We start from the raw sequence: 72,089 nt of genomic DNA, 5'->3' as shown, positions 1-72,089 counted from the left end.
CGAGGCGCCTCCATCAGGGGTCCAAGGTGCCTCCATCGAGTGGGAGGATAAAACTTTATCCGCAGCGTAAACGGTCACTTTTGACCAGTTGAAGGCGCCTTCATCAAGGCTGAAGGTGCCTTCAAGCTTGAGGCGCCTCTAAGGCAGATGGAGGCACCTCTAAGGTGGAGGCGCCTCCAGTACTGGCTTGAGGCGCCTTAAGCACTATTTCCGGCATTCTTTCGCCTTGCTTTGACTTTCGTAGCTCCATGCGATTGGGTGATTTCAGCCAACCGAAATAGGGCTCACCCGAACCCAATTTTCCGACCTTCCTCGAGCAGCCTTCCTCCCCGGCTTAACATCCCTTGAACGCCGCGCATATTCTTCTCGTCCACCGGTGTACTCTTCCACAGCTCTCGCGTCCTTCGGACGCACCGAGCCCGTCGGCTCCTTTCCCGTTCCGTCCTTCTCGCTAGCTGCGTCTTCCGCTTGACTTCCTGCTCTCCTAAGCTCCTGCACACTCAGATACAGGGATTAAACACACAGCAGGACCAAACCAACTTGGTTGATCACATCAAAACACCACGGGATCCAACAATCTCCCCCTTTTTGATGTGCATCAACCCAAGTTCAAGTTAGAGTTAAAAAATAAACAGACAGTAATTTTAAAGAAAATTACTAAACTAACATATTTTAGCATAAATTTGTAATAAATAAAATTGCAACTACTTAATAAAGATTTAACCAGAATTTTTCAAAAGAATATTTAAAAAAAATCCTCTCTCCCCCTAAACTTGTACTTCTCTCTCCCCCTAAAAATTTCTAATTTAAGATGAAAAATGTCTAAGTAAACGCAATTTATAGAATTTTCAAAAATAGAAATTTCAAAAAAAATCTCTAAGTAATTTTTTTTTTGGAATTTAAAAAAAATTCTAAGTAAAATTTCTAAGTGACAAAAGAATTCTAACTAAAATGATTTGTTTAAATTTTTCAAAAGAATTTCTAAGTCAAAAAATTGATTTTTATAATTAAAAAAAAATTCTAAGTAAAACTTTCAAGAGACATTTTTCTAGATAATTAAAAAAATGAATTTCTAAGGAAATGTTTAAAAACTTTTCAAAGCATTATTTAATTCTAATTTTAATGCTTTTATCAGAAAGTTAATTAAACATTTTTATTTCGATATTTCGGCTTCCAGGTCGTGGTGAGGCAATAGGCCTTCTTGGTTATTGGAGCAACAACCACTTCCTTAGACAAATCTTCCATAAAGAAACTCAAAGTTTAATTTTCTCACTGTAAGCTTTTAATTAAATAAATTAATTTAGCACAGATTTTGGAACCCAATGAGGTTCCTTCCTACAGGGTTATTCAAAAATTTAGGGGGTACATAGTTCTTGGGCACTCTTTTAAGTTGACCCTGATGATTTCTAATGTACCAATTCAATTTTTCATAAATTCTAACTTTTGATTTTCGAAATCTATTTAAGCATGCATCAGTTTTTAAATTCTTAATTTCTAATTTTAGATTATCATTTTCTGATTTTAGATTATCGTACATCTCAAGTGGACATGCTTTTGCTAATTTCATTTTCAATTCAGCATTTTCTTTTTCTAATTTGAATAGGTCTTTAGAAAGAGACTTAATAAAGTGAAAAGACTGAGTCGGGGTTAGATTGTGTACCTGACTTACCTGACTCGGTGACGCTTCCCCTTCATCCTCGCTTTCTGCTGATGATGTTCCTCCCCCTTCATCTATGCTCATCTCTAAGCTTGACTCTTCTTCTATTTGATGGTTAGCCATTAGCGCTAACCCCGAGAAGGCTTCGATGTCTGATTCAAAAAATGACGAATCTGACCAAGTGCCCTTCAGGTTCTTGTGCTTCGAGGATTCTGGCTTCTTGTACTTGACCTTTTCTTTCTGCTTGTTCTTTAATTTCGGCCAATCATCCTTGATGTGCCCTTCTTCGTTGCAGTTGTAGCAATGAACCGTTCTCCTTTTTCGCTCATGCTTCTGCGATCTAAATTTGTTAGATTTAAAAAAATTATTAAATCATCTTACCATTAATGTAGCCTCATTTTCGTCAATCGAGGCTTCGGAGTCAGAACCGTTTGCTCTTGCCTTCAAAGCAATGTTCTGACTTGTCTTTTCTACTCCAATGGGCTCTGCAATTCAAGATTCATGAAGTTCAAAAGTTGAAAATAGATTTTCTAGAGTACTTACCTCGAAGTCCTTAGAGATGTAGTACGCATCTACTAAGGACGCCCATTCTTGAGTTCTCGGGAAGGCGTTGAGCGCGTATCAGATCGAGTCCCGGTTCGTTACTTCTTCTCCAAGATTGGTTAGTTGCGTGATCATCTCTTTGATCCTTGCTTGGAGTTGCGCTACCTTTTCGCCTTGGTTCATCCGAAGGTTCGTAACTGGGTCCGGAGGATGTCGCGCCTCGCTAGCTTAGCTTCCGAGGTACCTTCGTGAAGCTCTAGGAATTTTTCCCAAAGGTTTTTCGTGGAGGAGTAGCTTCCGATTCGACTAACCTCTTGTGGTGGCAGCACGCTCAGCAGGTGGAATTCTGCCTTTCCGTTGGCAATAAACTCGGCTTGCTCCTTCTTGCTCCACTGATGCTCTTCTTTGTCTTTCGAAACTTCAAAACCATATTTCATAGTTACTAAAATATCGAAGTCAGTTTTAAAGAATACCTCCATCAGGCGTTTCCACATCACGAAGTCTCCGTTGAACTTCGGGGGATGAATATTTGATCCGGCCATCATCTTGATCGTTGTGCTTCAGTCGACGGTTAGTCCTTATGAGGCGATCTGGCTCTGATACCAACTGTAGGTCCAGCGGAGGCCGGCAAGAGGGGGGTGAATTGCTTCTGAAAAATTAAAATGATACCCTCCTCGTACTTTCAACTCAAATAGTGTAATAGTAAATAAAATAATGAAGCAATAAAGAAACAAGAAGACTGGAATTTAACCTGGTTAAAACCAAGAGGGTTGTTAATCCAGGGCAGTAAGAAAAGCGCAGTAGAAGATCTCCTTTGCTGAAGGCGGAGAAGCCTTTTACACACTAACGGCTCAGAACTATTGCTAGGAAGTTGTTACAGAGTTGAATACTCAATCAATGTTGAATTCCTAGTTCCAAGGGCCTTTAAATAACCTCTGGAAATCTGATCTCGAGGGTCCGAGGCGCCTCCAACAGGGGTCCAAGGCGCCTCCATCGAGTGGGTGGATAAAACTTTATCCGCAACGCAAACGGTCACTTTTGACCAGTTGAAGGCGCCTTCATCAAGGTTGAAGGTGCCTTCAAGCTTGAGGTGCCTCAAAGGCAGATGGAGGCGCCTTCAAGCTTGAGGTGCCTCGAAGGCAGATGGAGGCGCCTCCAAAGTGGAGGTGCCTCTAGTACTGGCTTGAGGCGCCTTAAGCTCTATTACCAACATCCTTTCGCCTTGCTTTGACTTCCGTAGCTCCATGCGATTGGGTGATTTCGGCAAACCGAAATAGGGCTCACCTGAACCTAATTTTCCGGCCTTCCTCGAGCAGCCTTCCTCCCGGGCTTGACATCCCTTGAACGCCACGCACGTTCTTCTCGCCCACCGGTGTACTCTTCCGCAGCTCTCTCGTCCTTCGGACGCACCGAGCCCGTCGGCTCCTTTACCCTGCCGTCCATCTTGCTAGCTGCGTCTTTCACTCGACTTCCTGCGCTCCTAAGCTCCTGCACACTCAGATACAGGGATCAAACACACAGCAGGACATAACCAACTTGGTTGATCACATCAAAACACCACGGGGTCCAACAGAACGCCACCCAAAAGCTCCTCCTCCTTCTCTAGTATTCGGCCACCACCACCACCAAGGAACAAAAGAGAGCAAGGGGAAAGGAAAGAGAGAGGGCCGGCCACAAGAGAGAGCTCCAACAAGGGAATAAGAATTGATTTCTCATGAGGCCTCTCCTCCCCTTCTTTTATAATACTTGCCCAAGGCAAATAAGGAAAAGATTTTTACAAAAATTAAAATCTTCCTCTTGTTTTTCCTTTTCCCCTTTTATTTTTCCTTTTCTCCTTTAATTGATAGATTGGCCGGTCCCTTGCTTGGGCACCAAGCAAGGGTGGCCGACCCTTAAAAGAAGGAAAATAATCTTTGTAAAAATTTTATAAGCAAAGAGGGAAAACTCTTATAAAATTTTACAAGCTCATTTTTAATTTCCTAATGTGGTTGTTAATAAAGGAAAGTTTTAAAAAATTAAAACCAAGTTTTAAAATTTAAAACTTCTCTTCTAAAATTTCCTTTTTTAACATGATTACAAAAATAGAAAGTTTTAAATTTAAAACTTCCTTCTTTTTTTTTCAAAACCATGAGGATGGTTAAAAAAGGAAAGTTTTAAAACTTTTAAACTTTCTTTTAAACCATGTGACCTAATTTAAATAAGGAAAGTTTTGTAAATTTAAAATCCTTCTTTTAAAACTTGTAGTTATCTACAAAGACAAGATTTTAAAAATTCAAAACACCCCTCCTAATTTGGATTATGGTGGTCGACCCCTCTTTGCTTGGGCACCAAGCAAAGGGTCGACCCCTTTGAGAAGGAAGGGGCTGACCCCTATGGCTTGGTCACCAAGCCATGGGCCGACCCCCTCTTAGACACCAAGATGGGCTTTTTCATGAGTGGATTTGAGGCTTTATTGAGGCAACGATAGAGACCTAGAGGAGAAATTGGTTTTGGCCTCTCAACGAGCTTGAGTATCCCGTGTTCGCCCCGAACACACAACTCAAGTTCATCAATAATAACTCATTCCACTAGAGAGCTATTATTGCACTACCACACCAATTTCAAATTACATTATGGGCTCCTTCTTACCATGAGTGTGTTAATCTCCTTGTGTTTAAGATATCGAATGTCCATTAATTTAATTGAGTTACTGACAACTCACTTTAATTAATGTCTTAGTCCAAGAGTAGTACCACTCAACCTCATTGTCATGTTGGACTAAGTCCACCTGTAGGGTTTAACATGACAATCCTTATGAGCTCCTCTTGGAGACATTCTCAACCTAGATTACTAGGACACAATTTCCTTCTATAATCAATAACACACACTATAACTAATATCATTTCCCAACTTATCGGGCCTATTGATTTATCGAGCTAAATCTCACCCTTTGATAAGTTAAAGAAATAAATACTAAATATATGTGCTTGTTATTATATTAGGATTAAGAGTACACACTTCCATAATAACTAAGGTCTTGTTCTTTTATTAAGTCAGTATAAAAAAGAACTTACCTTAAATGGTCCTACTCAATACACTCAGAGTGTACTAGTATAATTTATTAGTCAAGATAAACTAATACTTAAATACACTACGACTATTCCAACGGTTTGTTCCTTTCCATCTTAGTCGTGAGCCACTGTTTATAATTTATAAAGAATTGATAACATGATCTTCTGTGTGTGACACCACACACCATGTTATCTACAATATAAATTAATTGAACAACTACAATTAAATAAATGTAGACATTTGACCAATGTGATTCTTTTATTTCAAAAATAAATGTTTACAAAAGCTAGGCTTTTAGTATACACTCTAATAATCTCTCACTTATACTAAAAGACTAAGCTTCCATATCTGTTGTCATACATCTGATTCCCATCCCCTCCACATGCTGATCAAAAGCTTTCACCGGAAGGGCCTTAGTGAAAGGATCTGCCAGGTTATCTGCTGATGCAATCTTGGCGATGACAACTTCTCCTCACTTGACAATGTCTCGTATCAGGTGGTACTTGCGGTCTATATGCTTACTCGCCTTATGGGCTCGTGGTTCCTTCGAGTTTGCAACTGCACTGCTATTATTAAGTCCATTAGGATGTTCCTGAGCCATACGGCTTCTTTGGCTGCCTCAGAGGCTGCCACATACTCAGCTTCCATGATTGAGTCAGAAACGCACTTCTACTTAACACTCCTCCATGCAATGACTCCACCTCCTAAAGTAAACACATAACCTGATGTAGACTTACTATTGTCCCTATCTGATTGGAAGTCTGAATCCGTGTAACCCATATGGAGCAAATCATCTACTTGGTAAACTAGCATATAATCTCTAGTCCTTCTCAGGTACTTCAATATATGATTTACAGCAGTCCAATATCCTTGTCCTGGATTACTTTGATATCTGCTAACCATGTCCACGGTAAAGCAGATATCCGATCTCGTACACAACATTGCATACATTAGGTTTCCCACAGCTGAAGCATAAGGAACTGCCTTCATGTCCTCTATCTCCTTTGATGTCTTCGGGGACATCTCTTTAGATAAAGCTACTCTATGCCGAAAAGGTAAGAAACCTTTCTTGGAGTTTTGCATGCTAAAACGAGCAAGGATTGTATCTATATATGAGGCTTGAGATAGACACAACATCCTTTTCTTGCGATCCCTTATGACTTTGATCCCAAGAATGTGTGCACATTCTCCTAAGTCCTTCATATCAAACTTCTTGGATAACCATACCCTTACATCTGACAATACTTTGACATTGTTGCCAATTAACAAAATATCATCTTCGTATAGTACAAGAAATACCACCACGTTTCTGTTACACTTTTTATATACACAAGACTCATCCGGACACTGAATAAATCCACATGACTGGATTACTTCATTAAACCGGATGTTCTAAGATCTTGAAGCTTGTTTCAGTCCATAAATGGATCTATTGAGCTTACACACTAGATGCTCTTTGCCTTCTTCAATGAACCCCTCTGGTTGTTTCATATGGATGTTTTCTTCAAGACTTCCATTAAGGAAAGTTGTCTTGACATCCATTTGCCAAACCTCATAATCCATATGAGCGGTAATGGATAAGAGTATCCGGATAGACTTAAGCATAACTACCGGTGAAAAGGTTTCCTCATAATCAATTCCCTCTTTCTGAGTATACCCTTTCACAACAAGCCTTGCTTTGAAGGTTTCTACCTTCTCGTCTGTCCCTCTTTTCCTTTTGTAGATCCACTTGCATCCAATTACTTTTACACCATTTGGTGGTTCTACAAGCTCCCAGACCTTATCAGAATACATAGATTTTATTTCAGAATTCATCACCTTTTGCCAAGATACTGCATCTTTATCTTGGAGTGCTTCATCATATGTTCGGGGATCAGGTTTATATTTACCCGAGATCAAGTCTGAAGACTCTCCCAAAAACATGAATCTCTCAGGTTGCCTAACAACCCTCCCACTACGACGAGGCACTATCTGTAACTGTGCATCATTTGTAACACGTGTTGCAGTTTCTTGTGGTACTTCATCTTGTACTGTTGGTACTGAAGTAGACGTGTCCTCTCTCATTTCTTCTAGAACGATTTTACTTCTGGGCTTGTGGTCCATTATATAGTCTTCTTCTAAAAATTGGACATTGATGCTAACAATGACCTTTTGGTCTTTAGGACTATAAAATAAACCTCCTTTCGTTCCTCTAGGATAACCCACAAACATGCGAACTTCTGTATGAGATTCTAACTTATCAGCATCTGCTTTCAGCACATGTGCTGGACTACCCCAAATCCGAATATGTCTTAGATTGGGCTTTCACCCATTTCATAATTCTGTGGGAGTAGAAGATACTGATTTAGAAGGTACCAAGTTCAGAATGTGCGCTGCTGTTTCCAGAGCGTATCTCCAAAATGAATTTGGTAATTTTGAATAACTCATCATCAATCTAACCATCTCCATAAGAGTCCTATTCCTTCATTCTGCCACACCATTCTGTTGGGGTGTACTAGGTGTGGACAACTGGGATTGAATCCCAGCCTCTGATAAGTAATTCCTAAACTCTCCTAAGAGGTATTCGCCACCACGATCAGACCGTAGTGTTTTGATACTTTTACCAAGACGTTTCTCCACATCAGCCTTGTACTCTTTGAACTTATCAAAGCACTCAGACTTACGGTGCATCAAGTAAATGTATCCGTATCTCGAATAATCATCTATAAAGGAGATAAAGTATTCGAAACCACCTCTTGCCTGGATAGACATAGGACCACACAAATCAGAATGAACCAGTTCTAACACATCTTTGGCCCTATACCCCTTGGCCTTAAAAGGTCTCTTGGTCATTTTACCTTCCAAGCAAGATTCACAAGTTGAAATATTTTCCAACACTAATGAACCCAAGAGTCCATCGGCTATAAGCCTTTGAATCCTACTTAAGTTAATATGACCAAGCCTTAGATGCCAAAGATATGTTTGGTTCATCTCCGAAGGTTCCTTTCTCTTATTGGAATTAGAAGATGTGTTATTAATTTTCATTTGTTGCTTTGTGGAAGAAATTAGATTTAAAGTATATAAATTACCAACCAATGCACCAGAATAGATAATAACCCTATTTCTCTTTATAACCACATTATCATTAAAAGAAACAGAATATCCATCCAAATACAATTTAGAAACTGAAATTAAATTCTTTCTAAAACTGGGTACATAAAGACAATTTCTTAAAACCAAACTTCTATTTCTTTCAAAAGATAAGTAGATGTCTTCCACTGCAACAGCCGCCACCTTAGTAGCATTGCCCATGTAGACGGTTATCTCTCCTTCAAATAGTTGTCGGGTTTCCTGGAACCCCTACAAAGAGTTACAGACATGAGTATCTACACACCAGGTGCTGGTAGATAACACCGCTAAACATGTTTCAACTATTAGAGAATAAGATATACCTTTATTGTTCTCTTTCCTACGAGGACAGTCCGCCTTCCAATGTCCAGTCTGCTTGCAGATGAAGCACTTGCCCTTCAGCTTCTTCATTCCAGCTTTTGGTCCTGTACCTAAAGGTTTATTCACCTTCTTTGCTGAGCCAGCTTGTTTCTTCTTCTTCTTGCCTTTTGACTTAGAAGTAGAACCATTTTCAACATAGTGAATCTGAGAATTTTGATGAAATAGTCCTTCAGCCGCCTGAAGTTCTGTCAGTAGTTCCGCCAATGAATACATCCTTTTATTCATATTATAGTTCAAGCGAAAATGCTCAAAACTTCTGGGCATCGTTTGGAGGATAATATCGACCTGAGTTTCTCCATCGATTTCACCTCCAAGAATTTGTATTTCGTTCAAATAAGCCATCATCTTTAGGATATGTTCCCTTATGGGAGTCCCCTCTATCATGGTGGTTGTCATTAACTTTCTCATAGCTTCTTGCCTAGCGGCCCGATCTTGGTGACCAAAGAGATCCTTGAGATTGTTCATTATATCATAAGCTGTTGGTAAATCCTGATGCTGATGTTGCAGCACATTTGACATTGAAGCCAAAATGTAACACTGCGCCATCTCATCTACCTTTACCCATTTCCTATGATTCTCAATCTCCTCTTGGGTAGATTCACCATTAGGCACATTAGGGCACTCCTCTGACAGTACAAACTTATAGCCTTCAGCAGTTAGGAAAATATCCAGGTTTCTTTTCCAATCTATATAGTTGGGACTAGTAAGTCTATTCTCTTTCAGTATAATGGCCAGTGGGTTGAAAGTCATCCTAAGAATCACAAAATAAAATTTGGATCTCAAATTACCGTGAATTTTACATGCCACGATAGTGTGGACGTATACAAAATCAAACATTTGTAAGAGGAGGTTTTACCCATTAATTTTATTCTTGTCACACAAAATTAATAGGTGGTTTTCCATCGGTCACACAAATAATGGTAGTGACTTCGATGGGGAGGATACTATTAAGTGTGCCTAAGTGTACACCATTACTTGATACTTAGTCCATTAAATAAGATTGTGCCCTTTTCGATAGGGAAGATCACACGCTCTTGATTAATTTCCTATAGTCATCCAAAATGGAAGTTTGATCTAGTGATCTGCAAACAAACTCATCCGATATGGAGGAAGGCACTTAGAGCCAACGCGCAAGTTTATTTGCATCACTTACAAACCAGTAATGGAGACCATGAAATTTATTTAAAAATCTCTCCCACTTAGTTATTTAAGGTGAGGAATTTTAAACTATGCGAGCACACATCGCAGCAAATAAAGCAACAAATATGGAAAAATATTTTTCCAACTATTATGGCATTTTCTATCACTGTCCTCCGTGTGCTGTCAACCCTAGCTGTTACCATCTTTAGCCACCGCAATCGGGTCCTATCGCCGCATCCATCTTGCTTCCTTTTCCGCTGCGTCTCTAGTGCTCCAATAGTACCACGCCTCGTAAGGATACGATCCGCGACAAAAATAGAATTTTACATTTATCGATCCTATATTTCACAAGGGAATGTACATGTAATCTAGATCGAAACAAAAATATAAAATCCTAATAACTAATACAACTCCTGCTGTATTTAATATTACAATCATGCACACACAATAAAATGCCCTTGACATGTCCAAGGGTCCAATCACACACAACAACCATAAGCCATAATAGTTGGAGCCTACAACCACAAAGTTAGCACATCCTACTATTATCCTGCCTAAATTATGTATGACATGTGCATAATTAACTGAAAACCAAAACACACAGAGGCAAACCCTAGCTCTGATACCAATTGTTGGTTAGTCCTAGGAAGATCGTACCGGCTCCACTGTACAAAAATTTTGTACAAGTGTCGAACCTTTCCTAAACAACCTATTGTGTTCTTTAGAAATTAAATTAGGAATCGCAAATGGAACTTAACATTATTGATTCCAAATTTAGCTTATCTGTTCTTAATGATTTAGATTTGGATCGCAAACGATGTTTAACATTATTGATCAAAATCCACCAATTTTATAAATTCAATTTAATATTAATTTCCAAAATTAGCTTCCAGGACTGCATGACGAGGCACTAGTCCTTCTTGGGTATGGGATCATCCACCACCGCTTAGACAAAGCCTTTTAAGGAAAGCTAATATTTAATTTCCTTATATAACTCTAGGTTTAACCAAAAAGAACAATCGAATCACAAATTTGAAAAATAAAAAAAACACAAACTCGAATCACAAATTAGAAATTCTAGAATCATATGCCTCTTGTGTTTGGAATTCATACAAAGAAGAACTAGCATGATGCGAAAAATAATTACTAGTTATACCTCTTCTTTATATGCTAATAACCTCGAGATCTTCTGCCATATTCCTCGCCTCCTCTTGGACGTCGTGTGGGTGACGATCCTCCAAGATGAACACCACCCAAAAGCTCCTCCTCCTTCTCTAGTATTCGGCCACCACCGCCACCAAGGAACAAAAGAGAGCAAGGGGAAAGGAAAGAGAGAGGGCCGACCACAAGAGAGAGCTCCAACAAGGGAATAAGAATTGATTTCTCATGAGGCCTCTCCTCCCCTTCTTTTATAATACTTGCCCAAGGCAAATAAGGAAAAGATTTTTACAAAAATTAAAATTTTCCTCTTGTTTTTCCTTTTTCCCTTTTATTTTTTATTTTCTCCTTTAATTGATAGATTGGCCGGTCCCTTGCTTGGGCACCAAGCAAGGGTGGCCGGCCCTTAAAAGAAGGAAAATAATCTTTGTAAAAATTTTATAAGCAAAGAGGGAAAACTCTTATAAAATTTTACAAGCTCTCTTTTAATTTCCTAATGTGGATGTTAAAAAAGGAAAGTTTTAAAAAATTAAAACCAAGTTTTAAAATTTAAAACTTCTCTTCTAAAATTTCCTTTTTTAACATGGTTACAAAAATAGAAAGTTTTAAATTTAAAACTCCCTTCTTTTTTTTTCAAAACCATGAGGATGGTTAAAAAAGGAAAGTTTTAAAACTTTTAAACTTTCTTTTAAACCATGTGGCCTAATTCAAATAAGGAAAGTTTTGTAAATTTAAAATCCATCTTTTAAAACTTGTAGTTATCTACAAAGAGAAGATTTTAAAAATTTGAAACACCCCTCCTAATTTGGATTATGGTGGCCGGCCCCTCCTTGTTTGGGCACCAAGCAAAGGGCCAACCCCTTTGAGAAGGAAGTGGCCGGCCCCTATGGCTTGGTCACCAAGCCATGGGCCGACCCCCTCTTGGACACCAAGATGGACTTTTCATGAGTGGATTTGAGGCTTTATTGAGGCTATGATAGAGACCTAGAGGAAAAATTAGTTTTGGCCTCTCAACGAGCTTGAGTATCCCATGTTCGCCCTGAACACACAACTCAAGTTCATCAATAATAACTCATTCCACTAGAGAGCTATTATTACACTACCGCACCAATCCCAAATTACATTATGGGCTCCTTCTTACCATGAGTGTGTTAATCTCCCTGTGTTTAAGATATCGAATGTCCATTAATTTAATTGAGTTACTGACAACTCACTTTAATTAATGTCTTAGTGTCACGCCCCGGGGGAGTCCCTGTCCGAAGAAATTTCGGTAGCACCTCCCCTGTATGGGTGACAATCTGAAACATTTCTACAGGCATAATATACATCAGCCACATACGGCTGGAACATATATACACAACCACGCAGTTAATAATCTCAGCCTACACGGCTGGACAAATATAACAACAACCACGCAGTTATATATATTTCTATCAGCCCACTCGGCTGTAATCAAAACCAACACAGCGGAAAAACATAAAGACAAGCCAATACAAAACAAAACAAAACACTGGTAGCCGGCTAGGCTTACACCACACAACAACATAACACTCCAGAAATAAAACCGGAATACAAAGCCAAATACACACATTTGTAGGACCGTGATCGTTCGATAGAGGGGGGGGTGAATATCGATTCGAAAACTCGAGTGTAAAAGTACGCAGTGGAAAAGTAAATGAACACAATTGATTTTACTTCGTTCGGAGCTTGTGACGACTCCTACTCGAAGGCCCGTGGTCCTTGACCACTTTCATTGGGCAATCACTAGCAATTCGAATGTGATTACAAAAAGGGTACAAGAAATGCTAATGAAACAAAGCACAAAGCTGTACCGACAGAAAAGTAAAACTTAAGGAGCAAGGGCGCGTTGTCGGAGCTTTGTTAGCGTCGCTGGAGCACAGAGCAGCAAAGCAATCTGGGAATTCTGAGAGATCTATTTTTTTTGAAGCTCCACCCCTGGGGCTTCTTTTATATGCTGCTTCGGGCGCCCTGGTGCGACGTAGCAAGTCCAGTCAGGATGCTCCACGTGGCGAGGCGACGCAGAGGATAAAACTTGCCTCCAGGCACCCAGATCCCTTCCGGGCGCCCAGATCCCCTCCGGGCGCCCGGACCACCTTTTTCCAGAGATTCCTTCTCCTGCAAAACAAGGTTAGTCCGAGGTAAAATATACCCTGCAACACAGATTGTTAGCACAATGAATTAACAGAAAAAGTATGACTTAGATTCCGTCTTTCCGAGACCGGAATCTAGTCACGATCTCGACTTAGATATCCGAAATGGATCTAAGCCGGATCGACGCCTAATGTTCCCTTTCCGGGAACGCGTCCTCGCAATCACTCCCCTCCAGTGACTTACCTTACTTACCTGCCAGACGTCCGGTCAGCCCTTCGACCCATCTGGACTTCTCGCCAGCTATCCGGTCAGCCCGTTGACCTAGCTGGACTTCTTGCCAAGCGTCTGGTTAGCCCGTCGACCCGCTTGGACTTCTTGCCAGCTATCCGGTCAGCCCGTCGACCTAGCTGGACTTCTTGCCAGACATCCGGTCAGCCCGTCGACCTGTCTGGACTTATCCTGCACACTCGATCAGAGTGTTAGATCAACAATAAACCTAACTTAACCTATTTGTCATTCATCAAAACCTGGGTTAAATCATTAGTGCTAACCACACTAACAATCTCTCCCTTTTTGATGGAATGACAACCTGGTTAAGTTAGTGAAGACATTTGCAAGAAAAAAAACAGATAACATCATTATGTGGAGGTTTTTTTTTTTAAGTTAGTTTGTATTTTCAATTGGTTTGGCTAACTTAACCCACCTAACCCTCCCCCTTTGGCATTCATCAAAAATAAGCATGTTTAAAGTAATTAAAAATATAGACTTCAGACAAAGTAAGGAATCATGTCAAGTTAATCTGGGGGAGTTAAACTTAGTAATTTATCTTTTTGTAAAAGAGCTAAGTTTTGAGACAAGTTTAAAAGATCTATTTTTCAAAACTAGGTAAAATTGATTTTCTAAAACTGAGTTGGTAAAGGAATCAACTTTCAAGATTTAAGTATATAAAAGACTTGATTTTTTAAAGCTAGTTTTAAAAAATAGGTGTATATATAAAAAAAATCCAGATTTAAAGGCTAAGTTTTGTGAAACATAGCTAATTTTTCCAAGTATAGCTTCTAAGGTTAAGGTTTAAGAATAAGTTCTAAATTTCAAAAAAAAATAATTTTTTAAAACAGGTTTCAACTCTTTTCAAACATAAGCAAAATTTCAAAACTAAGTTTTAAAATATATTTCAAGATTGATTGAAGTTTAATTTTCAACACTAAGTTTGTAAAAAACTTTTAAAAAAACTTAGTTTATAAACTTACGCTTAGTTTACAAAAATTAATTTTTGTAGAATTAAGTAGAATTAAGTAAAGTCAAATTCTCATAACTAGATTTTTAAATTCAATTTTCAAAACTACGTTAAATCTAATTTTGAAATTCAATAACTTAGTTTTCAAAAAATAGGTTTAAGAAATTTTTAATAAACATGTTTTGAAAAACCGAAAAAAATTTTAATTGATTCCTCCCCCTGGACCTGACATTAAATCAAATGTCTAACCAGTTAGTTACTGACTGACTTATCAAAAGATAGCAGCTTTCACTTGGTTAGTCAAGTTAAGGTCAATCTTAACTTGATTAATATATATTTTGTTTTTAATGCCCAGACTTATGTCGATGCACTGAAATAAGCATCTTAAGTCTTAGGCAAGTGGCCTATGCATCTCACCACATTCTATTGTTTGGCAAACACAAGCAAGGTAAGCCTAGGGTTTTGGTGACATGCTCAAAACTAGTCCTATGGGTGCATGTTCTCTAAGGATTTTGAACTAGTCTAAGGCTAAAAGTTTATTTAAAAATCTAAAAATAGGAAGGTTTTAAAAACTGACACATGTTTGAACTTATGAGTTTAAAACAATCATCTTTGAAAATATTTCTGAAATTCAAAATTCCTAGGCTACCAAGATAGAACGTAATCAATGCAGGTCTGAAATATCACTAGATAGATCCAAAATATTTTACAGGTAGTGTAGCTACAGAAGTGAGTCATAACTAGAGCTACTGAGATGATGAAGGGGGTGGTCCAGATCCCAAGGATCGGAGAAGCGCCATCAGCTCAGTGTGTCGGGTCTCCCCGGCAGCTCGTAACTCGGCAACCTCTCGTCGTATGTCCCGATGAAAATCAGAGTTCTCCTGCTGGAGACTCGCCATAGCTCTCTCTAGTCCGGTCATACGGTCGGCTAGAGTGCGGGGAACATGACGTGGTGCTCGAGCTGGGGGTGGTGGTGGAGCCGGTGCGGCTTCCTCTGGAAACAGTGCAAGCATGAACTCGTCCTCCTGTGCGTTTGGATCGGGCTGGTGCTGTGCCCCCCTCCACCAAGACATAGTCCCGTCATCCTTATCTATGTGGATACCAGCTAGGGAGAAGTTCCTAGCTGCTATAACATCGAACTCGGTCATATATGCAATGTCTCCTCTAGTGACATCAATGTGCAACGAGGACATATAGGCTGTCAGAATGTGATAGAATGGCATGTGGACTCGTCTATCAGTCACGTATCCAGTCGAGTAGATAATGGTGGAGAAGATATGTAGGCTGATGTCAATATCTAACCTATGACTCAGGCCATAGAGTAAAAATGAATGGAATGGGCGCATCACAGCGATGTCCCGAGTAGTCAATGGTAAAATGCAAAGGACTAAGACCCTATAAAGAGCGTAGTCCTGGACTCGAAGTTCTACCGACCTAAACTGGGTCACAGTGGGATCTCGCTCTCCCCCAAAAAAATACGAATAAATTGTATCGAGAGTAATATGTGAGTAGGGATCTCCGAATGGTAGATCCCTGGGAGGATAGCACAAGAAAGGACAAGTAGATGGACGTAACTCTAAAAACTCTCGGATAGTCGTAGGGGAAAACGTGATATCAGTACCCGCTGCCCTAGTGGTATAGGTGAGATCGTCTACTTTCACTAGGTTATTGCAAAATTTAGCACACAGACTTATGTTTACTGGACTGGTACATTCGACAAGGTTCTTTAAGTTATAGTGGTTTATAACCTCTATAACGGAGGCACATGAACCTAGAAAAAACGATCTATCTATATAGTTAGTCCTAATGGCCTTATAAACGGTTGACTCAAACTTAATCCTTAGTTCATCTGTGGGAAACCTAGGGTCAGTGCTAGCATTAGAGGGTCCAGCACCAGTATTTGTTCGTTTCCTACTGTATATAAAAAAGATATTCTAAGAAGAAAAATGAGAAGACAAATTCTAATAAATTTTCAGATAGGGGAAGAAGGTTTACCGAGGAGCCATCGACAAATATAGATCTGACGACCTCGGTTGAATCGCAGCAGCGTCTTCACCGCAAGAAAAATTTGATTTAAAATACTCTCGCACTTAGGTTCGGAGTGAACCTTGGCAAAAGTGAAGATTTTGTGTGGGGCAAGGGTTGGGGGCGCCCGCTGCCCCTTATTTATAGGGAGCTCCGGGCGCCTGGAGCCATTCCGGGCGCCCGGAGTTGATTTTAGGCGGGGCGCCCGGATTCCCTCCCGGGCGCCCCGGAAGTGAATACCAGGGGCGCCCCTTTTTTTTTTTTTTTTGAGATTAGGTTTAAAATTAAGTTTTTTAAAAATTAAAATTTTGAAATTAAGTTTTAAAATTAAAATTTTGAAATTAATTTTTAAGTTTAAAATTAAAATTTTGAAATTAATTTTTAAGTTTAAAATTAAAATTTTGAAATTAATTTTTAAGTTTAAAATTAAAATTTTGAAATTAATTTTTAAGTTTTGAAATTAATTTTTAAGTTTTAAAATTAAAATTTTGAAATTAATTTTTAAGTTTAACAAATTTAAGCCTTATTCATCTCACCCGATCTATATTGTGAATCAGGGAATCCTATGATTTTGTGAGATGAAATTGGATTTTTAATTATGGAGTTTTGGTTTAACTTGTGTTAGATTCAGATTTAGCTTTGGTCTTCACAAATAGGCAATCTTCGGATAAACTTCTAAGCTTGGTGAGTCACATGGACGTCATTAGTAGTAACCAACCTTTCGAGGTTTTCCGAATAGTCCTATCCACGGAGCTTAGTACTAAATCTTGGTCTAACTGGTTAGGATTCATTTAAGGGTAGCTTCGATTAGTTCCACTTGGCCAAATGCACCAGATCGAAACCATATCTTTCTAGACATGCGATGCCCAAGCTTCCCTAACGTACTATCATCCAAAAACTTCACCAGCACCATGATTCAAGTTAAACTTGGTCTCTTTTTAACTAATCCTAATTACCCTGCCGGGTTAGTTAATTTTGGAGGTGCCAGCTATTCTGGAGCCTCCCCCTGAATTATTGACCTTTAATTTAAATTTTTGTTTTAGGTTTGTGTCTGTTTCTTTTATAGTTATAATTAACTTGGTGATAGTTTGAATTTTGTTGAGTTTTAAATTTTAAAATTTTCGATTTATTTGGTTTAATCGAGTTTATATAATATACTTTTTCTTTAGGTATATAATATTGATTAAGTCCTACTTGCGTGGTCAGACACGCTTTTGGAACCCAAGCTTGATTAGTTGATTTGTATTGAGTTATTAATGACTTAAAAGTTTTATTTGAGTTCGACTTGTATCCGAGTCCGGTTTTATTATAACATGCTTTTTGATTGTTCAGGATTAAGTCAAGATTTTTTGATCTTGTTGTAAATTTTTCTAGCATTTCTTTTAAATTGTTAATATCATTTTTAATGATAAATTCTCCTCCTCAAGTGTTAGATCTTGAGTTGGATTAGAATTTTTTATTTGTTCCTTGAGGTTTTGATTTTCCTCAAGAAGTGATTTGTTTTCATTTTCTATTTTAATTAATTTACTATTTAAACAGGAAATGATTCTAAAATTTTTTTTGTTTAAATTAAAATATACCTCATTCGGGCCTTCGGAAACGAGTACAGACTTGTGGCTTGTTTCGGGTTCAGACCCGTCTTCATCTTTCGACTCGTCTTCTGTTTCAGCTTCGCGGGCCATCAGTGCGAGGTGGCTCTGATGTTTCTGCTCTTCTTCCTCCGATTCGTCCGAGGAGTCGTCCCACGTTGCTTTGAGGGCCTTCTTTTTGGTTGGCTTCGGTTTGTCGAACTTCAGTTTTGGGCATTCGTTCTTGTAGTGTCCCTTTTTATTGCAGCCGAAGTAAGTCACGTTCTTTTGTTCTATGGGAGAACTGATCTTTTGAAGGTCCTTTTTGCTGAAGCTCCTTTTTCTCCTGGTGAACATTTTTCTTACCAAGTTCACCAGGTGTTCTTCGTCTTCGGAGTCTTGGTCGGAATTTTCTTCATATTCAGGCTTGCTCTTCTTTTCTTTGGAGGAACCTGCAAATAAAGCTATACCTTTCTCGGCTCCAGCATTAGTTTGTTCATGTAATTCTAATTCACAGAAAAGCTCGTCTAGTTTTAACTTAGAAAGATTTTTAGAAATTTTGTAGGCATCTACGATTGATGCCCACAAACTATTACGTGGAAAAGCATTTAATGCATACCTTATTAAGTCTCTATTTTCCATCTGGTGGCCTATCGCATGAAGCCCGTTGAGGATGTCCTTGATCCTCGCGTGGAGCTGATTCGCCGTTTCACCTTCCTGTATTTTTGTATTAAGAATTTTATTTAAAAGCAGGTCTCGTTTTGTTACCTTGGCATCGCTCGTTCCCTCGTGCAGCTCGATCAATTTGTCCCACAGCTCTTTAGCGTTTTTGTGTGGACCGACTCTGTTTAGTTCTTCTCTTGTTAATCCGCACTGTAGAGTGTTGATCGCTTTATTTTCTGTTGACACCTTTTTCTTCAAATCTGCTGTCCAGTCTTCAGGATCCAGTATATTTCCGGAGTTGTCCGCTGGAATTTTATAGGGTCTCGTAACGCTCATCCATTGGTCGAAGTCTGTTTTGAGGTAAACCTCCATGCGCTTCTTCCAGTACGGAAAATCGTCCCCGTTGAAGAGTGGAGGTCGTACTGTGCTGAATCCTTCTGTCTGAGACATTTTAGTCCTGCGCACAGAAGAAAGAAAAAAAAACAAAAATCCCAAGACTTGCTCTTGGATTAGTAGTGCGGAAGAAGAAAAATAATAGAAGTATCTAAATTGGTGTTGCACTAATTTAGATTTAATTGCAACGGAAAAAAAAAATTCAAAGCAAGTAATAATACCAGTTTGAAATTAAACGTAAAACTGAAAACCGGAAAAAAAATTAAATTTTTTTTTACCCCCTATCTGATTGGTGGTTGCACTAAATCATAGCGGTACCTGCTCTGATACCACTTGTAGGACCGTGATCGTTCGATAGAGGGGGGGGGGGGTGAATATCGATTTGAAAACTCGAGTGTAAAAGTACGCAGCGGAAAAGTAATTGAACACAATTGATTTTACTTCGTTCGGAGCCTGTGACGACTCCTACTCGAAGGCCCGTGGTCCTTGACCACTTTCGTTGGGCAATCACTAGCAATTCGAATGTGATTACAAAAAGAGTACAAGAAATGCTAATGAAACAAAGCACAAAGCTGTACCGACAGAAAAGAAAACTTAAGGAGCAAGGGCGCGTTGTCGGAGCTTTGTTAGCGTCGCTGGAGCACAGAGCAGCAAAGCAATCTGGGAATTCTGAGAGATCTGTTTTTTTTGAAGCTCCACCCCTGGGGTTTCTTTTATATGTTGCTCCGGGCGCCCTGGTGCGACGTAGCAAGTCCAGTCAGGATGCTCCACGTGGCGAGGCGACGCAGAGGATAAAACTTGCCTCCGGGCGCCCGGACCACCTTTTTCCAGAGATTCCTTCTCCTGGAAAACAAGGTTAGTCCGAGGCAAAATATACCCTGCAACACAGATTGTTAGCACAATGAATTAACAGAAAAAGTATGACTTAGATTCCGTCTTTCCGAGACCGGAATCTAGTCACGATCTCGACTTAGATATCCTAAATGGATCTAAGCCGGATCGACGCCTAATGTTCCCTTTCCGGGAACGCGTCCTCACAATCACTCCCCTCCATTGACTTACCTTACTTACCTGCCAGACGTCCGGTCAGCCCTTCGACTCGTCTAGACTTCTCGCCAGCTATCCGGTCAGCCCGTTGACCTAGCTGGACTTCTTGCCAAGCGTCTGGTCAGCCCGTCGACCCGCTTGGACTTCCGCCAGCTATCCGGTCAGCCCGTCGACCTAGCTGGACTTCTTGCCAGACATCCGGTCAGCCCGTCGACCTGTCTGGACTTATCCTACACACTCGATCAGAGTGTTAGATCAACAATAAACCTAACTTAACCTATTTGTCATTCATCAAAACCTGGGTTAAATCGGTAGTGCTAACCGCACCAACAACATTCATCTACCAAAATCCAAATAACCAAATACGGAGACATGTCTTCTGATGTGATGTGGGGACCGGCAGGTAGGATGCTCCAAGCGACTCCATAAACAACATGGTACCTGAAAAAGATAGTGTCCACGGGGGTGAGTTCAACAACTCAGTGAATACCAATAAACATGCCTAGTAAGATATATCTAATAGCAATAAACATGGAATACAACTTCCTAATCATATATAGGAAAAATGCAAAACTGAAAGGTAACTGAGGAAGCTGTACTCACCAGGAACTCCTATCCAGAACAAAAGGGTCGTCAAACCGAGAGTGTCACAAATCCTGTATGCATGTCAAACATATGCATCCAACCAAATGCAGCAAATAAATGCAGCAAGCACAAGCAATAAATGCATCAATGCGTATGATGCCAATGACATGGTCACCCCTGACGCCAGTCGGTTATCTCACACACAATGGTGAGACCGAGTGGGTAGGGCTGTGACAACCGTGCACTCTGACGTCACTACTCCTGATGAGTGATCGTGTGGACGGGATGCTGTCGGAGTACACACATACTCCTATCCCAAATCATAAATGGGGGAGTGCAATGCTCTCATCTCCTGGTACACCATGACGGGGAGGGATCCCTGACGTGCTACCATGCTGCGTCACACTACCCATGAGCGGACCAACGGAGCATAGAACAGAGCAAAATTGACGTGCTACCACGCTGCGTCACGCTACCCATGAGCGAACCAACGGAGTACCGAACAGTGATGAAACTGGCGATATGCTCTACAATAATGGAGCAACCTATCACGCAGCATGCAATCATGCGAATGGTGCATGCCACTAAGCATGACAATATCCTGAACCAAATCCATATATATATATAAATGTGTACCCTAGTACCAGTAAGTCAAATCCACAGATCTAGGGTATACAGGTCCTCTATGGTATAACAACCTAGGTTCTGAACATATCCACCTCCATAAAATATGTACCAACAATATACATGGATCAAAGCAAAAGGGTCTAGGTACAGAGATCAGATATGATTTAAAAATATAGGTACACAAGTCAGATAATAAAAATCCAGAATCTAGTCCTAAACTCAATAAATCATGGTATGTCACTTACTCTAGGAACTAAGGTACTCATGGCAATAATCACGAGGTATAAACATGGATACATAACAAGCGACAAAACAGAACATGCTATGGGTATCAAACTGTGACATACCAAAGACAAACATGATCATTGCTTGTAGCTATAAAATACTATGCATATCCAATTGACAATATCATAAAAGATAAGTCAAGAGGTACCCGCCTCCAATAGAAAGGTCCAATCCGGTAATAGATCCCTCGTCGAGATGCTCGTCTCGCGTCAGAGTCCTGCATCAATCAGTATATATATATTTTATTTAGCTAAATTCATATGAATTAAATAGCTAAATAAAATCCCTAACCCAATTAGGATCACTCCAATCAAATCTAATCTTTGACTAATCCCCCAAATAATCCTTAACCATACAACCCTATTAGAATAGGTTTATATATGAATCATCTCTAATTACTAATCCACCACATAATGATATCAACCCACAATAACCTATCATAAAAATTAAATCTCCGTCATAAATCGACATCAACCTAACATCATCATCAACAACTAACCAAACCACCACAACATCAATCCAATGAATTTGATTAACGATTATGTAGTCATCTACAAAAAAAACCACTCAACTTATCAATCATACTGCAACAACTTACAACTCCAAGTCTACTACAAATCCAAAACAACCCAAGACTATCAACTAAGTATTACTTAATCAACTCAAATTCTTATTTAAGACACATATCTATTTCTCCACCTAATCAAATTCTAAATACGTGAAATAAACAACAACATGGAATGAGGTTCTTGTTACCTCACAGCCTCTTACAGTGGATGCCCACAGTCCCTGCAGCTACTCGCAGCAACAGGTGGTCGCCAATGAAGTTGCAAACACAAACAGAGATGATAAGAACACTTAGGCATTTCGTCAAACACCTGTTATGCATCACGAACGTGAATGGCCAGAAACAAGAAACACCACTGCCTACAATCTTGCGACTAAGCATCAAACTACCCCTGTCACTGCCCAAAGTAAGGATCGGCTAGAGAAAGAAAATAACAACAAGAATCAACACCACCACATGCCTTCTCGTGGCCGAAAGTATCACGACTAATCCGGTTGGTGCAGTGAGGATAGACTAGACTCGGATCCTTCCCCTTCTGATCAAAGATCTGCCCGCACAAGGGCGATGATCTAGGGAGAAGGACTGCTGGAGGGTGTAGATGATCAACAAAGAAGAAGGTTCGGCGATCATACAGCGCCGACACTAGGGCTCCTGTGGTCGGCAGTGTCTCGGAAGGGTGAGGGAGTTGCGGTCGGCCGGCTAGGGCAGAAGAACCCGCGGTGCTAGGGCACACAAGGAAGACCAGCGGCACTTCCGTGCGGCGTCGGCACTGTGCAGTGGCGCTTGGCATCACGACGGCAGTGAAGAGGTGGCATCGCTGGCGAGGAGAGGAAGAGGGCGTCGGTGGGGCGCTAGGGCACGGCGATGGCGCTGGATTCCTATGGCCAGTGATCGGCGCGCGGCTCAGCATTGATGAGGAGGAGAGGAGATTCGGCTCTGGGAGGAAGAACGAGAAGAGAAGAGGGGAGGGGAAGGAACTGCCTCGAAGCAGTTTTGACACAGCACAGGTTCGCGGGGAAGAAGGAAACGAAGGAAAGAAATAAAGGAAAACAAAAAGAAAAGAATATAGGAAAAGAAAGAAAAATAAAAAAAAAATAAAACTTTTCCTCATTCACTGGGGTAGCCTAAACAGGCTTTACCGGGGTCCCATTTTTATCCCCGTAAACTTGTCTATACGAGTTCCGAAAAATTCCAGAAAAATTTCTAAAAATTCTGGAAAATTCCCTTATCATTATTCGCCATTTTTCGGTATTTTACACTTAGTCCAAGAGTAGTACCACTCATCCTCATTGTCATGTCGGACTAAGTCCACCTGCAGGATTTAACATGACAATCCTTATGAGCTCCTCTTGGGGACATTCTCAACATAGATTACTAGGACACAATTTCCTTCTATAATCAATAACACACACTATAAGTAATATCATTTCTCAACTTATCGAGCCTATTGATTTATCGAGCTAAATCTCAACCTTTGATAAGTTAAAGAAATAAATACTAAATATATGTGCTTGTTATTATATTAGGATTAAGAGCACACACTTTCATAATAACTAAGGTTTTGTTCTTTTATTAAGTCAGTATAAAAAAAAACTTACCTTAAATGGTCCTACTCAATACACTCAAAGTATACTAGTGTAATTTATTAGTCAAGATAAACTAATACTTAAATACACTACGACTATTCCAACGGTTTATTCCTTTCCATCTTAATCGTGAGCCACTGTTTATAATTTATAAAGAACTGATAACATGATCTTCTGTGTGTGACCCCACACACCATGTTATCTATAATATAAATTAATTAAACAACTACACTTAAATAAATGTAGACATTTGACCAATGCAATTCTTTTATTTCAAAAATAAATGTTTACAAAAGCTAGGCTTTTAGTATACACTCTAACAATGATCATCTGGATCAATCGACCCATTGTAGGACCAGATCGCCAGTGAGGTGTAGTGCCTAGGGAGAGGATCTCACAATATGTCTTCGGAGAACTGGCGGTTGATCTGCTCAGGAGATGCATTACTTCGAGGCACCTTTCCCTTCCGTACATCCCGAAAGGGCGCTTCGTTCGAAGAAGATCCCCGCTCCTAGTTGGCTTGGGCTATCTCCGAGGGTGTTTGGAACAGTGCCCAATGAAAAGGTATGGGCGCGGGTGGTGCTTCTCCATGTGTTCTGGTTGGCAATCTATTCTGCCCCCAGATAGAGAGTTGCTCCGGGCGGTCCTCCTGTGCTGCTCGGCCTCCTGCTGCGGACGGTGCTTACTGCGCTTGACGATCGGCTAGCACCTTCTGTTGTTACTGCTCGACTATTTTCTGTGCTCGGGCTTGGACGAGCAGGTCGAGCTCTACTTGGGTGAGCGTCACTGTGTGAAGTCATCCAACATCTTCCATCCTCTCGGCTCAGATGCAGGTTGTGTTTCCACAGACGGTGCCAAATATGATCCTGTCTGATAGTCGAGGTGACGGAAGCTGGGGATGTGGTGCTCTGGCTGACTGTGTCTTAACTCCACACAACCCTGCAACCACAACTACGTCAGTGTCGAGACAGGGAAAGGGTCCCCGGTATTGTCCCTTTGATGCTAAAGTCAATCACCGACGATGTGTGGAAGCAAAGCAAAGCAAAGTAACAAACAGTAGCAGCAATAGTGGATTATCGCATACCTCTGTTGAAGCTTGGACTCCCCTTTACATAGGACTCCTGTAGCGCACGTGCATGCTTCCCAAGGTATGCGTGATTCTCCTGATTTCTATGAAAAGATGTGCCAGGAAAGTATCTCTGATACAATACCTTAACGAGCTGAGCATATCTTTGACGTGACAGTAGAATCTTCCACCGTACGATCCTCTGCCTGACCTTGCTGTCGACCATGCCGTTTGTCGGCAAAACTGGCTCCCAAAAGGATACCGACAGATACTCCTTTTGTCTGTTATTGGGCTGAGCGGAAGAGCTACTTGATCAACCTTTATCTTGTCCGAACACTGTCTGCCCCTGGGTTGAGTGGGATAGACACTCGGCCGACATTCCACTATCCTTTGTTCCGATGATGTGTTCAATGGGATTAGTGCTTGGTTGACGGATCTGCTCCCTAGCCAAGTCGGGAAGATGCTTGGCCATAATATTGATGTGTCTGAATGTAGTCTGCTCGATTGTCACTCCACTCTGCTGATTTCGAGGATTGATGTAAGGCCGAACGGGGTTGCCGCTCGACGCGCCTTTGCGGATACTTGATACTTGCTCTTCGGAGAGTCGGATGCTCGGTGTGTTACCGAGCTGTACTGACGTTGGATCGGGTCTTCTTTATCCCAGTCGGGCGAGTGGTCTGCCTGAACGACTAAGGATATAGGGCATTGGTCAACCTTGACTTTGACCTACATCGTGGTCGTGACCCTCCGCGGGGTGGGCCCCTCATCACTGCATCACAATACAACATTACTCCTTAGATATCCTAATTCTCTGTAAACATGCATACAACTCCATACTTTGTACTAAATTCTATCATAATTTGTTTGAGAATAATGCTCATCATTTTAAGACTAGAGTTGCATCATGGGATATGTTTTTTGATCTTGACATATTTTCTTATTTCTTACACATGTGCCCTTCGCCTAGCTAGATTTTTTAATATCTCTCTTAACCTGACACTTTATCTAATCCATTTTCTCATTTAACTCTTGATATCATGTATGCCAACTTCTTCCAAGGTCTTTGACCAAGGAAGAAGTCATCAGTTTCACTTAGTCCAAACGACAATGCACTCTACAAAATGGTTGTCTCATGTATTCATCCTCTTTCATCCAGAGATCAGGCAATCCTACGTCAAGTCCATCTCTTTTTGATGTATGCACTTAAGCATAAACTGGATTTGGATTTTGGTTTTGGGTCTTTAAGTCCATCATCTACTACTATGGATATAGTACTTTGTTTAAGGTATATATGGTTCATTGTCACATCCTTACCACTTTCATAGCTTCATTAGGGGTAAGGGTCAGGCACAAGGAATTGATAGAGCTGTCTGATTTTGACCTAGTTGGCCTCCGTCAAATGCCCTTGGCTAGGATTAAGGTTAGTTCTCAGGGGTTGGTTTACAAGCGTACTCATCCGTGTTACATTCAACCTGTCAAGGAAGAGGTGGATATTGAGGATGTTCTTATTGCTGTCGAGGAGCCGTTTGTTCCACTGTTGGCCTTAGAGTTTCCCCAGACTCCATATTTTGATACACCCAAGGGACTTCATCTACAACTCCTCCACATTATAGTGATCCATTTAGTCAGTTTCGTGATGACATCTTTGGTCGTTTTGACTTGCTTCAGACTATGTTTCAGGGGTAGCTAGCAGAGTTTCGTAAGGATATAACTAAACGAGTAGATACATTAGAGGCATATCAGACTAAGTTGTTTGATTATTTTTGCACTGCACACGATCCTCCATCTCCTCCATCTCATGTTTGACCTTCTGTATTTACCATTGGAGTAGTTGGACATTATGACTATGGTTGTATTTTGATTTGGTACTTAATAGTTATGACTTTTAATCAACATTTTATTTCTTTTGTTTTCTACATGTGTTTTATAGAATAGATTTTACAATTGCTTTCAAAATTTATTATTAAGTTTTTCAAATTTAGTTTTCAAATTCTTCTTTCAAAAGTTGTTTCCAAAATTAGTTTTCAAAATTTTCTCTTCATCGAATAGTCTAGGACTTACCATAGAATTACATTCTCCTATAGTTTTAGTAGCTAGCATCTCGCAAGCACAGTAGGATACCTTTCTTGTGTATTATGAAATATAGAATGGTGTAAAATGCTTAAGACTTAGCCTAAGATTTCATATGTTTAGGACTTAGCCTACGATTTCATATGCTTATGTCAGTGTATTGCTATAAATCTAGGTTTTAAACAAAATACATTGATCAATATGAGTAATATGACTAGTAACAAATTAGTTAGAACCAAAAGATCAAATTGACCAACATGAGTTAGCAGCTGTTATCGTGTGATAGTCAGTTAAGTATGAATGTTGAACATTTCAAAATAAGGATATTTTTTTAGTTTTCAAATCATTCTTGGACTTTTGGGAAAATATCAACTTAAGGGAGAACATTCCATAAAGACTTTAAATTTTTTTAAAAGTCTTTCAAAATATTTTTATTTTGAAATTTAAATTTTTTAATATTACTTAAAAATTAACATTCTTAAATTCTTTTAAATACTTAAAAATTTTCAAAACATTTCTTTGAAAAATTATTTAACTTTTAAAATTTTAAATATTTATAACTTAGAAAATTATCAACTTGTTTTCCAAATTTTACCTTTAAAGTTTTTTTCAAGACTTAGAATTTTTTTTTAATACTGAGAATATTTTTTAGTAAATTCAAAAAATTTATTCGCTGTATAACTAAATTTTATTTTAAACACTTAAGAAACTTTCAAAATTAAATTTTTTTACTTCAAAAATTTTTAAAATAATTTTTTCTTAAATTTTTCCAAGCCTTTTTGTCTTTCAAATTTATTTTTACTTCACTCATAATTTTAGAGTTAGTAGTTACCATTTTCATGCTGAAAATGTGATGACATTGTTTATACGAGATTTATTATTACCGTGAAAGATTATGTGTGTTCTTGAGTCACATATAGTTCGAGAGGAGTTACTCCAAGAAGCACACCATCCAAATTTATAATACATCCAGGTGGTACCCGATGTATTGAGACTTGAAGCATTTCTATTGATGGAACGACATGAAGAAAGACATCGTGGACTTAGTAGCTCGACGTCTAGTATGCCAGCAAGTGGAGGCTGAGCATCAGAGACTATCAGGGTTGTTTCAGTAATTTCTAATACTAGAATGAAAATGGGAGCCTGTTACGATTGACTTTCTAATACTGAAGGGGTCTCGCTCAGGATCGCTCCCGTTGACAACGACCAGATCTCCCACGAAAGACAAAGAGTTAGAGGAACAGAGAGTTCAGACTTCAGATCTCTTCATTTTCCCACCAAATCGACTGAGACAAGTTGCTTCTCTGAGTCTTTTCATGACCTCGTCATCGTGGATTAAGCCACAAAATATAGATCTACTGAAAATTAAGGTAAAGCTCCCTGCCATTCTTCATGCATCATTATCCCAATCCTTGTCTCACCATTGTGAATCTGGGCTCTAGGAACTAATAATTTTTGTGCTAAATAAAAAAAATAAACTCACAGAAGATAAGATCTTGGTTTTGCTTTTGTCTAACTATTAACCTTGTTACTTCAACAATTGCATTCAACAGCCATTCAATAGCCCCTCTCGTTCAGCATCATTCAACATCGCATTCAACTCCATTCAACAATCGTTCGTTCATGGATGCATCTAGCGGAAGTGGTAGCTCTCCTTCCACCACTCAACCTCACACATTATCTCTATCCAAAACGCCAATCATTCATGAGAAAGTAGTAGATATTAGAGGCAAAAGGAAAAAAGTAGCGTATGTATGGTCACACACCCAAAAAATTATAAGGAGAAATGACAAAAATGAGGTCGCTGCTGTTGTTGCTGTTTATAATTATTGCAAAACTGAAGTTCCTGCCCATAGCATAACACATGGGAATAATGGCATTGGTGGACATGTGAAGAAATGCAAAAAGAATCCCCATAATGCAGTGAAGTCAGATTCTTCTCAACCAATCTTAGTCGTCCATGAATAATGCTCTGACACCCCACATCTTTAGCCAAAAAAGGTTGCAGATAAGGTCATCGCATTTGTTGTTAAATATGAGATGTCATTTAGGGTAGTTGAAGGAGTAGGGTTTATAGAGATGATGAAGGAAGCTCAACCTCGATTCAAGATTCCCAACAGAAAGAAAATTGCATATCTTGTATGGGAATTATATGTAGTGGAGGTGGCTAAGATAAAGAGTGTCATTGGTGATCAAAGGGTAAGTATCACGACCGATACTTGGACTTCAATTCAGAATATCAATTATATGGTAATTATAGCTCATTTCTTGGACAATGATTGGAAGTTGCATAAGTGAATAATAAATTTCACCAAGATTACCTCTCACAAAGGAGATGACATTGGCAAAGTTTTAGAAACGTGCTTGAGCAATTGGGAGATAGATAAAGTTTTCACTATCATAGTTGATAATGCTAGCATGAACGATAGAGCGATGGAGTACATGGGTACAAGGCTAAAGGAAATGGGCATTCTATTATTTGATGGTAAGTACTTGTATTTGAGATATTGTTGTTATATTATAAATTTAATTGTCAAGAGTAGGTTGAAGTTTCTTAATGAGTCAGTTGAGTCCATTAAAAACTGTGTGAAGTATATTTACTCTTCTAGGGCACGGTTGGACTTTAGGGAGTGTGCTATCCTATCGAAGATGGATAAAATGTCAACCGTTCCAATGGATGTGCCTACGAGATAGAATTCCACCTATACAATGATTTTTGTTGCATACAAGTTTAAGAAAGTGTTTGGTAGGATGACAGAGAATGTTCAATTTGTTGAATATTTTGAAGAGGTAGATGGTTCGGAGAAAAAAAAAGAGTGGGGACTCCTATGGAAAAAGATTGGAAGAAGGCACAAGTCTTTGTGAATTTTCTCAAGAGATTTCATGATACTACATTGCAACTTAGTGCTACCAAGAAAACTACATCACCTTTGATTTGGGGGGAAATAGTTGCAATGAGGATAGTCATTGAGCAGACAATACTTGACACTACTGATCCTTCATTGCAAGAAGTTGTTAAGAGAATAGAGAGTAAGTTCAAGAAGTATTGGTGTAATATTGAGAAGGTGAACAAGATTGTTTTCCTGGGTCACATTCTAGATTCTCGTTATAAACTTCAAATGATTATGATCCATTTAGGAGATATGAAATTGGATGCTAGTAAAATACAACCCTTTGTTGACGGTTTAAAGAATTGTCTAATGGAATTATATAATGCATATAAAGGGAATTCACCTTTGGATCATATTAATGGGCTTGATGATGGTGATATAGACAAAGATTTGATGAAAATATATAAGAATGATCCAATTAAAGTAAACTACCATATGAAAATGGCTCAAGTAAGAAAAACTCAAAAGCAAACAGAAATAACCAATAAGGTGGACAAGTACTTCTAGGATCCTTTTGTGAAATGGAGCTCAAACTTCAATATTTTGGAATGGGGGAAATGGGAATACAATGGCATTTCTAGTCTTTTCTAAGATTGCCAAGGATATTTTTTTAATCCCTTCGTCTACTGTTTCTAGTAAGAATACTTTTAGCATTGGGAGGAGGGTTGTAGATCCATTTAGGGCATCATTGTATCCCAAAATGGTGGAGGCACTAGTGTGTACAAGTGGCTGCTTAGAAGTGAATAAATTAACTAATACAAAGAGCTAACAGAAGATAAATTCAACTTTTATAAGGATTGCAAAGAAGTGGTCATAGGTAATTGAATATTTAACTTGTTTATTAATTTTTATGAGTACTTTGATTTTTTTTTTTGTATCATTATTTTATGTGAATCACAATATAAATTAACTTTTACAAAATATTTTTTTTAAACAGAAGTGAATATATTTATTTTAGTCATTGATGTTCATGAAGAGGAATGTGGCTCAATAAGTTGGAGTAGGGTAAGTTGGTGTTGATGGATAGAAAAGAAGCGATCGAGGGGAGGTGAATATCGCTCGTTAAAATTTTTTCTTTTGTATCATAAAAATAATAAGAATGTAAAGGAAAATAATAAAACTCATTCAGTTACTTAGTTCGACGCCTATGTCGACTCATACTCCAAGACCCGCGATACTTGATCGCACCGATGGGTAATCCACTATAACTCTTCTTTCCAAAACCTTTAGAAAGAAACAATTCGTATAAATGAAAAGACGGTAACACGCTACTATCTTTTATAAAGTAAAACAATACAAACTTAACTAAAAACTATACCGACAATAGGTAGGGGATGAAACTCTTCAGGCACTTCTTGATGGAGCAGCTTGCTTATGAAGATGAAGCACAGAATAAGAGCACGAACATCAGTTTTGTACATAAGCTAAGTAAAAAATCGATGCTGGAAAAACTTATCATGGCTCAGATCTCGAGTACCCCTTATATAAGCCTTGTATAGTCGGTCGATAAACCGTTCGGTCGACTGATCAGTTCGATCGACTGATCAGTTCAATCGACTGATTCTCCTATCAGTTAACTAAACCCCTTTCTTTTATTCTTCGCTGAGATTTGATCTTCACACATTTTTGAGCTTTTATTGTTCGGTCGGTTGATCCCCTTAATCGGTCGACCTATCTGTGCAATTTCCCTATTTGTTGAGATTTGTCATTAATTCTCCATTAAGTGTATTAATTGTTTGATTGGCCTATCCTTGAGTTCGGACGACCAATCAGGTTGGCTTCCATATTTGCATCTGCGTGATCTCATCTCTTCCATATCATCTAAGTTTGGTCGATCAATCCATGGGTTCGGTCGACCGATCATATCGATTTCTATAAAATAGAGTTAAACAAAATACTTATGCAAAACAAAGTTAGCACAGTAATTTATGATGTATGAGTAGTAAAGTAAGATGCATGGGTAGTAATAGATAGGAAACCTATCTTGATCTCAACTTGAAAACCTACCATTGTCTTCAGTTGGATCAACGCCTAAGGTTGTTCCTTTCCAAAACACGACCTCACCGTCACTCCACTCTAGTTGCTTACCTCAACCTATCTGCCAAACATTAGTCCTCCAGACCTGTTTGGACTTTACCGCTTAGCATCAGATCGGCTCACTGGGGCTTCCTCTCGATACTAGGTCCTCCATACCTATCGAGCTTCCCTACCAAGTATTGGGTCCTCTCAACCCACTTGGACTTCCTGCCTGACTTCCATGATCTGCTAAGACTTTTCTGGTTGAGGAAACATCATGCACACTTAGTTAACTTATCAGATCATATTAATATTTAACTTGAATCGTTGACAATATCAAAACTTGTGTTCGATTCTGGTGTAACCTGCACCAATAATCTCTCCATTTTTGATGTTTGGCAACTAAGATTCATAGTTATGTTTTAAAATATGCAAATATAAGTAACAATCATTTAATTCTCCCCCTGAGTTTAATAATTCCCCCTGAATTTACTATCTCTCTTGCTTTGGCACACATCAAATTTAGGGGTAAAACCACCATCCTCAAAAGTTAAAAAGTAATCTAAGTGGTTCGAAGAATTTAAGTATTAAAATAATTTTTAAACTGCTTAAAATATTCTAGGGTTTGTTAAAAATATCTTGAAAGTTCGTTCAAACTTTTTAAAATAAAATTTTTAAGGTAAAGTTGTCACACCTTAGAGGAGTCCCTACCGGACAAACAAACAACATCTCCTCTGTAATAGTGACAATTGAGAGATATATACAATGCCACAATCCTACTCACAAGCTATTAACAACCCACACGCCTGGAACATACACGATATCACAGTTATATACGCAGCACACATGACTGGAACAGAAATAACATAACCACGTAGTTATATAATAAGCATGTAAAATATCGAAAATAGGCGAATATTAATAAGGAAATTTTTCGGAATTTTTGGAAATTTTCCGAGAATTTTTCAGAGCTCGTACGGACAAGTTAACGGGGATAAAAACGGGGTCCGGGAAAGACTGTTTAGGCCACCCCATTTAATGAGGAAAAGTTTTATTTTCTTTTACTTTTCCTTTTTGTTTTGTTTTTCTTCTTTTTCTTTCCCTCGCCAAACCCCTCACCCGACCCGACGGTTTCCATTTCTTCCCCGATTCTTCACTGTGCCGTTCCTTCTCCACACTACGACGCTGACTTCACCACCCTAGCGCCGGCCACTGCCTCCTCTTCTCCGAGCTTGATCTCTGCCCACCGACGCCGAGCCATGCCCTAGTTTCCACTGCCGCCACCACCACAAGGAATAGCGGCGATGCCCCCACAGCCGACGCTGCCGAGAATCCTCTCTGCCTTAGCGTCGACGCCCCATTTCCGACGCCACAGCGTCGCGGCCGGACGCTAGCCACCCGAGCTCTCGTCGCCGACTAACTCCCTGTGCCCTAGATTTTTGGGTTCACAGCCACCGCCCCTCTCCAATCTTCTCTCTGCCCTAGTGCCGTCTGTCGTCCTTGCTTCTGCCCTAGCCGAGCCTCACACTTGTGTGAGTTGCTGCCCTGGGTTCTGCCGAGCCTCACGTTCCTCTCTAATCTCCTCTGTGCCAGCCACCAGGTCCGACCCAGCGCTGGCCGCCAGCTAATTTTCCTGTGCCCTAGTCGCCGCTGTGAGGTTCGAGCCGACCAGCAGATTCACAGCCACCACAGTCGGCCAAGTTCCCTCTTTCGTGCCGCTGTCTCTGTACCACACTGCTGCCGGCCACCAGGTCCAGCCGAGTCTTGTAGATTTTGGGAGGTAAGAAATTGTGTTATGTAATTAGGATTTCTTAAATGGGTAATTTGTATATCTCAATCTGATCCGAGCAGTGGGGAAGGTTTTCTGTAGGGTTTGCTTTGCTGTGGATTGATCTTGGAACCGGCAGTCACACCTTCCAACTTCTCTTTGATTTTTAGCAGCAAGATTGGCTGTGGGAATTGAGGTAAAGAATTTGGATTTATTTGATTAGTTGAATATGTATTGAATTTGGGCTAAGTCGGGTAAGATGCTATGCTTGATTATGTTTATTTCAAATCCTAATTCGAATGGAATATTTAGAATCAGTTGAGGAGTTAAATGATCTAATTAGAGTTTATAATTGGATCCAGATTTATGATAGCTTCTCGAGGATTTGATTTAGTTAATTATTTATATGAAATTAGCTAAATATAGATATCATGTATTACAGGACTTTGACGCGAGACGAGTATCTCGATTATCGGATTGGACCTTTTCTATTGGAGGCGGGTACCTTGACTTATCTTTTTGATCTGTCATGTTGATATGTCTAGTAGGTTATAGCCTTTAGTAATAATTATGTTCGTCCTTGTTTCGGTAAGTCACTACCGGATACCTGTTACATGCTTGCTTGCTCACCTGATACGCATTTTATGCTAGTACCCACATGATTATATATATATATATATGCTTAGAGAGGTAGTGACATACCATGCTTGTTATGTTCAGGACCTAGGTTTTTGATATCCTATCTGACCTGTGTACTTTAGATCTTCGTATTTGACCATCGATATTACGGTACTCATTTTATATATATGGATATGATTATGCTGATCAGTTTATTGCTATGCTTAGTGTCATGCATCATGATTGCATGCTGTGTGATAGTCCGCTCCATTATTGTTGAGCACATCGCCGGTTACATGGATCTGCACACACCACCACTCATGGGTTAGTGGTCGATTCAGGCAGTGTGTGTTGCAGGGGGGACTTTTTTTGGCTCCGTTGGTCCGCTCATGGGTAGCGTGATGCAACGTGTTAGCCGGCAGGGATTCCTCCCCGTCATCGTGTACCGGGAGTTGAGAGCATTGCGCTCCCCCATTTATGATTTGGGGTAGGAGGATAGGTGTACTCCGACAGCATCCCGTCCACTCGGTCACTCATCAGGAGTAGTGACGACAGAGTGCACGGTTGCCATAGCCCTACCCACTCGACCTCACTATTGTGTGTGAGATGACTGACTGGCGTCAGGGGTGACCAGGACGCATCATTGGCATCATACGCATTTATGCATTTACTGCTTGTGTTTGCTACACTTATATGCTGCATTTGGATGGATGCATATGTTTGACATGCATATAGGATTTATGACACTTCCGGTCGGACGACCTGATTATTCTGATAGGTGGCCCTGGTGAGTATAGTACTCTTCAGTCTTTTCTATTGTGCATTACCTTCTTTTGTTCAGGAGACTGTACTCCATAGTTATTACTATTTGTTATAGTTTACTATACATGTCAACTACGTATCTACTGAGTTGTTGAACTCACCCCCGTGGACACTATCTTTTTCAGGTACTAGGTTATTTATGGAGACGCTTGGAGTATCCTAGTTGCCGGTCCCCACGTCACATCAGAAGACCTGTCTCTGCCTTTGTTTATTGTTATTTTTGGTATATGTATTTGTGTACTTAGCTTTGTGTTCCGATTTTGTGTTCGGAGTATTGTTTTGGTTGTGTGGTGTAAGCCTAGCCGGCTAGCAGTGTTTTATTTGGTTTTGTATGGGCTTGTATTTTTATGTTTATCCGCTGTATTGGTTTTGTTTCAACCGTGTAGGCTGATGATATATATATAACTGCGCGGTTGTGTGTATATTCCAGCCGTCTGTGGCTGATGTATATTATGCCTGTAGAAATGCTTCAGATTGTCACCCGTACAGGGGAGGTGCTGCCGAAATTTCTTCGGACAGGGACTCTTCTGGGGCGTGACAAAGCATCCCACAAGGTTGTATCAAAAACATAGTGGAATACATAGGGAAGCCACACAAACCAAAAGATACAATGCATGGCGACACAACTTAAACACAATAAAATACCAAAATGATAAAATAGCCACGTGGCTAAACACTAATACAATACCAATACCATAAAGAAAATATGTAAGAAGACAAGAGCGAAGTAAAGACCATCTTCTGATGTGACGTAGGACTAGAAGACAGGATACTCCAAGCAACTCCACAATCATCTACCTGCTACTTGAGAAAAAAGACAACACACAAATACAGTGGTGAATGTGGGTTACTCAATGGGTAATAGACAAGATAGTATATGGTATATATAAAACATGAAGATCAAAGTATACAGTTTCAGGAGGAAATAAAGAACATGATCATATACGATATAATCAATGCATAAAATCATAACTGACATAATGAATATACATACCTAATCTGGAACCAACATATATGGTATAATGATCAATAAACTCACTGGGAATCAGCAACAGATCTACTCGTAACACTTGAGTAATATAACTGACAACATATACATGTAGGATAAATGAACATGTATGAAGTATGACATCCATATGTAACAATCATATCTCAAGTAAGTACAATATATCACAATCACATGTAGCTAGCATCTACTAGATATGTATGCAAATATATCTCCAAGGGATGCACCGCGCATTATATGCAATGTGCCTGCATGTATGCACTACTCCTATACCCAGCTCACAGTCGGCATTATATTTGAGTGATCGAACGAGCAGGACTGTGATAACTACTCACGTCTCTAAGCTACAACTACATCAATGTGGCCAAGACGGGCAGGATGCAAAGTAGCTATCTAGCTACATAACAGCGAGGGTCACTGTCTGCGTGACTCCATGACACCACTACACAAAGTGGTCGGGCGGCATGACAGGACAAGCTCCACTCCATACCACCATTTCTCCCCTGAGTGGTCGAATGGCCAGTTAGAAATGACTGACAACTAGCTCATACCACAAGGAAGCAATGGTCATCAGCATGTAGTACAATAATGAGCATGATGTAAATAATCATGATATAGACATGTCATCATCAATGCAACAACCTAATCTACATAGGAATAATAATCATGAGATTTCCATCAATGACACCAAACACGTGTTCTCACCCAACATAGGTATAATCGACATGAAACCTCTAATAACACACCACATAAGTACAATCCACATGATCCTCCAAGAATCACACCAGACACATATGATCACCAAAATATGTACTATCGACATAATTCCTTCAATAGTATACACCAGACACATGTGTACACACAGCATAGGTACAATCAACATGATTCCTCCAATAGTAAACACCGGACATGTGTACACATACAATATACAAATGGACAGCTAATGTGGTGACTCCTACAACATATACCAATCATGTGTATACTTAACATCAAAATCCATTATCAGCATGTTAACTCGGTTAACAAGATATCTCCTACAATACATACTCTACATATATATACACAACAGAGTATAGATATCCAAAAGCCAAGACTGTATATAAAATAACTAGATCATTTCTAAGGTCAAGCAGATAAGTCTCAAGCAGGATATCAAATGAATAGATTTAAAGTAAAGCAAACTAATCCATCAATCAAAAGCAATCATGCACTAAGTTTAAAGAACTAAAGAGACCAAGGAAGAAATATTCACCTTTATCTGTCGATCGTGCCAAACAATCCCACGTCGAGACGCTCATCCCGAATCAAAGTTCTACGATCACATAATGTATTTATCTAATTACATATGTAGCAAATAGCTAAATAAAATTCCCAATCTAATTAGGGTAACTCTAATCAAACATGATCTTTGAGTAATCCCTTAATTAATCTTAATCATACTACAACCTAATTATATTAGATTTATACATGAATCATCAATTAATCCAATCATTTAATCCTTGAGTTACTCAACTTCTTAATTATCATGAATCCATTAATTCATTACCAATTCATCAACTATTCTTATCCTAGAAATCAAATTAACTTCTTATCTCCATTTCATAATAAATTTCAATTCCATAATCTAATCTAATACAGAATGAAATTAATCCATACTTAACCTAATTTTGAGTGCTACTTACCCAAATCCAATGCACTCTACTATTGGCTTGTTGGCTCATGGTTGGAGCAACCCACTGCTGATGATGGTGGACAATACCAAATGAAACCATTTTCCTTCAAAAATAGAAACCCCAATTAGTATCCAATGTAGATTCAACCCCCAAATCTTCTACTAGGTTTAGCAGATTACCTCTTAGATGACTGTGTTGCTCCCCCAATCACGGCTAGCTCAAATGTTGGTCACGATTGCTCACTGGCGACTGTAGCCACAACACCACATCGACAAAAGGAACAGTGATGTGTGGACGATGGTGTCGCCGAAGAGATCAGGAGGAAGAAGGGGTTCGACGACGGCTGGACTTGGCACCGAAGAAGGAATGACGGTACACAGAGAAACCAACTCTCTCACGATGGCTGATGGCGTCGATGTCACCATGCTGGCCTCACAAAGTGGTGACAATGGAATGGCAATGATCAGGCAGCAGCGATCGGGCGGGGGCTGTGATAACCATGATTTTGGTTGTATTATCTTGATTCATAATTCAAGTTTTTAATGATATTTCATAGATTGAATTCATATGTACATCACATTTCATAATTACATTTGATCTTGGATTTAATTGTTTAACCTATAATCATGGTATTTGATGCTAATATTTTGATATTTTCTTTGTAGGCATCAAAAGGGTCATAGACCCGATCAGATCAGACCACATTTGGGCTCAAATCTAGGGCTAATCAACTCGATCAAGCCTTGGAGCGATTGAGACCGTTCATTGAAGATCGGAGAGATCTGAACCATCCGTCAAGGATCTGGTCCATCCAACCTAATGAGGAGCAGGTCTCGTCCGTTGATGAAGATCCAGAGATTTTGATCCAGATCCAAGACGATCTAACCGTTGATCAAGACTTGAACTAATTTGGACCGTCTGATCAGATTTGAGAAGGGTTTAAAAGCCGCAAAAAGCTACTGTGTTCCCGGAGCTCGATGTTTCTCACGATTTTTCTACCGTTCACTCTTCTTCTTCAACAACGCCGCAACTTCCATTCACAATCCAGATCTCACTTCCAAATTCTTTTCTTCGACAGAGAATTCAGGGTTTCTCGGCGATCAGCAATTGAAGAACAGATCGTGATCGTGGGCGTTCCCTAGATCTGCGGCATTTCTCTTCCGTGATCCGTATTCACCTCAGATAGAAGGGCACTCTCTAGATCTCAGATTCCAGGCGTCTACGGAGGTTGGCTGGAGTTTTTCCTGAAGCTTCCGTAATCATTCTACTTTCGCATAAGCTCGTAGCTTGAAATCGAACTGATCAATCGATTGAAGCTCCGATTGTCATCTTCTTCCTCTGTTCTTCATGCAACAAGATTGTGAGCTTGAAGGGTGTTCCCTGCGGCTTGGCGATTCTTATTTACTGGCTAAAGATCTGATACAACTGTTGATGAGCTTGAAGGGCGTTCCCTGCGACTCCTATGCAAATCGGCAGAGAGAAGGAATTGGAGCTCAGATTTGAATTGTGATTGTTTATTTTTACCTAGTTTAGATATTTGTTTTCAAGCATCTATGTTTTAATTGTTCTTCTTTAGAAAACCCCAATCAGATTTGAATTTAGTCATAGTCAATAACTGAGATTAGTATCTCTATTTCTTGATTTCTGTTGGGATTGAAATTATAGTTTAAGGTTTAATAGTTAATTCTGCACAAGCATCTCAAGTTTGATCAGTTTCGTTGATAATTTAGGAGCTCCAATAGTTAGTTATATCTTCATTGCATACTAACTAGCTTTTGCAAGTTTATTTCTTAATAGGTTACACCAAAGACATTTGTCAATTTGAAAATTCTAGATTCCATTCTAGACATCTTGTTTTAACAGTTTCTGATCAGATTGAGAGTAGTATTGGACAACTTAGTTAGTTAAGGAGTTTCGATTATGATAAATCCGAATTAAAACAAGAGTTTAGATGAGCTGTTGAATGAGATTTAGGTTCTATAGGTTTTGAATTCTGTAGCTATTTTCTGGCTTCTGACATTGTGCAGCAACTTATTCGAAATGCTTCTTGAAGAATTTGATGCTAGGTGTTGTTGCCTCTTCAATTCTCTTATTTGCTGCTTTGTAGTTTTATTTTAGTAGAGGGAAGTTGTGAAGTGAGATTTGGCTCGGTTTGAATCAGTCTTTAGTTTTCTTCTCAATTGTTAGGAGTTTAATTCCTAAGTTCGTTCAGATCTCTCTTAGAATTGTTAAAAGTGTTTTCTTGAGTCGATTCTATTTCACATGGACAATTGATTGAACACACATTTACTAGTTATCCTTGGAAAAATATGACTTGGGACTCATTGCTACAACGCTTGTTTTAATTTTAATGAGTTCCTTATTTTTTATTAATTTGGAGCACCTAGTGACATGTGAAAAAGGCCAACGCCAAATTTTGGCTACCAGGATTCATAAACTCTAATACTTAGCCTGGAGGTCTAGAGTTCGAATCCTGGGGAAGGCAAAAATCCACTGGCCAGGGATGGGAAGACCTAGTGAGTGACGACACGGCCGAGGGTCGTTGGTCGACGACATAAGGGGTCGCTAGTTGGACCGCCATTGTGGCCGCCCAAGGGACCACCAAGGGGCCGCCAGTTGGGCCGCTAGTGTGGCCGGCCAAGGAGCTGAGGGGCCGGGTCGTTACAATAAAAGGCGCCTTTTTATTGTAACGACCCGGCCCCTCGGCCCCTTGGGCGGCCCATTTGGTGGTCCCTTGGGCGGCCCAACTGGCGACCCCTTATGTTGTCGACCGACGACGCTCGACCGTGCTGTTACTCACTAGGACTTCCCACCCCTGGCCAGTGGATTTTTGCTTTCCCCAGGATTCGAACTCTGGACCTCCAGGCTAAGTACTAGAGTTTTTGAATCCTGGTAGCCAAGTGAGTAACGACACGGCCGAGGGTCATCGGTCGACGACATAAGGGGTCGCCAGTTGGGCCGCCAGTTGGGCCGCCCAAGGGACCACCAAATGAGCCACCAGTTGGGCCGCCCAAGGGGTCGAGGGGCCGGGTCGTTACACCTGGTATCGAGAGCAAGCCTGAGTGAGCCGATCTGATGCTAAGCGGTAAAATCCAAACAGGTCTGGAGGACTAATGTTTGGCAGATAGGTTGAGATAAGCAACTAGAGTGGAGCGACGGTGAGGTCGTGTTCTGGAAAGGAACAACCTTAGGCGTTGATCCAACTAAAGACAACGGTACGTTTTCAAGTTGAGATCAAGATAGGTTTCCTATCTATTACTACCCATGCATCATAAATTACTGTGCTAACTTTGTTTTGCATAAGTATTTTGTTTAATCTATTTTATAGAAATCGATATGATCGGTCGACCGAACCCATGGATTGATCGACCAAAACTAGATGATATGGAAGAGAGGAGATCACGCAGATACAAATATGGAAGCCAGCCTGATCGGTCGTCCAAACTCAGGGATCGGTCAATCGAACAATTAATACACTTAATGGAGAATTAATGACAAATCTCGACAAATAGGGAAATTACACAGATAGGTCGACCGATTAAGGGGATCAGCCGACCGAACAATAAATGCTCATAAATGTGTGAAGATCAAATCTCAGTGAAAAATAAAAGAAAGGCGTTTAGTCAACTGATAGGAGAATCAGTCGACCGAACTGATCAGTTGATCGAACTGATCAGTCAACCGAACGGTTTATCGATCGACTATACAAGGCTTATATAAGGGGTACTCGAGATCTGAGCCATGATAAGTTTTTCCAGCATCGATTTTTTACTTAGCTTATGTACAAAACTGATGTTCGTGCTCTTATTCTGTGCTTCATTTTCATAAGCAAGCTGCTCCATCAAGAAGTGCCTAAAGAGTTTCATCCCCTACCTATTGTCGGTATAGTTTTTAGTTAAGTTAGCATTGTTTTACTTTATAAAAGATAGTAGCGTGTTACCGTTTTTTCATTTATACGAATCGTTTCTTTCTAAAGGTTTTGGAAAGAAGAGTTATAGTGGATTACCCATCGGTGCGATCAAGTATCGCGGGTCTTGGAGTATGAGTCGACATAGGCGTCGAACTAAGTAACTGAATGAGTTTTATTATTTTCCTTTACATTCTTATTATTTTTATGATACAAAAGAAAAAATTTTAACGAGCGATATTCACCTCCCCTCGATCGCTCCTTTTCTATGCATCAACACCAACTTACCCTACTCCAACTTATTGAGCCACATTCCTCTTCATGAACATCAATGACTAAAATAAATAGATTCACTTCTGTTTAAAAAAAATATTTTGTAAAAGTTAATTTATATTGTGATTCACATAAAATAATGATACAAAAAAAAAAAATCAAAGTACTCATAAAAATTAATAAACAAGTTAAATATTCAATTACCTATGACCACTTCTTTGCAATCCTTATAAAAGTTGAATTTATCTTCTGTCAGCTCTTTGTATAAGTTAATTTCTTCACCTCTAAGCAGCCACTTGTACACACTAGTGCCTCCACCATTTTGGGATACAATGATGCCCTAAATGGATCTACAACCCTCCTCCCAATGCTAAAAGTATTCTTACTAAAAACAGTAGACGAAGGGATTAAAAAAATATCCTTGGCAATCTTAGAAAAGACTAGAAATGCCATTGTATTCCCATTTCCCCCATTCCAAAATATCGAAGTTTGAGCTCCATTTTACAAAAGGATCCTAGAAGTACTTGTCCATCTTATTGGTTATTTCTGCTTGCTTTTGAGTTTTTCTTACTTGAGCCATTTTCATATGGTAGTTTACTTTAATGGGATCATTCTTATATATTTTCATCAAATCTTTGTCTATATCACCATCATCAAGCCCATTAATATGATCCAAAGGTGAATTCCCTTTATATGCATTATATAATTCCATTAGACAATTCTTTAAACCGTCAACAAAGGATTGTATTTTACTAGCATCCAATTTCATATCTCCTAAATGGATCCTAATCATTTGAAGTTTATAACGAGAATCTAGAATATGACCCAGGAAAACAATCTTGTTCACCTTCTCAATATTACCCCAATACTTCTTGAACTTACTCTCTATTCTCTTAACAACTTCTTGCAATGAAGGATCAGTAATGTCAAGTATTGTCTGGTCAATGACTGTCCTCATTGCAACTATTTCCCCCCAAATCAAGGGTGATGTAGTTTTCTTGGTAGCACTAAGTTGCAATGTAGTATCATGAAATCTCTTGAGAAAATTCACAAAGACTTGTGCCTTCTTCCAATCTTTTTCCATAGGAGTCCCCACTCTCTTTTTCTTCTCCGAACCATCTACCTCTTCAAAATATTCAACAAATTGAACATTCTCTGTCATCCTACCAAACACTTTCTTAAACTTGTATGCAACAAAAATCATTGTATAGGTGGAATTCTATCTCGTAGGCACATCCATTGGAGCGGTTGACATTTTATCCTTCTTTGATAGGATAGCACACTCCCTAAAGTCCAACCATGCCCTAGAAGAGTCAATATACTTCACACAGTTCCTAATGGACTCAACTGACTCATTAAGAAACTTCAACCTACTCTTGACAATTAAATTTATAATATAACAACAATATCTCAAATACAAGTACTTACCATCAAATAATAAAGTGCCCATTTCCTTTAGCCTCGTACCCATGTACTCCATCGCTTTATCGTTCATGCTAGCATTATCAACTATGATAGTGAAAACTTTATCTATCCCCCAATCGCTCAAGCACATTTCTAAAACTTTGCCAATGTCATCTCCTTTGTGAGAGGTAATCTTGGTGAAATTTATTATTCACTTATGTAACTTCCAATCATTGTCCAAGAAATGAGTTATAATTACCATGTAATTGATATTCTGAATTGAGGTCCAAGTATCAGTCATGATACTTACCCTTTGATCATCAATGACACTCTTTATCTTAGCCACCTCCACTACATATAATTCCCATACAAGATATGCAATTTTCTTTTTGTTGGGAATATTGAATTCTTCCTTCATCATCTCTACAAACCCTACTCCTTCAACTACCCTAAATGGCATCTCATATTTAACAACAAATGCGATGACCATATCTATAAGCTTTTTTTGGCTAAAGATATGGGGAGTCAGAGCATTATTCATGGATGACTGTGTTAATATTGGTTGAGAAGAATCTGACTTCACTGCATTATGGGGATTCTTTTTGCATTTCTTCACATGTCCATCAATGCTATTATTCCCATGTGTTATGCTATGGGCAGGAACTTCAGTTTTGCAATAATTATAAACAGCAACAACAACAGCGACCTCATTTTTGTCATTTCTCCTTATAAGTTTTCGGGTGTGTGACCATACATCTACTACTTTTTTCCTTTTGCCTCTAATATCTACTACTTTCTCATGAATGATTGGCGTTTTGGATGGAGATAATGTGTTAGGTTGAGTGTTGGAAGGAGAGCTACCACTTCCGCTAGATGCATCCATGAATGAATGATTGTTGAACGGAGTTGAATGCGATGTTGAATGATGTTGAACGAGAGGGGCTGTTGAATGCAATTGTTGAAGTAACAAGGTTAGCAGTTAGACAAAAGCAAAACCAAGATCTTATCTTCTGTGAGTTTATTTTTTTTATTTAGCACAAAAATTATTAGTTCCTGGAGGCCAGATTCACAATGGTGAGACGAGGATTGGGATAATGATGCATGAAGAATGGCAGGGAGCTTTACCTTAATTTTTAGTAGATCTATATTTTGCTACTTAATCCATGATGACGAGGTCATGAAAAGACTCAGAGAAGCAACTTGTCTCAGTCGATTTGGTGGGAAAATGAAGAGATCTGAAGTCTGAACTCTCTGTTCCTCTAACCCTTTGTCTTTCGTGGGAGATTTGGTCGTCGCCAATGGGAGCGATCCTGAGTGAGACCCCTTCAGTTGTTGGAAATGAATGCCACCATCACAATATGGATGCACGGCTTAAACGGTTGAATGGCAAAGGCGTGAACGACGAAGGCATGCAACTGTTGAATGAGAATATGAGATTGAGAATTGAGATGTGTTACACTGTTACAGTTGCTTGCTTTAGTCTTTAACCCTAGGCCTAGTAAACTTTTCTTACTTGTTTTTCATAAGCCCAATAAACTTTTCTATGTTTTTTTAAAAGTCAAATTAAAAAATATTAGTAATATATTGGGGCCAGGTTGGGAATCCTGTCGGGTAAAGCTTGTGGTCCCGATCCTTTTTCCAATTTTGATCGTGTTGGGAAAAATCTCAACCACTCAGGTCGAGAAAAATTTGTGTCGCGAATAGGTTGGGACTCGGCAAGGGTCAGAAATATTGTCTCAAATGTTAGCCCTACCCGCAAGCATCTGATCACTCTTGCAAGGTCACCTCATATGGTATCCGGTCTAGAGCATGACTTTGATACCACTTGTTAGGACCAAAAGAATTTACATATCTCTATAATGGTATAATATTATTCATTTTTAGCCTAAGTACTCATGAATTTATTTTTGGGCTCTATCCAAAAAATTTTATATCAATGAAGATATTTTTCTATCTTTAAACTCATGATATTTTTTTATGTATTTTTAATGTGTAATTTTGGTTATATTTCCAACATAAGTGAATGATTTAACTAGGTCTGAAAAACATAACAAGTTGTTATCTTTGTAGAAAGATAAAGACATAATTAAAGTACTCAAAATCATGTATATAGAGGCTAATTGATCGAAAATATTTTCAAGATTTACTAAGTGAAAAAAAATGAGTTATGAAAATTCTAGTGGAATGCAACTTAGATTAAAATGAGTAAAAGAAATTTAGTAGAGAATTCCAAGGGAGCTTGAAAGTGTGGTGAAGCTAAAGTGTTAATGACTTGAAGCCTATTTTTGGTATATTGAAGTTTGGTTATTATTGTTACTGTTATTATTGAGGAAAATAATACTCATATGTGCTCCAGTACAAAAGGGTTGTTTTGATAGGAATAGCAATAGAGTTTAAGTTTAGTTTATTTATGTTATTATTAATACATGCAATGACTTGTATAGTGTACATGGGGCTTGTGTAATCTATTGACTTGACAGAGAAGTTAATTAATTTTTTAATAGTCAAGATAAATGTAATGGAGAAGGAATTTTAAGGGAGTTAAAAAGTGTATTAGTAGGTGCTATAATATCTATCATTTAATCAAAAAGCATAAGATTCAAATGTCATATATATATATATATATATATATATATATATTGAGTATATTCATTTTCTCACATCCATTGTAATATTAACACTAATTATTTATGTGTCCCACTGTCTATTCATTCATCTTTATTTTTATTATATATTAAATGAATACAATTTCAATTTTATTTATACAATCTATATGATTATTATTTAAAATAAATAATAATAATAATTTTAAATATATTTTTTATGTAAAATATTTTTTTCTTATTTTTATGAGTGCCATTTATTTAAAATTAAAATATTATTATAAATTTGAAATTAAAGAGTACAACATTTAAAAAAATTATACTTGCATAAAATTAAAATACAATACTTTCAAGGATTATTGTTGTATTGTGACTAAATATATTCAACTAAATCTGTACGAAATTGGTGATGCACATGACTGTTACGTAGTTCAAAATTTGTCTGGAGATAATCATGAAATCTTCGATTTGAACCTTGGACGAGTTGTGCAGGTTCATCACTTTCATCGTTGTACCAATTTCTCACCTGACCCCCTCATCTTCAATAATCATGTTGTGTAAAATAATGCATACTAACATTATATGTTTTAACTTTTTTTTGTACCAATAATGAACTGGACCTCCGATAATTGCCCATTGAGCTTAAAGCACTCCAAATTCTCATTCAACATCTTTTCTTACAGTCTCTTGTCTTTTCTTAAACAACCTCCTCTTGAGATCTTTCAAGCAAGGAAAAGTCTTCACAAAAGTAGTCCATTCTGGATATATTTCATTTGTTAGATAATACTCCTTCATATATTGAGTCTCCTTAATCGTGAAATTAATCTCCGGGGTATTTTCTTGTAAGACACTATTGAACATGGGAGATTCGTACAATACATTAATATCATTACATGAACTTGCGACACCAAAGAATACATGTCATATCCATAAGTCTTGAGACACGACCACTTCAAGCACGATTACTGGTGATCCATAACCTCTTGTAAACTGACCTTTCCATACAACTGGATAATTTTTCCATTCACAATGCATGCAATCAATGCTGCCCAACATTCTAGGGAAGTCGTGCCTCTCATCATGCATTTGAAGAGACGTTGAACATCATCAACATTCAGCCTTCTCAAGTATCGATCACCAAATAGTTCAACCACATAACCACAAAACTTGAAAAGACACTTGATGGAAGTTGATTCACCCATACGTAGATAATCATCAAGATGGTCAGCTAGAACTACATAAGATAATTGGCAAATTGTAGCCATGCATTTTTATAGTTGTGACAAGCCTTTTCTTCTTGTAGCATCATCCCTCTATTGAAAAAATACGAAGAAGGACTCTCAAGTGCCTTCGCTATGCAATAAAATAAATTTCTTCCCATGCAAAATCATCTTTGAAATATTTGATCTGGATACACTAGGTTTGTCGAGAAATAATCATTGAATAGCCTCGCATGCCCGACTTCATGATTTCTTAGGATGAACCTTCTTAATTCTTTGTCACATCTCGTTATTACTTTGATATGTTTCCACTATTTGTCGGCTTTGTTGAAGTATCAATGACATTAGTTCATTCCCTATATCATAACCTTCATCAACAGCTTCAACTTGGACTTCATTTTCACTTGTTGAGTCAGAGCTAAATATTGAGACATTTTGGAGGAAATTAATTCAAGTCTATGTTTAGAATGAAGAATTGTAGAGCATAATGTGTCTATTTATTTTTTTCTTATCAACGACTATATTAGAACGGATATATTCCAACGGCTACTTTCCATTAATCGAAATGTACATTAATTGTACATATATTCCAACGAATATATTAATAGAATGATTCTCATGAATTGTGCATTAATTATGGATACTTGTTTGGGTGAACCACCCTATTTATTTTTTTTTCTTTATGAATAAAATATTTGAAAAACAAAGAAGCTAGCGTCTCAATCAGGCCAACTAAGAAAGCATTAATTAAAAAAGTACAATAATAGAAAATTACATTAATTGAAAAGTACAATAATTGCAAATTACAATAAATGGAAATTACATATTCCATCTTTCCCTAATCTCTTGACATAGATGTTCTTGGATGATAAATTGCTCCTCTGTCATTTGTGCAGTGTCCGTTGAAAGGATTGCATATTCCTTTAGTTGAACTTTGGCTAAGGCAACTTTTGCTTTCATCTCGATAGTATTTTCTTTCATCTTCTCAACTTTGAGTTGTTTTTTTCATTTAGCTTCAACCATTTTTATACTTGTATATTTAGTAAACTTTGCAAATATATTGTCCAAATTTGTTGTCATACCTTCAATGTTTGATTTCATTTTGCTTTTTCCCTTTCTTTTTGCTGCATTCTGGATGAGTTTCTTCTTCATTTAGGTCTACATGTGGACTTGTATCTTGGTTCGATGAGGTGTTGTTTGCCCCTAATTCTGAGGTCATTGCCTTCGTCATGCAAATAAGGTGATCAACGGACTATGGAGTAAACATTGAATAGTCTTTTATGATTTTCCATACATGCTCAAGATTAAATGCAATGCCATTCTTTTCCTCACGATGCATGTTTTTCATATGCAAGCCGCAATATGTCTTCATCACTGTGACTGCTATGATACACACTATAAATACTATTGTAATTTGTGTTGAAGCGATATATTTTTTTGTATGGTATTATGCTAGTGTGATCGTATAACACTTGTAATTTATTGGGTGTACCTGGAGGACTATTCTCATTGTAGTAGGTTGCAATACGTCCCCATAAAGCATTCACCTTCTGATCATTGTCGATGATTGGATCATTATTGATAGTAACAAACGATCTCACAAAAATCTCGTCTTAAACCTTACTCCAAGTTGACCGCTTTCTCTACCCGTAGTGCCAAAATCTGCCTTCTCTAAATTTATGAGTTCAAATGGGGATTCACGGTTAGACAGTTGAGTTTCTGGAACAAAAGTTAGAGTAAATGGTTCATTTTCCATCGAAGATGTAAAAGGTATACCGGTTACATGTGAATTAGATGGATAATTTTGTGGATATGAATTGTATGGATAATTTGGTGGATACGTACCATATGGATTTGGTGGGTATGAATTATGTAGATAATTTGGTGGATATTGAAAATATGGATAATTTAGTGGAATTTGTGAATTTTGGGGAGAAACATTTTCTTCCGGCAATTTTTGGTAATTCACAAAATTGTCAAAAAATCCTCGATTATTTTCAGTCATTTTGAAGGAAAATAGGAGGAGAAGATTTTTAAAGAGATTTAGGTGTTTGAAAGATTAAAATAAGGTGATGAGTATTTATAGATTCAATTTTGATTTTTTAATTAAAATAGTCATTAACTAGCAGTTGATTTTTAATTTTAAAATATTTAATTTTTATTCTTTTTTATAGAAAAAATATATGTATTAATAAAAAAAATTAAAACCAACCCATGTGGGGGTGGGTCAGCCTTGTGCCCACCCTCACGTACGCACGCAGACAAAGAAAAAAAAAGCAAAGAAAAATTCAATGAACGCGTTCATTGAAATGAACGAGTTCATTAAAATGGTAGGCCAGCTTTGTTTAAAATTTTCTCTATATTAGATTTATAACACCATATTAATTCATTCACCGTGGATGCTCTTAGGCATCCATAATGGGGTGTTAAATGGACAATATAATGCTCATTTAACACCCCTCTTCATTGTATAATGGCCACTCACAGGAGAGAGAGAGGGGGGAAAATGTTAAGACTGATGAATGTTGTCTATCCCTCTGTCATTTTTTTTGTATTTTTTTAAATAGTAATAAATATATTTAAAATTTTTAATATTATTCTTAAAAATAGTAAAATTATTTTTTAAAAAGTAAGATTATTATTAAAAAATAATAATAATTTAAATATTTTAAAATATATTTATTTAATATGATATAATTTTAAGATGATTGAGTGGATTGTAGGACCCATAAATAATGAAGGTTAATGTTAAAAGGAATGTGGGTGAAAAAGATATGTTGTCATAATGAGTATGTGACAGTGGACCCCATATTTTTTGATGAGGTGGTGAGTGTTATAATGAGAGTGAGTTGTGGATGCTCTAGCATGAGGTCCACTACCACGTGCTCATTATAACAACATATCTCTTTCACCCATATTCATTTTAACATTAATACTCATTATTTATAAGTTCCAAAGTCCACTCAATTATCTTAAAATTATATCATATTAAATAAATATATTTTAAAATATTTAAATTATTATTATTATTTTTAATAATAATCTTACTTTTAAAAAATAATTTTAAAATCAGATTATTACCGTTTAAAAAAAGGAAAAAAAAATTAAAAAAAGATGGGAGAGATATGAACGACGTTCATCCCAATGTCCCCTTCTCTCTCTCCCGTATAATGCTCACTCATAATGGAGATGAGTGTTAAATGGACATTAATGCTCATTTAACACTCCATTGTGAGTGCCCTTGGAGTTGAAGTTTATTTGGAGTATATTGTACTTTGGCTATCAATTTTCATTTTGATAACTTGGTGTTCAATTTTTATAATCCAATTAATTTGGAAGATGGTCGATTCAATTGTATAACAGTTTTTCATCGATCCTAAAGGTAAATCATGGAAGCATAGCATCAAGTTGTCGATATCCAATCCCCACAGTTTTTGTCGTCCTTGTAAAGATCATCCAACACTGAATCAGTATTCTTCTTGTGAAGACAAACTCATAGATTTTTTCAAACTCATGGACTTTTTTTCCACCCATGAATACTTTGGCTGACCGCATAGCCTAAAATTTTCAACTAAATTCAACATCAAATATGTCTCAGTAGAGAATTGAATCGTGGCATTCTAACTTCTAAGAATCCTCGTTACGGCTCGGGTTAAGACACGATATTAAGGTCTATGCCTAGGGCCTTAATAAAATTAGGACCCATTATTATTAAAAAAAATTAAATATATTTATTGTTTAAAATTTAATTCTGGATAGAACCGTCGATTCCATTTTAAGCAGGACTCTTTGATTTCGTGCACAAATATCAACAGTACACATTTATCAATTACAATGGTAACTTCAATTAATGATATATTAATTATAATTATTATATCCTCCAACGAATTCTATCTTAAGCTACCACCATCTAATATCATTTTCTTTTCATCACATTCTTCTTCTCATATTCTAACTTGTTCTCTCAAGTCTCATCCTCTATATTTTTTCCCTCATCGGCGCATCGGTGATTCTCTTAGTCTCAGAGGATGTCCTTCACCTTCTTCGATCATCCAGTAATATTTTTTTTGATATTTTCTTCTTTCTTGAAATGTTATTTATTGTTTTGTATAATTAATAAATTATGGATGGAATGAACTCAAATATTATTGGAAAAAAAGATTATTAGCCATTGTATGAATTTTTTTTCTTCCATTTTTTCTTTTTCAAAGCAAGCAAATTACTATCATCACAAACATGATTTATGCATTTAAAAATCATAAATATGATTCATATATTTTTAAATATTTTTTAAGTGCACTTATCTAATTTATTATATACTTGTTAAGTGCACTTTATTATAGCTACATGCATGATTGTTTATCCTAGGTGTTTATGCACATTCTGTAGCTGTTTTCACTATCATATAGGGTGGTGTTATTTTACTTGCTTTTAAAACTTTTGTTCTTGACAATATAATGTGGTGCTCTTTTTTATATGTTATTTTAAGGCAAAGTTAATTGCAACAAGTGGTCGCCATAGGGTACGGACTGCAAACTAATAGAATTGTGGGGACAACTACTTAAAATGTTATGTCTAATATATTTTTAATGTTACTTTAAAACCTTAGAAAGACGAGCTAATGGGTTGATTTATGTTTCGGAAAAAAAAATGTTAGGATAATGAACTAGTGATATATATTTAATATATTAATTAATCCCTTTCCAGTGGAGAGTCTACCAGTAGTGGGCATTTTCTCTAATGGTTGCAAATTGAAGAATTCTAATTACTCCTTACTCTTAAACTTTTATCTTCCCTTCTATGTTAGTTTTGGAATATCAGCAAAATGGTTGCCTCCTCCACCTCCCTCTTCTCTTCTTTTCTTCTTCTGGTTCTTCCTCTATTTTTAATCCCTCTTAGTCTCAACGTATCTTCGTATCTTCCTCCGCTCCCATTTGCTTCTACTGCTACAATCATTACCTCATTCAGAGAAAGAGGTTGGTTATGGATTCTCGCTTTATTGGCTCAATCTGATATTCAAACTGATCTATAGTTCAACAATAATAATATGAGCCTAAATAGTCCTAAATATTAAACTACGACAATCTCTTACAAAGTAGTAAATGCTATCTAGGATGGTGAACCACCTGGTAAAAATCATTTAGAAGAAAAATCACTTAAACTTTATTGTAATTTTTTTTCTATTGATGAGACATTGATAAATACTCTTTTTTTTTGTTTCTAATCAAATGTTAGTTGATACCACAACATCTTCCTGAGGGTGATCGTTCAAAGGAAAGAATTGTTCGAATAATGGGAGATAAAAGATAAATTGAAGATGCTAAAGATATGATCAAGGACGCAATGAATCAGATATATTTGATAAAGTAGCCTACTTATTATTTGGATTGGTGGACCGATTAGAGGGGAGTGAATAGCCTGCAAATCAAATTAGCTTATCTTGCTTCTAGCTTAACAAAGATACACACATTAATTACTAAAAAAAAAATAACATAAAAAGAAAGTAGGGGCTCGAGATTTAATTAGTTACAACCTGAGTAGTTATTGATCTAAGGTAATTCAAAGTACTAAAAGAAACTCCTTTAACAATAGTCGGAGGTTGAGAAGCTCCCTACAACAGTTGAACGTGTTGGTGTAGATTGCATTAATAGTCAGGTTTTGATGTATGACAAATAGGTTAAAGTTAGATGTGTTGTTTGTCTAACCTTTTACCAAGTGTGCAAGATTTGATAAGTCTAAAGGACCGAAACACCATGCTGAAGTCCTGCTAGGTTGATAGCTAGTAGGAAGTCTAAATTGGTTGAGATCTGGAAGAAGAAAGTTTAGTTAGGTTGACAACTAGTAGAAGTCCAAATTGGTTGAAATCTGACAGGAAGTCTTGGTGGGTCAAGAGACCTGACATCAAGGAAGTTTACAAATGGTAAGTGAGGTAAGTCACTGGAGGAGAGAGATCCGGTGGGGACGAGTCCCGGTGGGATTATAAGCGCAGTCCAGCTTAGAGCCATTTGGGAAGTCTAATTAGTGAGATCATGACTAGATCCTGGTTTTGGGAAGACAAGATCTAAGTCATAAATTAATCATACTCTTAATGTGCTAACTTTGTTTTACAAGACAATTTTTGTTTGTCTGGACTAACTCTTTTTTACAGGAAAGAGAAAGGCGAGAAAGAGTGGTTCGGGCACCCAGAGTTGATTTAGGAGCCTAGACCAGTTTAAATGAGTGACGAGCAGGTGTCTAGCCAGCCATCCAAGTGTTCTGGGAGCCCCGAGTTGCACTAGGCACCCGGACTAGGAAAACTCATCTAAAAGTTGAGTTGGAGCGCGATGACTGGTCAAATCATGTCAACGGTCCAGGCACCCGGAGATGGATAAACTTTGGATATGAAATTTCGATGAGAGCTTGCCACGTCAGCATAGTCCAGACGCCCAGGAGGGGATCCAAGCACCCGGATGGGGCTATAAAAGCAACTTTCAACTAGCAGGTTCAATATAATATTTGCTACAACTTTCGTTCTTATGCGCTGCTCCAAAAAGGCTCTGACGATCCTGAAAAGCTAATCCGACAACCTACGATTAAGGAATTCTATTCGTATTTTATTCTTGTCGGTAATCTTTCATTTTACAGTTTGTGTATTCAAATTTTGTAACTCATTTTCGAACTAATAGTGATGGCACAACGAAAGCACTCAACAAGTGTGGACCTTGGAGTAGGAGTCGTCAAAGGCTCCGAATCAAATAAAAAAATTACTTGTGTTAGCACTTGTCGTTTCTTTTTCTCGCTTCTGTTCCCTAATTTTATTTCCATTGCAAACTCAGTATTTTTAAAAGAAAAGAACGTTTTCAAAATCACGTGATTCATTCCCCCTCTCACGTGCTCATGATCAAATACAACGTACTTGCAGTTAAAATGGATTTAGAAATGAAGAACATGTGTGTTGTTGTAACTTAGAGGACAAAACATCTATTTATAGCCTACTGGTCGAAATGACCATTTGCTAGAGGGAAGCAATCCGAGCGCCTGGACTCGGTCTAGTCGGTTCACTTGGCAATGAGTCTCTCCAATGGTCTTGGGCTTTCCGGGCACTTGGAAGGGATATGGACACCTGGAGTCTACTGACATGGACACCGTGCTGATTTGCTTTGACGATGACTTTGTTGACGTGGTCGCCCTTCCCTGGCATTTGGATTGAATCCAAGTGTCTGGTATGGTTAACTCAAAAGTTGATTGTTCTTCATTCTAGTCGCTTGGGTGATGCTCTAAACATCCAGAATTGAGCTCACCTGAACTCAACTTCGTCCTTCTCCTCGAGCAAGCTTCCTCCCGGTTTCTCATCCCTCAGATGGCCTCGCGCGCTCTTCTCATTCCATCGGTGTACTTTTCCACAGCTCCTCGTCCCTCGGAGGCATCGAGCCCGTCGACTCCCTTCCTATGCCATCATTCTCTCTAGCTACATCTTTCATTCAACTTCTTGTATTACTAAGTTCTTGCACACTTAGACATAAGGCATCAAAATACACATGATCTAACTTAACTCGGTTGATCAGTATCTAAACTCACATAGGGGTACTTATACTTCACTACAAAAAAGGTGACTTTCCGTAGCTCACAATCAATGACGCACAGTTAAAGCATGCCGTTAATAATAGTTTTTACGGCGCACCTAATTATGTGCGCTACGGATAGTATAATATTTATACAAATGACGGTGTGCAAAAAAAGTATGTTGTCGATAAACTTTTTTACGGTTTGTAGAGTGCACTATTAAAATTTAATATGAATGGCGTGCAGAGCATGTTGTTAATAATTATTATACATATATAACTGACGGCATGAAAAAATGCACGTTGCCAATAAATATTATAAAATTTTAATAGCGTGTAATGTGCGCTGTTAATAGTCTTTTTTGCCAAACTTTTTACGCGAAAATCCTTCCATAATTATTTTTCACTTAATCCTCATTCTGCATACCAAACTCATGCAAAACCAAGTCGCGTGCACTTCTCTCTCATACAAAAAACCTAAAGTCGCGCGAACTCCTCCACCGAAGCCCTCTTTGCCGAAGCCTTATACCCTAAGCCCTCTTCGCCGAAGCCCTCCACTGACTTGAACATCTTCGTCAAGATCTTTCTCTGGTTATATTTCTTTTATTTGCTTTTATTTTTCATGTATTATGTTGTCGTTGAAAGCGCTCTGCTCCCCAAACCATAGCATAGAGAGTCTTCTAATTTCTGATTTCATAGAAAGCATAGTATTCAATTGTGTCCCTAAAGGATATATTGAATGGTAACTGAAGGGATTCAGTTCATGGTTGTGCTAAGCTTTATATTCTTCTCTGTAGAGGAGGGGGTTTGTGCAAACCATAGCATAGAGAGTCTTCTGATTTCTGATTTCCTAGAAAGCATAGTATTCAATTGTGTCCCTAAAGGATATATTGAATGGTAACTGAAGGGATTTCAGTTCATGGTTGTGCTAAGCTTTATATTCTTCTCTGTAGAGGAGGGGGTTTTGTGGAGGATTGATTTTGTGGCATTCATTGAGTTTGTTGGAAAGTAAGCTTATGTGTGGTCTGGTATTTTTACTGGCATTCTGTATCTGGTTTTGAGATGCTAGAATATTTCTAGTTTTTCAAGAATATGGATACGAATACGACTGAAGTTCTTTCTATGTAGCAATGTTAAATGCAAAAAAAAAATTGTGGCTTTTTCCTTCAAACTTACTAAACTGTAACTGCCAATTGACTCTTTAGTTGCAGAAGACTGAATAATTGCCTTCTTGTACTATTTTGCTGAAGCACCATGAACAAAAGATCTATTTTAGAATACATTGAAGATGGATGCTTGTTGCTCTAACCATTTTTAAGCAATAATATGTATGTCAGTCTATGCCTATTAGTTTGTTCTCCTTTTGCTATCATTCATTAGGCTGAAAGCTATGTACTGTTTGTTTTATCTTGAAATCTCTAGCTTCATGGAAGTAGTTATTTTAATGTTACACAATGTTATGCATAATGAAATCTCTTGTCAGAATTCTTTTTCATACAATGTTTCTTTTGGGTATTATTATTTTTAATTAATTAATTTAATTTAATATTCTATGCACAATGCTTAAACTATGTTTGCTCCCCTTGTTGTGAGACAGAGACAACTTTTTTAATCCGAAGCTTAGATCATTTATAAAATGGATAAGGAGTGGATATGTTTGTCTTCAAAGCTTGTACCCGAGTATGAAGAAGGGGTTCAAAAATTTCTTACACAAGCAAGGAACTATGCCAAAACATGTGAAGTAATCTTATGTCCTTGTAGACGTTGTAAAAATAAGAAGTATATGAAATTTGACCAAGTGTATGAACACTTAATTATAAGGGGATGGATCCTTCTTATACTAGTTGGGTTTTCTATGGTGAAAATTATACTCCACAATTTCAAGGCGAATGTAGTTCAAGAGGCGTTCAGGTAGAGGATGATCAAAGTATAGAGGAATATCACTTATATAGGAATGTCTTTGTGCCGAAAGAAGAGGTTGGACACACTATATCTGAGGCAAGAGATTATCCGTTTATTGATTTATTAGAAGATGCAGAAACTTCTTTCTTCCCTGGTTGTACAACTTACACAAAGCTACCAGCGGTCGTCACATTATACAATTACAAGTCTACTAATGGCAATAGTTTCAATGAGTTCCTTAAGATCTTAGCTGACATGCTTCCAAAAAAACACACTTCCCGAAATTGTTTATTCAGTAAGAAAGCTATTCAAACCATTTGATTTAATATATGAGAAGATTCATATTTTCCCAAATGATTATTTACTGTTTCATTATATTTTTCTAGTTGTTTAGTTTCAACGATGATTATGTATATTGTAAATGAGTAGGTCATTAATTATATAACATTCAAAAGATGAGAAAAATGAGCAAAAAATGTAGCAAAGTAGTTGTAAATGAAATTCAAGTGATATTATATTCTATTTTAAATCTTGATTTATTTTCATAAAGTGCACTTGTACATTTCAATCTCTTTATGCTATTTTGCAGAAAAGTATAACTTCTAATAGTCCACTTAATTTATCACAAGATTTGTATGGTAAAGAGGGATTTGATAACGACAAAATTGATAAGAAAAAGGGATGTGGTTCATCAAAGTTGATTTTAGTTAGTGATCAACAAAAGCCTAAAGAACTAGAGCGTAATGAATTCAGATAACCTATTGGAGATAATTCAGTGAAGTACGCTTCTTTCTTAGGTTACATGATAAAAGAATTTGTGTCATATACATTAAAGAGATAGAAAGACGTAGATGAAGAAGTGAAGAATAGGATGTGAAATTGTCTTCATGTATGTCTTTAGTCGTTAAAATTTTTTTTGTCCGATATTATAACAAAATGTAAATATATTTTCATGCTTCTTAATATATAGATAAATAATATTGAAGAGTGGGAAAAGAAATCAATCTTTCAAAAGTTGGCTAAATTGTGGTGTGATAGAAAATCCAAATTACAAATACTTATACGAGAAGCTAATGCTAATCCAGTGACTTCATGAAATTTGCCTTCTGAAGTCTGAATTTATGGATCAAAATCGGTGAGAATTGTTTGTAAAAAAGGATACTATAATCTGTTTTTCAAGTAAGTATTAATTAACAAATTTTGCTTTTAATGGTTAAAGTTTCTTTTGTTATTTTATATACTTCATATACATTATTTAGTTTTACATCCACTTAGATTTATTGTTAGTGTTTCTTTCCTTTTCATGTGTTATCTTTTATATCTTAATTGCTACAGCAACAATAATACTAATAACAGAACATCTAGCAAGATCACATCCAGTTAGAATTCCGAACTATATAAAATTTGAACTCCCACTCCATTATAGATTAACATCAACACTCCTAAAGCAATATACATCTATAAAACATGGAAAGGTGATCTCAGTTTCATTTCTGCTTATTCCTTACTAATTACAACATCATACGATCGAGAATAGAAATGCATAAAACACTGCTATAAATTGAAAAAACGCCATTCATATTTTCTGCAACATATTCTGAACAAGGCAGTATAATAGATTCAACTCAGATCAATTTTCAGTGTTTCTGTATTATCGTTCAAATGACAGTTTCAGAAATCCCATTCAATAAGATCTCAGATTCCTTAGACAGAGATTGATGGATCGTTAAAGAAGAGTATACAATTGAGCATTAATCTGCTTTCATGAGATCTGCTTTCATGAGGCTTTACTGGGCTTAGGAATCTTGGTAACATGGGTAGTGAGGTGTTCAACTAAGCTTCACTCATGAACCAATACAGCATAATATTTTCAGTTAAAATTTTCTTGTTAATGTTAGTCCCTTTGGAGGCCGGCAAGAGGGGACGGGTGAATTGTCCTACACAAAATAAATACAATCCTTCTCGGATTTCTAAAACTAACACTTGCATAAATAAATAAGAGCAATAAACTAAAAGAAGAGGCACAGGAGTTTACTTGGTTACAACCGGAGAGGTTGTTAATCCAAGGAGAATGAAACGCAATAAATATCTCCTTTCAGGCGGAGAAGCCTCTTACAACATTCAAGTACAGAAAAATAAGAAGTTAAACTAACAATGAAAGCGTACAAGTGTTGTAATCAGAATTGCTTGTCCTTTTGAGTTTCTTGTACCAAGGCTATATTTATAGTCTTGGTCGGGGCGCCTGGAAGAGTTCCAGACGCTTGGAAGTGGATAACACTTTATCCCTTTTCGCATAAATCGCGTTTGACTGTGATCTGGATGAAATTCAGGTCCGGGTGCCCCGGACTTGTCCAGACGCCCGAATGGTTCCGGGCACCCAGACCAAGAAAATCAACAGAGTTGACTTTTTTCGGTCCGGGCCCTCTGCTCTGGTTCAGCTCGCCTCGGTCCAGGTCTTCCGCTCCGTCTTTGCTTGCTTGGGTGATCTCGGTCATCCGGAATAGGGCTCACCCGAACCCAACTTCTGGCCTTCTTGAGCAGGCTTCCACTCAGGCTTCTCGTCCCTTGGAATCGTTGCGTGCTTCCTTCTCGTTCGCCAGCGTACTCATCCACAGCTCTTCGTCCCTCGGACGCACCGAGCCCGTTGGCTCTCTCTCGTGCCGACCTTCTCACTAGCTGCGTCTCTTACTCCCCGAGCAATCTTTCGCCCTGGCTTCTGGTCCCTCGGAAACTCCACACGCTTCCTTCTCGTCCGCCGGTATACTCTTCCGCAGCTCCTCGTCCCTCAGACGCACCGAGCTCGTCGGCTCTCTCCCGTGCCGTCCTTCTTGCTAGCTGTGTCTTTTGCTCGACTTCCTATACTCCTAAGTTCCTGCACACTTAGACACATGGCTAAAATACCACAGGATCTAACTTAACTTGTTTGATCATATCAAAACAACCTGGGGTCCAACAATCTTCCCATTTTTTATGTGAGTAACCCAAGTTATGCTAGGGTAAACCAACATAAATTTAGAGTAATAAAATTTTGCATGAAAGTGCAAAAAGATAAAATTTGTAAAGCCTACCTCCCCCTAGACTTAATATTCCTTTCTCCCCCTTTGATCACATAAAAAATGGGGTTCCTTAAAATGTCTAAGGGTACATTTTCAAGATAAATAAGGGAATTTAAACTCTGAATTTATCAAGTTAAAATGACTTGAAAAAAAATTGTTAATCTCAAACAGAATTTTTTGTAGTAAAAAAATGCGAAAAGAATAACGCTAGCATACTCTCGAAAGCAAGAAAATTTTAAGTTTTTGCCAATTCTTTTCATTGTGATACTTAAATTTCTATTTTAGTCTATTATAATTTCTCAAATTTAAAGTAAAGAATTTTGAACATACATAAAATTTTATTTGTTCCTTTAACATGTTATTTTCTGTTTTTGATTTGTCAAAATCCCGCCAAACTGTTGCTTGAGTTTCTTTTAACTCACTATTCCTTTTTAATAGTTTTTTAGGTTTTAATTCGCAAAAATATTTCGACAATATAATTTCTGATTCGAAAAAAAATCTTTTGACAATATAATTTCTTATTCAAAAAAAATCTTTTGACAATATAACTTTTGCTTCACAAAAATCTTTCGACAATGTTTTGATTGAATTAGTTAATTGGTCAGGAGGTGGAGACCATACCTAACTTACCTTGTCGGTTGTTGATTCTTCCTCTGTTGAGTTGTTTTCTTCTGAAGACTCTCCCCCTTCATCGATGCTCATCTAGGATGAGCCTTCTGTGTCCTCGAGATGGAATTCGGCTGTTAGGGCTGTTCCGGCAATTTCCTCGATCTCGGACTCTTTTGACGGTGACTTGGGGTCCATTGAGGTGTTGGATTCGACTTCAACTGGTTCTTCGTAGAGCTTCAAGAATTTTTCCCAAAGTTCTTTTGTACTTTTGTATTTTTCGACTCTGTCAAGATCCTTGGCAGGTAATATGCTCAAAAGGTTGGACTCAGTCTTACCATTTGCCATAACATTGTTACGTTGCTCGTTAGTCCATTGATATTCCTCAAGTTCTTCTCCTTCTTTGCTTTTGGACACTTCAAAACTATATTTCATTGTTAGACACATATTAAAATAAACCTGCATTCGTCGCTTCCAAAAAGCGAACTTCCCCTTGAACGTTGGTGGGTAGATGTTAGTTCCGGCCATCTCATTGCTTCAGTCGGCGGTTAGTCCTCCTGAGGCGTCCTTGCTCTGATACCAATTGTTGGTCCCTTTGGAGGTCGGCAAGAGGGGAGAGGTAAATTGTCACAAAAAAAATACAACCCTTCTCGGACTTCTTAAACTAACACTTACATAAATAAATAAGAGCAATAAACTAAAAGAAGAGGCACAGGAGTTTACTTGGTTACAACCGAGGAGGTTGTTAATCCAAGGAGAATGAAGCGTAATAGATATCTTCTTTCAGGCAGAGAAGCCTCTTACAACATTCAAGCACAGAAAAATAAGAAGCTAAACTAACAATGAAAGTCTACAAGTGTTGTAATCAGAATTGCTTGTCTTTTTGAGTTTCTTGGACCAAGGCTATATTTATAGCCTTGATCGGGGTGCTTGGAAGTGTTCCAGGCGTCTGGGAGGGGATAAAACTTTATCCCTTTTCGCATAGATCGTGTTTGACCACGATCTGGATGAAATCCAGGTCCGGGTGCTTGGAAAGGTTCCGGGCGCTCGGACCAAGAAAGTCAATAGAGTTGACTTTTTTTCGGTCCGAGCCCTCTGCTCCGGTTCAGCTCGCCTCGGTCCGGGTCTTTCACTTTAGCTCCGCTTGCTTGGGTGATCTCGGCCATCTGGAATAGGGCTCACCCGAACCCAACTTCCGGCCTTCTCGAGCAGGCTTCCGCTCCGACTTCTTGTCCCTCGGAATCATCGCATGCTTTCTTCTCGTCCTCCAGCGTACTCATCCGCGACTCTTCGTCGCTCGGACGCACCGAGCCCGTCGGCTTTCTCCCGTGCCGACCTTCTTGCTAGTTGCTTCTCTTGCTCCCCGAGCAATCTTCCGCTCCAGTTTCTCGTCCTTCGGAAACTCTGCACGCTTTCTTCTCGTCCGCCAGTGTACTCTTCCGCAGCGCCTCGTCCTTCAGACGCACCGAGACATCCTTCTCACTAGCTGCGTCTTCCACTCGACTTCCTGTGCTCCTAAGTTCCTGCATACTTAGACACAGGGTTAAAACACCACAGTACCTAACTTAACTTGTTTGATCACATCAAAATAACATGGGATTCCAACAGTTAATGCATGGACCTTAGATTGAACATGTGATGGCGTGTTCAAAGAACTTATTATTGTATTTATTTATTTTTTATTTTTTTAACGTTAAGACAACATTTTTTTTTACTTCCTTATCATTTAGATTTGTTAAGTTACTATAAAGAAAGCCTAATAGTTACACCAATAAGGTTTATACAACATTTAGATTCCTCCTCCTTCAGATCTTGATTTTTAACTGCAATGCTGCTGTGACAACGGGGAACCTAAAGAAAGATTGGGATTGGTGATGTGAGCTAGTGTAATCGCATCAGCAGCACTCTAAGATATACCAAGGTCTTGAATAAAGCATTGCACGATTGAGGTCGCGTTTGAGGAGGTGAAGAAGATCGATGTTAGGGATAAAATTATTTATTTAATGTTACAACTATTTTTATCATTTTCCTTAACTGGTTACAAAATTTACAAAATTGTATGACTCCATGCAAAAAAATAAATTAATAAAAAATACAAGTACTTGTATTTCACATTGGCCATCCTCCAAGTCTTGTTGAATTTGTAATGATGGGAGAAATGATTTTCCACCTTGCTTGTCCTTCGGATTCCTTAATGCTACAGAATGGCTTTGATAGTCTTTGAAGACAGATGACATATTGATCATGGTTGTAGCAAAATGGCAATTCCCAATCTGGAACCATGCTTGTCCTGATGCACCTAATGATGACTTTATCCCAAAGGAGATTGAGTATCATAGGAAATGGGTAAAAATATATGAGATGACGCGGTGTTACATTTTGGCTTCAATGTCAAATGTATTGTAATATCAGCATCAAGATTTACCAACAGTTTATGATATAATGAACAATCTCAAAGAACTCTTTGGGTACCAGAGTCGGACTGCTAGGCAAGAGGCAATGAGAAAGTTAATGATAGCCATCATGTCTGAGGGGACACCCGTAAGGGATCATATCCTCAAAATGATGGCTTATCTGGACGAAATACAAGTCCTTGGAGGAGAAATCGATGGGGAAACACAGGTCGATATAATTCTTCAAACGCTACCCAGAAGTTTTGAGCAGTTCCGCCTGAACTATAACATGAACAAAAGAGAGTATACGTTAGCGGAACTTCTGACAGAACTACAAGCAGCAGAAGGTATATTTCGTCACAGTTCTCAGATTCACTATGCTGAAAATGGTTCTACTTCTAAGGCAAAAGGCAAGAAGAAGAAGAAACAGGTCTTTTCAGCAAAGAGAGTGAATAAACTTCAGGGTACAGGATAAAAAGTTGGAATGAAGAAGCCGAAGGGCAAGTGCTTCATCTGCAAGCAGTCAGGACATTGGAAGGCGGTCTGTCCTCGTAGAAATCAGAACAATAAAGATATATCTCATACTCTAGTAGTTGAAACATATTTAGCAGTGTTATCTACCAGCACCTGGTGTGTAGATACGGGAGCCACTGATCATGTCTGCAATTCTTTGCAGGGGTTCCAGGAAACCCGACGACTATTTGAAGGAGAGATAACCGTCTACATGGGCAATGCTACTAAGGTGACGGCTGTTGCAGTGGGAGATGTCTACTTATCTTTTGATAGAAATAGAAATTTGATTTTAAGAAATTGTCTTTATGTACCCAGTTTTAGAAAGAATTTAATTTCAGTTTCCAAACTGTATTTGGATGGATATTCTGTTTCTTTTAGTAACAATGTCGTTATAAAGAGAAATAAGATGATTATCTATTCTGGTGCATTGGTTGGCAATTTATATACTTTAAATCTAATTTTTCTCACAAAGTAAAATATGGAAATTAATAACACATCTTCTAACTCTAATAAGAGAAAAGAACCTTCGGAAATGAACCAAACATATCTTTGGCATCTAAGGCTTGGTCATATTAACTTATGTAGGATTCAAAGGCTTGTAGCCGATCGACTCTTGGGTTCATTAGAGTTGGAAAACTTTCCAACATGTGAATCCTGCTTGGAAGGTAAAATGACCAAGAGGCCTTTTAAGGCCAAGGGGTATAGAGCCAAAGATGCGTTAGAACTAGTTCATTCTGATTTGTATGGTCCTATGTCTATCCAGGCAAGAGGTGGTTATGAATACTCCGTCTCCTTTATAGACGATTATTCAAGATACGGATACATTTACCTGATGCGCCGCAAGTCTGAATGCTTTGACAAGTTCAAAGAATATAGGGCTGATGTGGAGAAACATCTTGGTAAAAGTATCAAGACACTACAGTCTGACCATGGTGGAGAATACCTCTTAGGAGAGTTTAGGAATTACTTATCAGAAGTCGGGATTCAATCTCAATTGTCTGCACCTGGTACACCCCAACAGAATGGTGTGGCAAAACGAAGGAATAGGACTCTTATGGAAATGGTTAGATCGATGATGAGTTATTCAGAATTACCAAATTCGTTTTGGGGATATGCTTTAAAACAACAGTGTACATTCTGAATATGGTATCTTCTAAAACAGTTCCTTCTACTCCCATGGAATTATGGAATGGGCGTAAGCCTAGTCTGAATCATATCCGGATATGGGGTAGTCTAGCACATGTGCTGAAGGGAGATACTGACAAGTTGGAATCACGTACAGAAGTTTGTTTGTTTGTAGGATATCCTAAGAGAACGAAGGTGGTTTGTTTTATAATCCTAAAAATCATAAGATCATTGTTAGTACCAATGCTCGATTTTTAGATGAAGATTATGTAATGAACCATAAGCCCATGAGTGAAATAGTTTTAGAAGAAATAAGAGAGGACACGGTTACTTTAGTACCAACAGTACAAGATGAAGTACCACAAGAAACTGCAACACGTGTCACACATGATACACAACTAGAGACAGTGCCTCATCGTAATGGGAGGGTTGTTAGGCAACATGAGAGATTCATGTTTTTGGGAGAGTCTTCAGACTTGATCTTGGGTAAACATGAACCTGATCCCCGTACATATGAAGAAGCAATCCAAGATATAGATGCAGTATCTTGGCAAAAGACAATGAATTCTGAAATAGAGTCTATGTATTCTAATAAGGTCTATGCGCTTGTAGAACCACCACATGGTGTAAAAGCCGTTGGATGTAAATGGATCTACAAAAGGAAAAGAGGGACAGACGGGAAGGTAGAAACCTTCAAAGTAAGGCTTGTTGTGAAAGGGTATACTCAGAAAGAAGGAATCGATTATGAGGAGACTTTTTCGCCGGTAGCTATGCTAAAGTCTATTAGGATACTCTTATCCATTGCTGCTCATATGGATTATGAGATTTGGTAAATGGATGTCAAGACAGCATTCCTTAACGGAAGTCTTAAAGAAAACATCCATATGAAGCAACCAGAAGGCTTCATTGAAAAAGGCAAAGAGCATCTAGTGTGCAAGCTCAATCGGTCCATTTATGGACTGAAGCAAGCTTCAAGATCTTGGAACATCCGGTTTAATGAAGTAATCCAGTCATATGGATTTATTCAGTGTCCGGATTAGTCTTGTGTATACAAGAAGTGTAACGAAAACATGGTGGTATTTCTTGTACTATACATAGATGATATTTTGTTAATTGGCAACAATGTCAAAGTATTATCGGACGTAAGGGTATGGTTGTCCAAATAATTTGATATGAAGGACCTAGGAGAATGTGCACACATTCTTAGGATCAAAGTTATAAGGGATCGCAAGAAAAGAATGTTGTGTCTATCTCAAACTTCATATATAGATACGATCCTTGCTCGTTTTAGCATGCAGAACTCCAAGAAAGGTTTCTTACCTTTTAGGTATAGAGTAGCCTTATCTAAAGAGATGTCTTTGAAGACATCAAAGGAGATAGAGGAGATGAAGGCAGTTCCTTATGCTTCGGCTGTAGGAAGCCTTATGTATGCAATGCTGTGTACGAGACATGATATTTGTTTTGCCATGGGCATGGTTAGCAGATATCAGAGTAACCCTGAACAAGGACATTGGATTGTTGTAAAGCATATATTAAAGTACCTGAGAAGGACTAGAGATTATATGCTAGTCTTTCAAGCAGACGATTTGCTCCTTGTGGGTTACACGGATTCGGACTTTCAATCAGATAGGGACAATAGTAAGTCTACGTCAGGCTATGTGTTTACTCTAGGAGGTGGAGCCATTGCATGGAGGAGTGTTAAGCAGAAATGCATCTCAGACTCAACCATGGAAGCTGAGTATGTGGCAACCTCTGAGTCAGCCAAAGAAGTTGTGTGGCTCAGGAACTTTCTAATAAACTTAGATGTGATTCCTGGTTTGCCCAAAATTATCACAATTTATTGTGATAATAGCGGTGCAGTTGTAAACTCGAAGGAACCAGGAGCCCATAAGGTGAGTAAACATATAGAGCGTAAGTACCACCTGATACGAGACATCGTCAAGCGAGGAGAAGTTGTCGTCGCCAAGATTGCATCAGCAGATAACCTGATAGATCCTTTCACTAAGGCCCTTCCGGCGAAAGTTTTTGATCGACATGTGGAGGGGATGAGAATCAGTTGTATGACAGCAGATATGACAGCTTAGTCTTTTAGTATAAGTAGGAGATTGTTAGAGTGTATACTAAAAGCCTAACTTTTGTAAACATTTATTTTTGAAATAAAAGAATCACATTGGTCAATATCTATATTTATTTGTTAAATGTAATTGTTCAATTAATTTATATTGTAGACAACATAGTGTGTGGTGTCACACACAGAAGATCATGTTGTCGGTTCTTTATAAATTATAATCAGTTGCTCACGACTAAGATGGAAAGGAACAAACCATCAGAATAGTCATAGTGTAATTAAGTATTAGTTTATCTTGATTAATAAATTACACTGATACACTCTAAGTGTATTGAGTATGACCATTTTTGGTAAGTTCTTTTTGTACTGACTTAATAAAAGAACTAGACTTTAGTTATTATGGAAGTGTGTGCTCTTAATCCTAATATAATAACAAGCACATATATTTAATATTTATTTCTTTGACTTATCAAAGGGTGAGGTTTAGCTCGATAAATCAATATGCCCGATAAGTTGGGAAATGATATTACTTATAGTGTGTGTTGTTGATTATAGAAGGAATCTGTGTCCTAGTTATCTAGGTTAAGAATGTCCCCAAGAGGAACTCATAAGGATTGTCATGCTAAATCCTGCAGGTGGACTTAGTCCGACATGACAATGAAGTTGAGTGGTACTACTCTTGGAGCTAGATATTAATTAAGTGAGTTGTCAGTAACTTAATTAGTGGACATTCATAATCTTAAACACAGAGAGACTAACACACTCATAATAAGAAGGAGCCCATAATGTAATTTGGGATTGGTGCGGTAGTGCGATAATAACTCTCTAGTGGAATGAGTTATTATCGATGAACTTGAGTTGTGTGTTCGGGGTGAACACGGGATACTCAAGCTCATCGGAAGGCCAAAACCAATTTATCCTCTAGGTCCCTGTCGTAGCCTCATTAAAGCCTCAAGTCCATCCAAATATAAGCCCATCTTGGTGTCCAAGAAGGGGGCCAGTCTCATGCTTGGTGACCAAGCAAGGGCCGGCCACACCCTCTTCTATGGGGGTCGACCCTATTGTTTGGTGACCAAACCAGTAGGGGCCGACCACATTAATCAAACAAGGAGGGTTGTTTTGAATTTTTAAAATCTTCTTTTTGTAGAAAACTATAAGTTTTAAAAGAGAGATTTTAATTTTAAAAACTTTCCTTATTTGAATTAGGTCACATGGTTTAATAGAGAGTTTTAAAAGTTTTAAAAGTTTTAAAACTTTTCTTTTTTTAACCATCCTCATGGTTTTAGAAAAAAGGAAGAGAAGTTTTAAAAATTAAAAATTTTCTATTCATGTTAAAAAAAGGAAACTTTTGAAGAGAAGTTTTAAATTTTAAAACATGATTTTAATTTTTAAAACTTTCCTTTTTAACATCCACTTTAGGAAAGAGAGCTTGTAAAATTTTATAAGAGGATTTCTTCTTGTAAAATTTTATTAAAAAAAATTATTTCTTCCTATACGTGGTCGGTCACCTTTGCTTGGTGCCCATGCAAGGGGTCGGCCAAGATTTACTCAAGACCAATCATTGATTTGGTGATTGATTCAATCAAGAGGAAAGAAAAGGAAAAATAAAAGGGAAAAGGAAAAACTAGAGGAAGATTTTAATTTTTGTAAAAATTCTTCCCTTATTTGCCTTGGGCAAGTAATATAAAAGAAGGGGTGAGGAGGCTTCATGAGACAACTCTTATTCTCTTACTTGGAGATTTTCTTGGTGTGGCCGGCCCTCTCTCTTCTCCCTTTCCCTTTGCTCTCTTCTCCTTGGTGGTGGTGGTGGCCGGATTTTAGAGGAAGAGGAAGAAAGCTTTTGGGTGGTGTTCATCTTGGAGGATCGTCGCCCACACGATGTCCAAGACGAGGTGAGAAATACGGCAGAAGATCTCAAGGTCATTAGCATACAAAGAGAAGGTATAATTAGCAATTGTTTTCCGCATCATGCTAGTTATTCTTTTTGTAAGAATTCCAAAAACAAGAGGCATTAGATCTAGTTTTTCGAATTTATTTTTCGAGTTTGTGTTTTCTTTGTTTTTTGAATTTGTGATTCGATTGTTCTTTTTGGTTAACCTAGAGTTATTTAAGAAAATTAAATATTAGCTTTCCTTAAAAGGCTTTGTCTAGGCGGTGGTGGTTGCTCCCATATCCAAGAAGGTCATGTGTCTCACCATGCAGTCCTGAAAGCTAATTTTAGAAATTAATATTTAATGGAATTAATAACATAGGTGGATTTGAATCAATAGTGTTAATTTCCGCTTGCGATTCAAATCTAAACCATTAAGAACAGATAAGTTAAATTTGGAATCAATGATGTTAAGTTCCGTCTGCGATTCCTAATTTAACTTCTAAAGAACACAATAGGTTATTTAAGAAAGGGTTCGACACTTGTACAAAATTTTTGTACGGTGGAATCGGTACGATTTTCCTAGGACTAACCAACATTACGAACACCGGGTGGAAGACTAGATGAGTTAGGGTTCAGACATCTAGTGAAAAGTCTTGATATTTTGAGTGCTACGCAAAAGTCCAAATGGTCTGGAGGATCGATTTGACAAAAGGTAATTTCTTCTTAGAGGAGTAGGTGAGAATATGTTCCCTTTTAAAGGAATAATATGCGTTGGTTCGACTTAGGATTTTTGGAAAATCCAAAAATTAGAACCGGATAATTTGGATACTGTTAAATATTTTATTTCCATATTATTTTATTGTGCTAACTTTGTTTTGCAAGGTATGTTTGGTATTTTGGACTAACATGTCTTGCAAGAACTGAAATTCCCAAAAGAGCCTATAGTGAACAGTGCTCAAGGCACCTTCCATTGTACTGAAGGCACCTCAGACACCCTGGTTGAAGTCACCTTCGAGTGCCTTAAAGGCACCTTTGGATGGATGAGCTTCGCAGAATGCGGAAGTCATCAAGTCCGAGACTTTGGGGATAACTTCTATAGCTGGAGTCACCTTCTATGGTGTTGAAGGCACCTTCTCTATAAAAAAGTCTTTGAGCAGATTCCTGAACACAACTCAATTTTATGATCCTTCTCTTGCGCGATGCTTCAAAGATAATCCCGCGACTCCGCGACACAACTTCGACAACCGAAAGCGCTACTCTCCGAATTCTAAGTTGTCGATATAATTTCAATTCTTGTAATTAAATTATTGCACTTGTAATTCTCTGAATTGTTAGTGAATTGCCCAAAGTAAATATTCAATAAGTGTGGCTTTGGAGTAAGAGTTGTCATAGACTTCGAACCAAATAAAAATAAATAGTGTTAGTGATTACTTTTCTTTACTATTATTCCGCTGCGTTATTCTTGAATGTTTTTCGAAAAACGTGAAAAAGCCATGAGTACTATTCATCCCCTCTAGCACTTTCAGTCTTACAATTGGTATCAGAGGAGAGCCACTCTGAAATGGTACAACTATCGTTTGAGCATTCTTTTTGATAATTTTCATCCATTTTTTGGTAAAAATAAATTCTTATGCTTTTTTTTTATTTTAAATTTTTTGCCATAAGTCAGAATTGTTCTCATAATTTCTCCTAACAAATTTGTCAATTCTTAGAATTTTCAACACCACTCGAGCTGGTTTTTCGCCTTATTTTCCTACTGCACTATTAATCCAAGACTAAGTCTTGGAACAAGTTTCATCATTTGTGTCTTTGTAAGATCTTCACTAAATGGGCCATCAAGAAGGTTACAATACCGCATGCCCGATCCTTTTCTCCGACGACGACCTTGGATACTAGAAAGGACGAATGGAGTATCACTTGAAGACGCAAGTGGAAATATGGATCATAATCCAAATCGGATTCACATTTCCCACTGAAGATGGAGTACTCATCCCTTGCGACAAGTGGAACACACCAACAAAGAGGAAGATCCAGGCTGATGCAAAAGCAACATGTACTCTTCTTTTTGGACTAACAAATGAAGAGCTTGATCGAGTTAAAAAGTTAACTTTGCTAAGGAGCTTTGGAAAAATTGATCAAGCTTCATGAGATTTCGTCAGGATCAGAAGACTCTGATGAAGAACATGAGAAAACGAGCTACCAATACAAGCTTACGTTGCTGAAATCCAGTTCGAGTCAGAAATCAAAGCTGAATTAGAAACCGAGTCCGAAAGAAGCCACAGATATGTATCTATTTCTGAAGGGCTAAATAATACTATAAGTTCTCCTCAAGTAGATAAATTATAAAATTTAATTTCATACTTATTAAGAAAGTTGACAAAATCTAATATCCGAGTTAAGTCACTCCAAAAGGATGTAACAACCCTTAAGGAAGTGAGTAACCTAAGTTCCTTCACTAACCAAGTTCAAGATGGAATCTCAACTCAAGTTTAACAATTTAAGGAAGAAAATTTCACTTTGAAAAACAAGTTAAGGAACTTAAGGACACATTGGAACAGTTCACCTTAGGTTCCAAGAACCTTGATCTGATTCTTGAAAAAAAGGATCGTATACAATCGATCTAGACTCAAATATAAGGCTAGACATCGATTCAAATCTTACTTGTCTTTAGTGAATCGATCAAATAGAAAATTGGTCCAAGCATGAGTCCCTAAGTCTAACTTGATTAATCAAGTTAGACTTAATCAATATTGGATCTTTAAAGATTAAATCCATTACCTTAATAGACCTTATCAAGGCTATGATCCAGGGGGAGCCAATAGAAAAACTATCTTTATTAAATAAATTTCCTTGATTGTTTGATTTATTGCTTTCCTTATTTTTACTTAGATTAAGATGGTTAGATAAGGACTTAGGTTTAATCGACACTTGACTAGTTAGGCTAATGACTTTCAGAAAGAAAGCTAAATAGTCAATTTCCTTAAAAGGCTTTGTTTAGAAGTGGTTATTGCTCCAATACACATGAAGGTTTCGTGCCTCGCCATAACCTGAAAATCGATTATCGAAATAGATATTTAGCCGACTAACTATTAAACCTAAGTCTTACTTAAATATAAATCAATTCTTAAATTTTAATTTAATTTGAAGATAAATTAATAACCATCTCACAAAACCTATAAGGTTCCCTATTTAAAAATCTAGAAAAGGGTGAGATGACTCAGGTTACAGTTGAGAATTAGTTTAATCAAATTTGATCAAACTCAAATCAAACTCTGATCAAACCTAAATCAAACTCAGATTAAACTTAAATCAAACTTTGATCAAACCTAAATCAAACTAAGATTAAACCTAAATCAAACTTAAACTCTGATTAAACGCTAATCAAATCTGATCAAACTCAAATCAAACTCAGATCAAACTTAAAATCTGATCAAACTCTAATTATATTTGATCAAACTTAAATCAAACTCTGATCAAACTCAAATGAAATATGACCAAACTTAAATCAAACTCTAATTAAACTCAAATCAAACTAAAATTAAACTTAAATCAAACCAAATTCAAATAAATTGATTAAATGAAAATAAACTTTAATTCAAACTTAACAATTCTTCAAAATTCAAACATGTTTATTTTCCATAAATTCAGAGATAATGTTCTCAAAATTAACTTCAAAATTAAGATTAACTTAACTCCATCTCACACAAACTCATAAGCTTAATATGTTTGATAACTTAGAAAGGGTGAGATGGAAAATCAGGAAAATAGATAATTATTTTAAATATGTCGTTAAATTTATTTATTTTTCATGCTTAGGGTCTAGGGTCATAGTCATTGACTAAATTTAAAGCTTACATTCCCCTTAAAATTAAGGCAATTACCTAGATTAATTACTTAAGCATTTACTTAAAAGTTATTTCATTATTTTGACATTAATTAAG

The sequence above is a fragment of the Zingiber officinale genome, chromosome 7B, assembly GCF_018446385.1.
Source record: "Zingiber officinale cultivar Zhangliang chromosome 7B, Zo_v1.1, whole genome shotgun sequence".
NCBI lineage: Eukaryota > Viridiplantae > Streptophyta > Magnoliopsida > Zingiberales > Zingiberaceae > Zingiber > Zingiber officinale.
This window is presented reverse-complemented; position numbering follows the sequence as displayed.